Source organism: Vigna umbellata, chromosome 1 (assembly GCF_029865625.1).
Source record: "Vigna umbellata cultivar VRB3 chromosome 1, Vumbellata_1.0, whole genome shotgun sequence".
Lineage (NCBI taxonomy): Eukaryota > Viridiplantae > Streptophyta > Magnoliopsida > Fabales > Fabaceae > Vigna > Vigna umbellata.
The window spans coordinates 24,525,038-24,580,472 of record NC_142165.1 but is presented as its reverse complement, the minus strand read 5'-3'; the positions used below and the strand labels follow the sequence as shown (position 1 = coordinate 24,580,472).

General features: G+C 35.3%; 6 protein-coding genes, 1 long non-coding RNA gene and 1 pseudogene across 10 annotated transcripts in view; 3 read left to right on the top strand and 5 right to left on the bottom strand.

Annotated features, from left to right (window-relative positions):
- The first annotated feature begins 8,011 nt into the window (after positions 1–8,011).
- LOC124836523 (uncharacterized) lies at positions 8,012–9,174 on the top strand (annotated as a pseudogene).
- A 3,282-nt stretch (positions 9,175–12,456) lies between these two features.
- On the bottom strand, positions 12,457–14,409 carry LOC124836524 (uncharacterized). The gene is made up of 2 exons (XM_047311694.2): positions 14,250–14,409; positions 12,457–13,094 (listed from the first exon to the last, which is right to left on the bottom strand). Exons 1-2 carry the CDS (start codon positions 14,404–14,406, stop codon positions 12,499–12,501), a joined length of 753 nt encoding a protein of 250 aa, XP_047167650.2. The 5' UTR covers positions 14,407–14,409; the 3' UTR covers positions 12,457–12,498.
- A 2,692-nt stretch (positions 14,410–17,101) lies between these two features.
- On the bottom strand, positions 17,102–21,766 carry LOC148204977 (uncharacterized). Of its 4 annotated transcripts, none has more exons than XR_015782785.1 (3): positions 20,996–21,543; positions 19,051–19,212; positions 17,102–17,427 (listed from the first exon to the last, which is right to left on the bottom strand). It is a non-coding gene; the product is annotated as an uncharacterized LOC148204977 (long non-coding RNA). The 4 variants fall into 4 exon arrangements; XR_015782786.1 differs by having other exon boundaries at positions 21,006–21,543; XR_015782788.1 differs by lacking the exon at positions 19,051–19,212 and having other exon boundaries at positions 20,996–21,766.
- Positions 21,767–31,290: 9,524 nt separating this feature from the next.
- Positions 31,291–32,896, top strand: LOC148204976 (uncharacterized). Its single transcript, XM_088097305.1, has 4 exons — positions 31,291–31,480; positions 31,643–32,272; positions 32,356–32,478; positions 32,564–32,896. Exons 1-4 carry the CDS (start codon positions 31,445–31,447, stop codon positions 32,894–32,896), a joined length of 1,122 nt encoding a protein of 373 aa, XP_087953431.1. The 5' UTR covers positions 31,291–31,444.
- A 3,742-nt stretch (positions 32,897–36,638) lies between these two features.
- LOC148204975 (uncharacterized) lies at positions 36,639–37,242 on the bottom strand. The gene is made up of 2 exons (XM_088091366.1): positions 36,877–37,242; positions 36,639–36,791 (listed from the first exon to the last, which is right to left on the bottom strand). The coding sequence occupies exons 1-2, from the start codon at positions 37,240–37,242 to the stop codon at positions 36,639–36,641; spliced, it is 519 nt and encodes a 172-aa protein (XP_087947492.1).
- A 252-nt stretch (positions 37,243–37,494) lies between these two features.
- On the bottom strand, positions 37,495–38,205 carry LOC148204974 (protein FAR1-RELATED SEQUENCE 5-like). The gene is made up of 2 exons (XM_088097262.1): positions 38,137–38,205; positions 37,495–38,037 (listed from the first exon to the last, which is right to left on the bottom strand). Exons 1-2 carry the CDS (start codon positions 38,203–38,205, stop codon positions 37,495–37,497), a joined length of 612 nt encoding a protein of 203 aa, XP_087953388.1.
- A 15,478-nt stretch (positions 38,206–53,683) lies between these two features.
- Positions 53,684–54,229, top strand: LOC148204973 (uncharacterized). The gene is made up of 2 exons (XM_088116586.1): positions 53,684–53,880; positions 53,957–54,229. The coding sequence occupies exons 1-2, from the start codon at positions 53,689–53,691 to the stop codon at positions 54,227–54,229; spliced, it is 465 nt and encodes a 154-aa protein (XP_087972712.1). The 5' UTR covers positions 53,684–53,688.
- A 1,047-nt stretch (positions 54,230–55,276) lies between these two features.
- Positions 55,277–55,435, bottom strand: part of LOC148204972 (uncharacterized) — a 1,141-nt gene continuing 982 nt past the window's right edge. Inside the window, exon 3 of the mRNA XM_088097231.1 lies at positions 55,277–55,435. This exon is cut by the window's right edge and continues 412 nt beyond it. Coding sequence (XP_087953357.1) covers positions 55,277–55,435 — 159 coding nt within the window.

Genomic DNA, 55,435 nt, shown 5'->3' with positions numbered 1-55,435 from the left:
TTAACATTATAACTATTTATTTCATTTTATTATTTATTAGGAAATACATTTTTAACCTATTTATGAATATAATTATGATCATATTTAAATACATTTGCTAGATATTTTTAGTAAATATAATGTTTCCTTAATTTGTATAATAAAGTCTTATAATATATATTTATATTAATACCTTTATGAATAAAGAAATATGAATTTTCTTTTAAAACTTATCATTTCCTTTCCTTAAGAGTCACTACTATCACTCATCCACATAGTCAAAACTAATATAAACAATAAGCTAAATATATACACAAGATTTCAAACAAATTTAATTTTACTTCTTCATATGTTTAAAACATTTAGGCCTTGTTCTTTTGAGTGGATTTGAGGAGATTTGAGAGGATTTAAAGATAAATTTTTTTGTCGTTTATTTGAGTGAATTTGGAGGTAAATGAAAGTGAATTTGAAAATAATTTTTTTTAATATTAGTATAGAATTGTATTGACGTGACAAATTAAATTCTCGCCTAACGAGCCACTTTGGAGAAAAGGCTTGCTTAAAGACAACATGACTCAACCAACGAATTAAAGAGTACTCATTCTAGAATTATCATATGGAAAAAGTAAAATTCATGACACTTACAATTTAAAGCCAAATCATGATACGTGATCGGTGCTAGCTAGCTTATCCTAATCTCCATATACAACAACAAAGACATGGCCATAACAGGTTCTGATAGCATTTTCCTACAAAAACACCTTAGTAGCTCAATAATCATGAATAATGCATAAAAATAGCCAGAACACGTAATAAAATCAATGCAACCACATTATGAACCCAAATGAAGAACGTTGTTTTCAATTTTTAATATCCTTCTTTTCATCAGCCTTCAAATTATTTTTCTTTTAAATAAAAAATCTAGAACTTCTTCTAACTTTTCATTCCCTTAATTGTGTCTCCTTTGCCTTAGTTTCAATTTTGACAGCGAGTGTTGAGCCATATTGTTTAAAGATATTACTTGAGCAATACCTATATAAGGCCTTCGAAAATACTCGCTTTATGTGTTAATTAAATTGTAAAATTATATTTGAAATTAGTATAATTTGCAGGGCTTAGATTTCTTAATCCGTTGTAATTTATTTCTTAATCACACAGAGCACTTTCTTTCCAATAACTTTATTGGAGAACTACCAGTTACATTGGTTAAATTCTCTAAATTACAAAATGCATAAGTTTCATATCTTTTTATATTGTGAAATGATGACTAATTTAAAGAATATTGTTTCTTAATGGAAGTTTCATATCGACTAGTGATAAGACCAATTTATAATATATAAGTGAAGTATAAATCTCACTCTACAAGCCGATTTTGTGGGATTAAGTTAGATTTAAAATCATTTTCTAATATGGTATCAGAATCGTTGTTGAAGCATATCCTAAACATGGTAACATATATACTGCTTAGATACTAAATTCTAAGATTGATACAAACTTTTACAGAAAAAAACATATATGGATTGATATCCTCCCCAACCTAAAAATGAACTATTATTGATAAATGATCAATAATAATAATTTATTATTAATGGGTTTTGATTTAGTCATAATGGTTAAGAGATATTTCAGGAATCATAATCTTAACTTATTAAATTGTTAAAGAGATATTTCAGGAACCACTGATAGCATATATCTCTTCTTATTATGTAGTGCTCATCTTGTATAAATACTGCATTCATATACATAATAAGGGGAATAAATTCATCTATATGGTATCAGATATATTTTCTTGATCTTATCTCTCCCACCTTCTTCAAATTTATTTTACGGTCCAGGGCGTCGCTCTCTCTCTTCACGCATGGCTGCGGAATGCAATCTAACCTTCCCTAACCCCCATGAATCCACAAAGCCCTTCTCCTTTGTTACTTTGTCAGGCATCGTCAAGCTGACACAATCCAACTATCTCAACTGGCACTTACAAATAGAAGCAATTCTAGATGGCCTTGACCTCTACAAATTCCTCGATGGGTCTCATCCAGCACCGGCAGCCCTCATCGACAACATTAATTCCCCACCTATCAGTCAAGCCAACCCCGTGTATCTTTCCTGGAAACACCAAGATCGTCTCATCTATGGCGCTCTTCTTACCACTCTCTCGGATTTCGTTGTCTCGTTGGTTACCCAGACCAAAACCTTTGCTGCTCTCTGGTCAACTCTCAAGGGCACTTTCGCACGTGCCTCTCGTGGACACGTCAAGCAACTTAAGGATCGCTTATGTTCCATAGTGAAAGGCACACTTTCTATCACAAATTCATGAACAACATCAAAATAGATGTTGATTTATTTGCTTCCATCGGTCGCTCCGTTTCCGTCGAGGACGTTACTGATCACGTTCTTCGTGGTCTTAATGAAAGCTTTAAGTCTGTCATTGATGGCGTCAACACCCGGGACAACCCCATTGCTTTTGATGAACTCCATGAGAAGCTCATCCAACATGAACTTCACCTAAAAACCACTCACCAACTGGCCATAGGTCCCACAACGACACTCACTGCTCAAGCTAAACCCAACAAAACCAAACCGAGGCCATCTGCACAGTCATGGTCGTCTCCTTCACCAAATGCTTCTTGGTTTGTGCCACAACAACAGTACACCTCTCGTTCAGTAGGACCAGGACCACGACCCTACTTAGAAAAATGTCAATGATGCAAAAATGTTAGACATTCGTTGTCGCAGTGCCCAATTTTAATAGGCATAATACCCAATTTTGTCCCCACTTTGGTTCGAAAATCTCAAGTTAGTCCCTTTATAGAAAAGTGAGTTTAATGGATCCTTACTTGTAATTAATTGACTCTAATGAGTCCCTTCCGTTAAATAGAAGGAAACGGAGTTAGTGGACTGATGATGTGGCAGTTGTCTTTGGTGAGGTGTCAATACACAATTGTTTGCGTGCTTACGTGGTGTTAGGGTTCCCCATTTTCAAATTGGGTATTATGCCTATTAAAAATTGGGGATAAAGGATTTGGGGCTCATTTGTTCGAGACTAGGGCATGTCCGAGAAAGAAGACAGAGGCAGGCAGTGATCGTTGTCGCTTCCGGAGCAGTGGTGGTTCGCGGTTGGCGACTTCTTCTTCGTTGTCAGTGGTTGTCTCTGTTTGGGGTTCGTTCTTTCGGGTTCGCTCTTTTGGGTTCGCAATGTCTTCGAATCACGGTTGTTCGTCTTGCTCATGGGGGAGCTGTCGCGGTGGTTCATCCAGAGGATTGGTTGGAAGCCAAATATGCCACTGTGGGGAGGCTGCTGTGTTGAGAGTGGCAAAAACAATTAAGAACGAGGGGAAACAATTCTGGGGCTGCCCTAACTACAAGCGGACAAGAAATGAAGAACTTCAAGGATGCAATTTCTTTAAATGGCTTAGTGAAGATTGCGTAGATGATACTGTTGGTACTATTGCAAGGCAAAGGAGGAAGATTAATAGTCTGGAGAAATGTGTTAGGGAATGTCAAGAAAGGGAGAAGATGTTAATAACAATGATATGTTTTCTGGGATTGATTAATATCATTGTTGTATGTATTTTGTTTAAAAGTCCATGATGTGTTCTGTTAGATAGTTTATGTAAGAGCACTTTGGACAAATTGTAATATGATGTTATCAAATTAAGGTGAAATTTGAATTCAAGGTTCTGAAATTATGGTTTGAATTCAAGGTTCTGTTAGATAGTTTGAATTTACAATAAAATGAGGAAGTGGCTTCTGTAATCCAAAAAGATAAATCTGTATAAGAAGTTCGTTTTTAGACAAGAAGAAGTACACTTTCAGTGTTTGTAATAGTACTTCTGTAATCCAAAAAAAGAGTTATGTAACAGGTACAACACACTTTCAGTGTTTGTAATATAATTGAAGAAGAAATTGATATGCCAAAATCTGTGAACAAAATATAAATATAAATTGAATCCAAAAAGCTGTGATCGTTGTCGCTTCCATTTGTTGGGGACGGTCGTCCTCGCTCCGCTCGTTCGGTCCTGCTGCTCCCACTCGCTCAGGACGGTCGTCCTCGCCCCTTGTTGCCTCCACTTGCTCAGGACGCTCGTCCATGCTCCGCTCGCTAAGGACGGTCGTCCTTTCCCCTCGTTGCCCCGCTCGCTCGGGACGCTCGTCCTCGCTCCGCTCGCTGAGGACGCTCGTCGTCGCCCCTCGTTGCCCCGCTCGCTCGGCTCCCACTTGCTTAGGACGTTCGTCCTCGCTCCTCCTTATCTCTACTTGCTCAGAACGCTCGTCCGCTACCGTATGGTTCCCTTCTCGCTCAGGACGCTCGTCCTCCACCATACGGTTCCCTTCCCTATCCCTCCTATATCTTCTTCTCTCATACACTCGCCAGGTCGTAACAGCAAAGGTCCAAACAGCATGCATAATTACATCATAATGAAAACAAAAGTTGTCATAATTACATCATAATGAAACCAAGTATATGTTTGTCATTACAAAATACATGTCTGTGATTACAAAATACCCATCACTTAAGCTAAACATACTGTCAGTTTTAAACATACATGTCTGTGATTACAAAATTCCTAAATCAGTTTTAAACTTGTGTTGTAGATGCTTGAGTAAGTTGACTTGGTCCAGTAATTGGCTGACTTTGTTGAGCTTGGGTTGCAGGTTGCTCACTTGATTGATATTCAGTTTGGTTTGCTGGAGGAGCTTGTGGACAAGTATTTCTTTTATGACCAACCTGTCTACATATGGAACATCTCTTACGAGTTCCATTTTGCTTCAGTTGTGTGTCATCCTTCTTTAGCTCCCAAGCCTCTAGCCTTCTCTTCTTCTTTGGTCTACCAGGCAAGACTCTTTTAGTTGGAGGCAACACATCAGGCTGAGAAGTTGTTTCCCATAGCTGAGGACCATTGACAGGGTAGATGATTGGAATGTATGTTTCTTGGTAGGTTGACTTTGTAAACCAATGTGGCACGTAGTCTTCTCCATTGATGTTGATAAATGTCATGGCAGCTAGTGCATGACAACATGGGATAGCTGTTAAAGTCCACTTTCTGCAACTGCATTCCAGTTTATCAATGTCAACGACATACTTGTCACTCATCATTGAAATGTGTCTGACCTCAAAAATTTTCTCTCCAGACCAACTGCAAATTTTTAAAAGAGAAATCAGTGTTTAAAAGAGAAATCAGTGAAATGGTAATGTGCAGTGAAATCAATGAAATCAACATACCTAGGTATCCAGTATTTTGTCAGGTGCAGTTCCTTGTCAAATCTTTTCTTAATCTTTGGACATCATACTCATCAGTTTCTACTCCATTACCCTCTACCTCACCCTCTACTTCTGCCTGCCCCTCCACATCAGACTGGACGTCTACATTCACACCATTTCCCTCTACTTCAACCTCTGCCTCCACACCAACATCCTCTACCTCAACCTGTGCCTTCACACCAACATCCTCTACCTCAACTTGTGCCTCCACACCAACATCCTCCACTGCATCCTCCACACCAACATCCTCCACACCAACATCCTCCACACCAACATCCTCTACCTCAGGTGCTATTGTCTGAACCTCTGCTTCACCCACTGCCTCAGGTTCTCCTTCATCACTAGGTCTATCAATTTGGGGTTCAGATATGCATTCCAACTGCAGAAGATACTCAGGTTCACACACCCTATGTATAACATAGAGGTGAGCTTCACCATTCAACATAGCAATATTGATCAGATGACAAGCACCCTTGTCATCTAATAAAGGTTCCAAACAATCTTCTAATACAGGACCACGACCCAATGAATACCATAAGTCCTTTACATTCCTATAACCCATCTCCTTTACAATGCTTAATATTTCAAAATAACTCCATCGATCAGGGTCTATTTTTATAGTTGTGGTTTCACCATAGTGATATCCAAATGTCCCATTATTCTCAAATTTCCCCCCATGGTGAAACACGACTTCAATGTGTGAGTTGGCCATATTATCTAATATAAAATTGGTCACAGTTAGTTAATCTATGCTTAACCCTTAACCCAAATGATATCTAAGCAAAAAACAAAGCATAAACATACTACTGTACAGACCATAAACAACTCAAACAAAACAAAACCACATTTATGACATTAAATAAAGCAAATGCCACAACACAGTACCACACACTGTGAAGGGGGACCACAACGACAACGTCGCAACAGAAACAAAGCAAATGCACTGACAATGGGGCACACAACACAGACAAACCATAAAATAAATCAAAACTTCTGGGGGGACCACAACGAAAGCAACGAAACACAGAACAAAACCTACCATAAACGCACCTTCGAAAGTCGCTTTTCCTTATTTACCCCACCAATGGTCGTCCACTCACAAATGCTTTGTCTAAAAGTTCTTACGAGTTCCCGCGATCACTTGTAATCTCGAAACACTGCCTGCCTCTGTCTTCTTTCTCGGACATGCCCTAGTCTCGAACAAATGAGCCCCAAATCCTTTATCCCCAATTTTTAATACGCATAATACCCAATTTGAAAATGGGGAACCCTAACACCACGTAAGCACGCAAACAATTGCGTATTGACACCTCACCAAAGACAACTGCCACATCATCAGTCCACTAACTCCGTTTCCTTCTATTTAACGGAAGGGACTCATTAGAGTCAATTAATTACAAGTAAGGATCCATTAAACTCACTTTTCTATAAAGGGACTAACTTGAGATTTCCGAACCAAAGTGGGGACAAAATTGGGTATTATGCCATTTTAATAAAGGGAATGAATTCATCTATATGAACCACCCTTTTCAACATTTAAGAATTAGGACAAACTCATTTGTTTTGCATCCCCTGTTGCAGCAAAACAAATTATGTAATAGCCCGTCACAACAAAATATTACAACCTCTTTTTATCAATTTTACACGCCAAAGTTTGAATAATATAAGTGACATGATTTGAAAGGTTACGTGGATAACAATGATGATAAATATTTGGGAATATAAGAACATGACTGTATTTTATGAATGGTAAAAGGATAAAGCGGAAATTTTTGGGTTAGCATACATTCTTATATACTTTTAAGAGTGTATCTGTCCAAGATCTAGCATACTATCTAATTTTTTTTAGAAATTTAACATAACATTGAGTTGACGGGAAACATAGGAAAGGATATGACAATCTATGGACATATTATATATATATATATATATATATATATATATATATATATATATATATATATATGTGTGTGTGTGTGTTTAGACTGTATTTGTTTTATAAAATTGATATTGGTATTTTAATCTAAGAGAGCAACTTGCCTGTTAATTTTTTTTTCTTAATTAATCTTTAAACAAGTTCTCTTTATTCGGTGAAAGAAATATACAAATTTGAATACATATTGTCATATAAGTAGGAGAAAGTTGTAATAATTACTCCAAAACATAGATAACAAACAATGAATATTTTGTTTTGTCAATTAGAAAAAACTTTTTATGATGATTTAAAACCGACATAAATATAAAATTCTTTTCACTTTTTATTGATTATTTTAAAAATGACGTAGAAAGTTTAACTTTATTTTATTTCCAAATTTTCCATTCTTAAATTTTTTATTAAACCCTAATTTTATTATAAGTAGTATATTTTATCCCAATCTCATGCTCACCTGTGTTATCCCCCTACTTCTCTTCTTCTCCTCTTTATTCACATATGTGAGGTTTACATTTTCATAGTAAATATTTTACTTTCACTAGTAACAAAAAGGTTTTTTAACGTGTTATATACACTTCAGTTTTACTGAAACCGAAGCGTATAAAATCATAGTGGTATTATTATAGTTTTAGCGAAAGTATATGTCTCGGTTGTCTAGGAACCGATGTCTAAAAGGGGATAATGCCTCGATTCTGAGAACAATCGAGGCAAAAAACTCTGCTTCCATTTGAAAAAGGACTTTTCACTTGACAATTTTTCTGATATAGAGCTTCTACTTCGGTTATCTAACCAATCAAGGAATTAGAGGAGGTGAAAGAAGGTGAAAGGAAAAAAGGATGGATCAATCGTTGCTGTCAAATATGCTTCACCTCCACAATTCCCTCGACCTAACCACCTCCCTCCTCTCTAAGTCACTCTCATCAACCATTGCCAACCCCTCCTCCTCCTTTCCTCCTCCATCGCCCCCTTCTTTTTCTTCACCATCGCCTCCATCTTTTCCTACATCTCTTCCACACGCCCCTCCTCCTCCCTTCCCAACCCCAACGCCGTCACCACCACCAACAACAACAACCCCAACAACACCACGCGACACCCAATGGTGCTCCCTTTACGGCCTCTCCTACCTTGTCTTCACAACCGTCGTCAACAAGCTCAAGTCCCACATCACCCTCTCCAATCTCTCCATATCCTCCTACTGCACCAACACCATGGTCCTCCCCGCCTTACCCACGACCTCTCTGCCAAAACCCTCGTCGCCCGCTACTCCCTCGATCCCTACCTCGTCTCCAAAATCACCAACATGGTCACCCGCCTCCTCGATACCAAGTTCTACCCCGAGTTCATCAAAATACACGTTAGTCGTCGTCGCCTCCTCGAGACCACCCAGGCCTTCGAGAAACTCATATCCCTCCCCAACATGTGCGGCGCCATCGACACCACCCCCATCCACCTCCGCTCCACCCCAACAGCAACCCCTACCGCTACCGCTACGACTACCCCTTTCTTTTCCTCCAGGTCGTCTCCGATCACAAGAAGATCTTCTGGGACGTCTGTGTCAAGGCCCCCGGCAGCACCGATGACGCCACTGACTTTAGCGATAGACTCCTTTACCGCCCTCTGCTGCCCTTTCTCCTCATCTAGTTCTCCTCTAGCGGGATGGGCACCCTCGCGCAAAACTTGTTCGATGGAATGCTCAAGAAGGGAAGAAGTGTATGGGGTAGTGTTTGACTTTGCCAATCCACCGAGAGGTTCAATCTTGCTGAGGTTTCAGGTTGGCGTTAATTGGATTGCGCCAAACATCCCTATCCCTTCTAATTGGAAGCTTGGAGCTACTTATGACACCAAACTAAAAAGGTACTTTGATTTTGTGTTACAAAAGCCTTTGTAGTTGTACAATCCTATCAAAGTTAGTGCTGTTAAGGCTGGTGTAGTTGTTGTGCTGGTAGAATTGCTCATGGATGACAAGGCTGGCATTACAGATGATGCACTGGTGCTTTGAGGGATTGGAAGAGATAAGAAATAGTAAAGCATTGGTGTCACTTCTTATTGATCTTCTGAGATTTTGTTTAGTGAAAGGGAAGAAAAATTCAATAACCTTTGCTTGGATTATGCAAAGAAGAGGGAGAAGCGGTAGCAAGAAGACTCTTGGCAAATCCAAGAAGTATTCCTTCTCTTTAAAGCCTGACTTTCGATGGATCTTTGATAGCTAGAAGAAAAGCAAATGCACTGCTCAGACTCCTCAATAGGTGTTGCTCTTAGCCTCATCATTCTATTTGATGATGATATTCACATCACTTCACACTTGTATATTTTGTGAATGAAATTAGTATACTTCAAAAGTAACTCATCATTTCTTGTTTACAACTTTTGGTTTCAATGCTTTGGAGCTTTTCCCAAATGATTGTTGATTGAGGAATAAAAACTTAAACCCCCTCTATTGTAGCCTTTGTTGTAGAAAGGTTGAGGAAAAAAAATAAATAAACTCTTCTACTATCTCGGTTCAACTACAAACTGAGGCATAAGATCCCTCTACTACCTCGGTTGTATTTCAATCGAGGCAAAAGCATACACTTTTTTGCTTCGGTTCAGAACTGAGGGAAAAAAAAGGTAGACTTTTTACCTCGCCAGTATATACCTCGATTGCGGAACCGCTATATATGGATAAAAATAACCGTTGTTGTTTCCCTTGACTGCACTAGTGTTTATTATGAAATGGTCATCACATCCATTTTTTATGTTCATTCTAATGATAATTCATACTTACCATATTTACAATTTTGTTACTGTTTAGAGAGGATAGATTATAACCAACATAATAATTCATTGTATAGAAAACTATTGCACTAATAACATGAGAAATAATGCACAACATATACTATATACAAAAATATCCATATTTTAAAAAATACATACTTTTAGATAACAAAATATTTGAAATCTTATAAGGATAGTATATCATCTATGTATATAAGGATAGTATATCATCTATGTATATATATAATTGACTTTGTATAACAAGTATCCTTTTTACTAATTTATTTGTTAATGCTAATTAAAAAAAGAAGTGAAGTTGGTGGCTAAGGGTTTGTTGATAATGGTCTTTATCGGAAAAAAGGTTTTGGACCTATAACCCTTGATTTTAGGGTCGACTATAGTTTGGCAAACCATAGGTCTGGCATAACTTGATAAAACATGAGAAGAAAGAGATAGGAGTTTTATTAAATGTTTAAACTTACCATACGACATACATGACGATCATTTAGGGTTTGCTGGAATCAAAAAGATGTTGAGTGTGGAGGCTGCTTAGTTGCGTCGTCTGCTGCTTTAAGGCAACCATTTTCCGCACTCTATATTTGAAACTTATGATGAATTTGAAAATGTTTTATAAAGAAAAAATATGATAATAATGATAAACTTAACTAGGAAACTTTATAAAAAAACTAAAGTAAATTTTTCAAAAAAAGATAATAAAAAATTTAACGTTTTCCTATTTGAAAATGTTATAATTGATCGATTTTGATTCGAGAGTTTGACACAATTTAATCGTTTAACTCTGCATAGCTTTTAGGGAAGAAAAAGGAAGATAATGATTTCAATTTAAGCACAAAATATACATGAGCTAATGGCATATTGATTATGTAGAAGAGCTAAAACTGTAATTAACTGAAAACATATTAAAATGTTTTGTGATTTTTAAAAGCAATAAATAACTAATAATTAACACTTCTTTAAAAAATTTAATTGTTAATTGATAAGTAATAAAACTTATTCAATTTGGTTATGAAATTATATTTCTAAATTTTTTCAATTTGACGGAAATGACCTATTTGATTCAATTTTACAAAAATAAGCACTCAATTGAGATGTCGACAAAGAAAGAGACCTATTTAAAATTTTAGGTGAAAATAAGGATCTATTGAGACATTAAACCTAAGTTATCCTTATCGATGCATTATAAGAAAATTGCATTTATAACTTCTTAATATATTTCTTCAGAAAAGGAAAAGGATATAATTAAACATCAAACTATTTGTTAAGATACATCTATTAGTTGAAGTATGTAACTTAAGATAATTTAAGGTATGGTTGTCAATCTATTTCAACTAAAAAAATAAGTAAACATATGTTAACAAATCTCATAAAAGTATATTTGATAGCATATAAAGATAACAAATTTAATATGCTCTCACACGTTTTCTTACATTAACTTTTCATTTTCACTTTTCCTTCAATAATTTAATATCATAAATTCACCAAATAAACCAGAATAGTTCTCAAATATTTGTTAGCAATCTAACTACAGATTAAAGAAACGAAAAAGTTAAGTAACATAAAACAAACAAGACATAAATATTAAAATTTATAATTTTATATTAAAAGTGTTATCAAACATTCTGTATGAACAACTTATACAATACATATAATACATCTTCCTATTTTATTCCTCTAAAAATGTTTCAACAAAATTCACTTAAAGAAAAGCAATGTTGCAATTGCTTAACTAGTTAATATGCAATAGAAAATTTCTCTCCTAGTGGATAGACGTTAGAAATCCAAACGTGAGTCTAAGTTTTACATTAGATAAAAATAAGAAAGTAGAGCATTATATATAGAAAGTCTTCTTGGTAAAATTCAAGAACGGCGCTTGGAAAATGTTACTTGTGGTTGTAGTTGGTTGGAAATGCTTTCGCTGGAGTAAAAATGTACCTATGTAAAAGGGACTTACCCTTGAGAGAAAATTGTTGGGAATTCAAGTGTGAGTATAAGTCCCACATTGAATAAAAATGAGAAAGTAAAACACTATATAAAGATAAAATATCCATTACTTTAAGGTTTTTGGTAAAAAGTGGTTCAATCTTTTATATTGTTAAACTCACATATCACTGTGTTAACAATACATACCAAGAAGACGAAAATTAACCAGTAACATTATCACTTTTTCACTCATATATTATTGATAATCCTAATATATATATATATATATATATATATATATATATATATATATATATATATATATATATATATATATATATATGATTTTATAAATGGAAGCATCTGATACATCTTTTTATTAAAAATTCTGAAATTTCAATAAAAAGATGTATATTTCACTACCTTAAAACCCTACATATAGTGTATCACATCCAGGTTTGATCACAGTATATCATAATTTTAGAAGTCTCAATTTAATAATCATATTGTGATTACAATCTGCGTAACTGTAATCACTACTTAAAAGTTTAGTTAGAGCAATGTTTTGAAAAGGAGACAGAAAAAAGAGAGTCCAGTAACATAGTAAAGTTTAATATTAAAAACACTTTCACTCATCATCAGCACCGACACCAAGAAAATCATAGAAAGTACCATCCTTGAATCCAGCGTCATGTGGTTCATTTCTGTCCGAGGAAGAAGAACCCTTAAATTTAGTGAATGCCGATGATGAGCTATGAAACAAGCCCTTTTTCATCATTCCGCCAGAAGTAGCAGCAGGATTCAACAGCCCAAAAGGATCACTCTCTTCCTTCCCAGGAAAAGAGTCGGAGAAGGATGGCACAGATCCAAAGTTCATAGGGCTCAACGAATCACTGGGACACACCGGTGCAAGTGCCCTTTGTGTAGCGTTGAAGTTCATCATGTCAAACAATGCGTCATCGTGAGAAGAGGAAGAACTTGAACCGTTCATCAGCTCTTGCAAACTTCCATTGTTGCCTTCCTTTCGCTTTCGTGCGATCAAAACGTGCCAATGGTTTTTCAAGGCATTGTCGGTTCTCCCCTCGAACAGTTTGGCTATGGTTGCCCATTTTGCTCCATAAACCTCTCGAGCTGCAATTAGCCTCTCTTCTTCTTCTTTCGTGAAAGAGTTTCTGTTAACACCAGGATCAAGATGATTGCGCCACCTTAATCTGCAACTTTTCCCTGAACAATAATCAAAACCACTTTTCAAAATACATTACAAAATTTACTAAACTATAAATATATACTATAATAGAGTGATACCCGTATCTGCATCAGAAGAATTTTATACAATATTTAATTTCTGTTTATAATTTTCTCTCGAAGTTTATCTGCTGGTATGTGACAAAAGAAATATCAAATATGATTAAATTTGTTAAACCTGATATGAATTTTGTGCAATAAATAAATCAGAACTTGATTCCAATGAACATATGTACATAAGATGTTTATGGTTGATGTGAATAAAATCTATCCTTACCACTCTGTATATATATTTAGTTGTGATTTATTCTTATTTTACAAAAAACAAAAACAAAAATGTTCTGAATATTTATCTTCCGTACTTGTTATTTAGTATATCATAATAAAATAATTTCTCATGATTATATATTATATAGCATTTTAATATTAATTTCAGTTTAACACAGGTTATATTAGATTAGTTAAAATTTTTTAATAATTTTTTGATAATAAATTATGTATCATTATTTTGTTGGTCCATATATTTAAAAAGAACAATAAAAACTACCGCATAAGTATTTATAAAAAAATTATAAAAAAAGAATTGTTAAAAAAAACATTTTCTTGTATTAATGGAAGCTAATGTATTTTATCAACTCGTGAATATCGATTTTTTCTTTCTCTCCCTGCGCACGCACGTAAGAAAATATCAAATACAATTAATTAATTGATTAATTAATTGATTAATTAATTCATTAAAATATAATCATTTTATTCAACCAATTAAAATATTGAAAACCTTGTAAGAACACGAAAGATAAGAACATGATTCCAACCATATGATCCACAAACCAATCTTTATCACTCTTGTATAATTGTTTAGTTAAGATTTATAATTTTTTTTCAAAAAAATCTCATTTTTTTCTCCGTCGAAAGCTAAATTATATTCTAATTTTTATTCCACTAGATTTTCGTAACAAATAACGTGATGGGGTACTCAATTTTTAGTTCTAGACATGCAGCAATGCTAAAAAAAATAGGGACATATGAACTGCATATATATTCCAATAACCTAATCCAATTATATTTTTAAGGGGACATATATGTAATTAACGATCTTAATTACAACTCTAATTAATTAATTGATAGATTTACCAGTTCGTCCTTGTATATGTTGAGCAATTGCATTCCAGTCTTGGGGACCATGTTCTTGAACAAGTTGGGTTAGCTTTTGATCCTCATCTTGCCTCCAGTGATTAACACGATAATTGGGCATGTTTTCAGCAGCTGAAGGAGAATTGTCCATGGCCATGGATTCAATTCTTGAAAATCAGGAACTGCAGAGAGAAACCCTAAAGTTCAGAGTGATGAAAAAGGGCACAAAGATGGTCACGTTTTTTAGGGTTGTTGCTCACTATTTAATACTTAACTTCTTACCTCATAAAAACAAAATATTCAATTTTTCTGTGTTTTTCTTTTACTATTTCTGGGAAAAAAGAGACTTATCCTCTTGCTTTTATTCATTTATTGATAAATATGAACAAAAATAAAAGAGGAAAAATAGAAAGGATATTAATTATTATGTTAAAATAAGATTACTTGCAAAAATATTTGTAGAACATGTTTAGTTATTATTCAAATTCTTTACAATTGCCATAAGAACTGTAATAACTTTATTGTCTAATAGGAAATTTTTATATTGAGTTAAATATTTTTTCTTCTTCAAACTATTATAAAAAATATGTTTCTAAAATAAATAATAAATTATTTAGATTCTGAGTTTTATAAAAATTATATAAACACCTTTTTCATTAAACGGCATGTGAGTGTTTTTCATGTAAGAAACCGAGTTTACAAAAATTTTATAAAGTGTATAGATGAAACACATTATTTTATAATAATTTAGGAAAGAAAAACATATTTTACCTTTGACAGAACAATAATATATGGTTTAAGTTTTTGGGAAACTAAATCAAACAAAAAAAAAAGTTTTATTTTCTTGCTATGCTCTCTTGAGTTAAACTAGAAGGAAAAAAGTGTGTCTGGGAATCGACAATTAATTTGATTACTTAATTTAAAATAATATTCATTAAATTCAATTAATGATTAAATTGCATACCTATTCAAGATATTCACTAATTTAATACTAGTTGTGAATTTGGTAATGTAAATAGTTGTTACACCACTACATACTGATAAAAATAAATTGATGTATACTTAGACACTCTATATGTTCATACATTAAAGATAGAATATGTTGTGGATATTAATTAGTCTTACTTTCCACATTAGGAAAAAAATCATTACTAACAAAAATACACTACCCAATGGATAAACTAGGAATATATCATTTGAAAATTTTAAATATTTCTAACGTATAAAAGAGATACGTTTTTTTTAACATTAACTTATTGTTGAATTTTCGTTATAATTGTTGAGCAAACTATCAATTTAGCTCATGAAAATGGTAATAATTTATCAAATTAGTCCTTAAAAATTTTAAAATGATAAAACAATACTTCAATTGCATGTCCTTCAATTTAGTTACAATCATATTGAGAATCTAATTGATCCTTTAATAAATAAAATAATGGCATGGACCTTAAAAGTAGGAAAATTCTTTTATATTGGTTTATAAAAAAATTTATATGATTTTTAAATCGATATAAAAAGTTTCAATTTTTTATACCAATTGTAAAATTATATAGAAAATGTTATTTTTCATATCAGTTTAAGATCACAATTTATATAAAAAATATGATTTATAAATAATTCTTACAACGATAACAATTGAGAAAGAAATAAACAAAAACAATTATAATATAAGAAGAGAAATAAGAAAAATAAAAAAGAAACACAAAAAAAAGATTTATTAATCAACAACGTCAAATTGAATAAAATAAATAAATAAATAGCACACTTCGCTGTGAAAAACTAAGTGAAAATACAAATGACTAATTGATTCATAAATTTATCATTTGGGTCAAATTTATTTTATTATTACAATTTAAATGACTAGTTGATGCAAAAATTTATGATTTTAAGAATAATATTGTATTTTTATCTTTATTAAGGATGAATTTAATTTTTATTATAATATCAATGACTGATTGAATTAATGATGTAAGTAGTAAATTGGTAGTTTATTTCCAACCATTTAACCTTTTTTTATAATTAATACTTGCCTTTAATGATCTTTATATATTCAATGAATAAACGTACACGAGTCTTCATTTATTTTAATCAATAAATATATTTTATATTAATTATATGAACTTTATATAGGAAATATGTTATTTAACTATATACTTGTATAGGAAATTTAAAGTTCAGTTTAATTAATACTACATAAAGCATCAAATAAATAAATAAATCAAAATTTTCTTTTCTAGATCTGTAATCAAAGTAACAAATAATGTTGATGTGAAAGATGATGTGATAGCATAAATAACATGTTGCTGAATTTTATAGTAAGGCGAAGAATTTAATAAATAAGGGTAAATTTAAAATACAAATTTGAACGAATTACTTACCTCTTTATTATCGTTTTCCTAATTTAAATAGTTCTTCACAATATTATTAATATTAATATTATTACTATTATACTTATATATATACATTATAGGATTAGACTTCTCATCAATAAATAAAGGAAATAACACTACAAGAAAATTATTATTTATTGTCCATCAAATTCGATGCTAAAATGTAAAGATATCCGAAATAAATATTAGTGTCCATTTGGAATGTATGTGTATGTAACATTAAAATCATATATATTAATTCGTTAGCGTGGATTTATTATTAATTTTTAAATTAGATTTTAATTAAAGCAATTGTTTAATATGTGTTGGTTTCTCCGACGCTAGTAACAATAACTTTTAAAAAGTGTACAATACTTCACTATTTAAATAATATTATAAATAATAATGTAAAATAAATAATTATAATGAACTGGAGATTAATGTAAATTGTAACGTCCCAAAATTATACAGTCATTAACTATATAATAGAATATTAACATATATTAATATGACAAAACAGTTTTAAAATAAAAGGAATAAAATTCACAAGTGGCCGAACGGCCTACATATATACATATAAATTGTCGAGCATTCAGTAATAATAAGGACGAACAGTTTACAAAGCAATTACCGAACGTCCCAATATTCAACAAACAGTAAAAGAGCGCTCGTTCTAAAGCGGCCCGCTAACCTAACTAAGCTAACAGATCACCGAACGTCCGACTGTTCGGCCTTCACTTCAACCTCTACAAGATTCTCTTCAGCAATGAATCCTTCTTCAAGTGTTTCCTCCAGCGATGCATCTCCCTCTGCTCACATCCACACGGATGATCATTGCAAGGACAAGACGGACGTACAGATACAGACAACACAAAGGAAAATGCAAGGGTAAGCTTATCGGATTTAATTCAAGCAAAACATACATTTCATACATATCAAATACATCAAATAATTCACAACACATACATTCAATTCATCCATTAACTCAATCAATTTCCTGGTACTAGACTGACTGTCCGGACTGTATGAATCCTGTGTAGCTAAGGCGTCCGTGCACACAGGTGGAATAACTGGAATGCTCATCAGTCACCACCTGAGGTTAGTCCGTTCTGTCCAAGTTACAGTTATGGACTAAGACCTCCTGCCATTCCCACACATGACATACTCCTCTCTACTTGAGAACGAGCACTCACGGAATATCAGGATGAACCACCATCTAAGCTTACCACGTTCATACTTTACAAATCTCAATTTCCATTCAAGAGTCGTTCCTCCCTGGAACGCTCGTTCAAAATCCACAATCATAATTTCAGTTCTTAAACTGTTCGCATATCATAATATTTCCTCTTATTAACATTTTCATTCTTTGTTCCACTTCCATAAAAAGACGAGCGTTCAATCCTCTTCATAACGAGGACGAACGTCAAGAGCGAGACCGAAAGATCTTCTTTTCCGAAGGGGTAAAGCTGACACTTTTTACATGACGAACGCTATTACAATTTGAATCAGTTAAATGAACTGACTCTAGAACAATTCAACTTATACTTAGAATAATTCACTTGCCAAGGTTTCGGAGTCAATTCAACTGAATGAAGATACAGAAGACGAGTACTAAATGTACTAAGTACAATTTAGTTAGAATAACTGACTGCCAGTAAATGACCGAACGCGGTACTCGAATTTACTGAAATTTTAGAACGAACGCTATTTAATTTTTCGGACGAACGCTATGAAAATTAGGACGAACGCTATTTATGTTCGTTGGAAAATTACGGAAAGAACGAGCGTTCGGTATAGGACCGAGCGCTACTTATAACGTACGCTCTGGGACGAGCGTTCGGTATAAGACCGAGCGTCACTTAGGACGTATGCTTTTGGGTCGAGACCATTCGCTGATTCAAAATCATAAAAATTGGGATTTATATAAGATGAGATACTTAAAGTCTATGTTTTAACAATTTGACTAAGTGTCCGAAGGTAGATTTTCAAGCTTCTCAATTCCTCACACAACACTCCTGATGTCTACGTTTGGCCGAACGCTCAAACGTAAAGTTATGTATAAGAGGGCGTTCGACCTCACAAATTCTTTCCAGATGAAAGGATTCATTTTCAAGGGAATTACTAAGAATACCGAACGGTCAAAGACCATTCGATAACGAACGTTCATTATCATATAAATCGTATGTCCAAATTCTCACTTACAGTAACTCATTTTTCAGTATAAACTTTCATACATTTAATTACTCATATCATAGTACAATCCATACTTCTCATGTATTATCTCATCATCATATCATATACACAAGTCAAAAACCATAGATTATATTCATACACTAAAAATCCAATATCATCAATCATACTTCATACAACATCCATAACGCACATGCAGTACAGTAAAATCACAAGAATTAAATTTAATAAGCTTCCCTTACCCGGATTAGAAGTGTGCGTACGCTCTTCAGACAGAAAATCAGTTTTCAGTAAAACTCTCCTCTACCCTTAACGCTTAACCCAAAACTCTTCAAGCCGTTTCAGAATCCAAAACCGTTCGGTTCAAATCGTAGCTTATGACTCCGGGACTGCTTCCACGGTGCCTGAATGTTGGTCGGAGTAGGAAATGGTAAGTTGCAGAAGAGAGAAGGAGAATGGTTTTAGAGAGAAGGAGGAGAAAGTTGAAATCTGAGTTTGGAAGGGAAGAAGGTGCGTTGTAGAGAATGGGAAGGGGTGTTTCAGAAAAATTCAATTCCCTTCCCAAGTCAAACGGACGTTCTCTCTTGCGCTGACACCTGACTTCCACTATCAAATTCAGAACATTCTAACTGGACATCTGGCAGACGTGCGTCAGAGGAGATGAGTGCATATTAATGGCACTGCACATGTGACGTGGGTGCATTAATGGAAGCAACCTGGTGACTCATAATGAGACGTGACATAAATGAATAAAATGAAAAGAATAATTATGAACAAAGGAAATGAGGAAAATAATGCGGATGAAGAATAAAAGGTAAAAATTTGATGAAGAAGATATATGCGGATAAAAAAATCAATATGGATGAAGGAGATCTCTTAGTCAAGAGAGTAATCACAGAAGTTGGACCAATCACATTTAAGAAGGGATAGAGTCATGTATGAAAGGTGATGCTAAAGTTTTATTTTTTAGCTTATTTTTTTACGCATATTCCTGTTAATATGCCTTTTAGTCTCTAAGGTAGAACAAAGTTTGGTCCCCACTAATGTAACATAAGGATGACCAAAATATCAATCATAGGACTCAACAAAATTAAGTTTTAAAATGTAGAGTTAAGTGTTGTATTTATTTACTAATTATTTACTATTAAACAACTAAATGGGTGGGGACATTTAAAATGAATGAAACTAAAATAAAAGAAAAAATATAAAATCTATAAACTGTTTAAAAGGAAAAGGAAATTGAAAAAAAGAAACTCTAAACTACCTAAAACTGAAACAGAACTTAAGCAAATATGAGAATTAAATGCAACTAAAATGACCTAAAACTAGAATTGTAAACAAGCAACGCAAACTGGAAATTAAAAGCTAAACAAATCCTAAAAGTTAAATGAATGTGAATCTATATGAAATGCAAGGATAAAGTGGCTATTCTAATCTAGAAAGTAATCAATGATGAAGAAATTTAACAAGCACTAAAACAATTCTACAGAAATATTAAAAACAAGGAAGCAAACTAAAGATATTAGGCAAAAGCAAAGAATAGAGGCAATTTGCAATAGATTGAATGAAAGAGTCTCAATTCCTCTTCAGAAGCACATTTTGAAAAATTTAAGCCCTCCTTGGGGTCTTTTTAGTTCATATTTCAGAACTTAAAATGGAAATTCTCACTCAATTATTCAACCAATGCACACTTTCACAAAAGCAAGAAATTCAAGATTGAAATTGAATCTAGTCCGACAATTATGAAGCTTAACATCTCTCAAGAAGACCTCTTGAAAATCTAGGCCCACCTCGGGGTCCTATTACATCCAAAACAGATGTAGGAATTTGGATGTTTTCCTTCAAAATTCTCAAACACAGTCCAATTACAAAATTGAAATCACTCATACTGGAAAATAGAAAGAAAAGAATAGAAACATAAATCCGAACGAGTCTTTATGCATTGGACTCATCTTTGAATCGAGAAGACATCTCGAAAATGAATTCTCACTGTTGAGTAATTTAATTTCGAAGGGAATTGTAAAGATGCAGAGATTCAGAGTCCAATTCGTTTTCACATCAAAACAAAACAATTACAAAAATCATGAATTGAATAAGAACAAGATTGAAAATCACGAAAGTAGAAATTGAAACAATGAATCGAAAGCAACACTTTATTAAAATCCAAAAGCTATATTACAATCATACCAGAACTCACTTATGTCACTCTCGTGAATTCCTTCGCGAAATCCAGTAACAAAATCCTTACTCTACAAAAGCGAGTAAAACCTTAAGCTAAAAAAATGTAAAACTATAGAGTTGCAGAGTATCTGAAAGTGTGTAGTCTACATGGAAGAAACCCTTTATATAGGGTCGAAGAAGAAAAGTAAAAGAAAAAGAAAAGAAAAAAAGGAAACCTTGACGACTCATTAATCTTCTCTTCGACGCTTCCTCTTCTCAATCGGACGACCCTCTTCATCTTTCTTTCCAAGCCCTCCGATCAACCTCAATCTCTTTCTCACCGGTCAGTTCTAGTCATGTTCTCCGGTCAGTTATGGTTAGGGTCGCGAGCTTCTTATTTGGTCTAGGTCATTCTCTTCGGGCAAGATGCGCTCCTCTCTTCAGCTCTTCCCAAGCCCTAGCTTGTGGGTTGCCCTTCCTAACATGAAAAGTGATTGAGAGAGTATTTTCTTCAAATGAAATGTGCGAACCAAGACCCCCAAAAGCTGCAACTGCTGCCACTCTTCCAAAACGGTGTCGTCCTACTAAATGCAGCCCAAGTTCAATCAAGCTTGCACCAACTGCCCAAAGCTTCATATTTAATCATCCATTTGCAGTGGCCCTATTGCTTAGTGCACCAGCGGCCCAATTCAGCCAATCAGCGGCATATCCCAAGTGTGGGGTAGCAGCAGTGTAGCAGGCCAGCCCAATTAATTAGCCAACAGCCTTCAGCGGCCCACTTCAGCTCAATTTCTTTGGTGGCAGCAGCTTCCCACATGCTCAGTCTAATTCAGATGGGCTCAAAATCTCTCTTACAGCAGCCCAATTTATATCTACATCAAAGAAAAAAGAATCAATACCAAATTAAAGAAAAGGAAATCCAACAATTAAAAAGAAAGATTTTTATTAAAGATTTTCTAAAAAAAATATTATTTTCCTACTAATTAACAAAAACTAAAAATTTCACCTAAAAAACCTATTTTTAACTAAAATTCTATAAAACTAAAGAATTAATAGAAAACCTAAAACTATCCTAATTCTAGAAAATTAAAGACTAAAATACACTAACAAGGACTTCTAGACACATATAAAGATGCAAAATTGGAGAGTTATCAATCCATAAGCCATGGTCAACACTTTCAACAAGAGTTGAAGTCCTATATGCAAAATAGGCCTAAACTCTCTCTCTCTCTCTCTCTCTCTCGGGCTATCTTGGGCCATCATGGAGCTCCCTAGAGTATGATTTATTTAAGTCATGTATTTCAACCAAGTAGTATAGGTTTCTTAGGCTTGTATTAGAGCCTAATTAGTGTAAGGTTTTTTTAAGCTAGTCATCCAGACCATGTGAAAAGTATGTGTCATGTGCCATGCTTTCATTTGAGAGGATTTAACTTTAGTAGTGGTCACATGACACTCTAGGAATGGAGAGAATTTCTAAAAGTTAGTGACCACATGCCCTTCCCTCATTGAAGAGGATTTGTGGACCACTTCATTGAGGGCCACTTTAGTAAGCGCACAAAGTTTAGACTTTTAGGGTTTTTAGGAGACACCCTTAGCCTATAAATATAAGCGCCTCCTCTCATGTAATCATCTTTGTTTTTGAGTAATGTTATGTTCTCTATTTTTTTTTCATATTATTCATCTTAGATCAAGACTAGAGCAATCCATGAGGCCCCTCTAGTCACCTTCCTCTTATAGTTGTCCTAACCTCTCTTTGACCCATCAAACATCACACCACCATCATATCATTACATAAGGTCGTGAGCCTTCTTCAGTTTCCATCCCTAGCTTCCGTAACTTGATCGTTTTGCCCATCATATTTCGCACTAACTTCACCCAAGGGACCAAACGCTAACCTCTCTTCTAGCCTTGGTCCAACCTAGCTTGGAGGGTTACTATCATTTTTCTCTATCACAAATGCTTCCTATTCACTTATTTAACACAATTAAAATATTTATCAAAGGAAAAGCAAACATAAGCTAACTAAAATAGAATAAAATACAAAAACATATTAAACTTGAGGATAAAATAAGATAAAAATTATGAAACAATATATTTTATTAATAAAAACAAACACACAAAATAGGTAAAAAAAATAGTTGTTATTAGTGTAATGCACTTGTCATAAGAAGTTGATTGGTGACTATTTTGTAATAACTTCACCCAAGGGACCAAACACTAACCTCTCTTCTAGCCTTGGTCCAACCTAGCTTGGAGGGTTACTATCATTTTTCTCTATCACAAATGCTTCCTATTCACTTATTTAACACAATTAAAATATTTATCAGAGGAAAAGCAAACATAAACTAACTAAAATAGAATAAAATACAAAAACATATTAAACTTGAGGATAAAGCAAGATAAAAGTTATGAAACAATATATTTTATTAATAAAAACAAACACACAAAATAGGTAAAAAAAATAGTTGTTATTAATGTAATGCACTTGTCATAAGAAGTTGATTGGTGACTATTTTGTAATAAAAAGTTAAACTTATTATAACAGGTGTAGGTTTACTTGTCATAATAAGTTAATCGATAACATTTTTTTAATAAAGGTTAAACTTATTATGACTAGTTTAGGTGAGTTGTCATAATAAGTGAACACGGTGACACGATTATAATTAGAAAAAATAATTATTACATCAGTTATTGAGTGACTTGTCATAATATATATTTACAATGTCTATTAATTTGATACCCTTCACAGGATGTTTGAATTTTATTTGTGTTTTCTCTCAAGCATTTTACTTCTCCTCTTTGCATTATCTCTCAAACATAGTGAAGTTTCCTTTCTCAACTTGCATTCTTGCTAACTCCATTGTCATGTCTTGCATTCTCGCATCGCTCACTGTGGTTTCTTCATATGTTATTACATTCTCACAAATAGATTAGTTATTGAACCCTAAAATGTTAGATTCAAATTTGCTTAAATTTTGGGATTGAAAGAGTAGTTTGTTCTGATTGGTGTCACCATGAGTTGTTGTTGGAGTAAGCATCTTCAAGGAGTGAAGTTGTGGGTCAAATTATGGAGGAGACAGTACGGTGAGAAGGGGGGCTACCATGTGGGAATCCCTCATTTAACACTAATAGGAAGTCAAAACTGATAAAAAATGTCAAACAAGGGGTTTAAGTGAAAATACTAATATTTTATGGGTTTTTATGCAATTTTGGAAAGATAAGATGATGAAGGTTGCTTTGAGGATGCTTCTTCAACATAAGATGATCTTTCAATTGGTATTGAATGGTCTTGGTAGATGTCTCTCTAAGAGGTTAGGCCAACCATGAAGGAGGTCAAAAAGAAAACATGTCTTAAGGTGAGAACTCAAGAAGAGAAGTCTTACACTTTTAGCAAAGTAACTTTACATTCCATCAAGTTCTAAGGATTACAAAAGGGTGTCTCTCCTTTTATAGGTGAAGGAGAAGGCTAGAGTACATGGAATATTTAGGAGTCTTTCCATCATTTAATGAGGAGTCACATTATTAAATGAGGAACCTAAGCATTAAATGAGGAGCCAAAGCATTAAATGAGGAGCCTAAACATTAAATGTGAGGAACCTTATGCTTTGTAACTAACTTAGTCAAAACATTTAATGCAAAAGGCTTCTTGTAACTAACTCTTTTCAAACCCATTTTTGACCCATTTATAACCCATTTTAGGTGTTGATGTACTTGAAAAACACTATAAGGGTAGGGGGTGAGGGGGAGGGGCTTGAATAGTGTTAATGAAAAAAAAATCGCAACTCTTCTGATATAACACATAATCGAGCTTTGATTATATCTTATGAAAGCTTAGACACTCGACCTAATAAAAGTTGTAAACATTAGTTGCTTTTGGCGTACTATTCAGAATGCACACTGTAGAGTTTTATAAGAATTTCCTTAGTTGAAGAGTAATTGTTTAGCTTTGAAAGTTCTTGTAATTGGAAATAAAACATAGTTGTAGGTTTTATTAGAGAAGTATTTAAGTAAAAGTATAGATAAATGCACAGTTATTTTTATACTAGTTTGCTCCAACTAAGCTATGTCTAGTCTCCTCCATAGATGGTTCCATTATAATCTCCACAAGATTACAATTGAGTATTTTCACCACTACTGGTCTGAGTATTCGCACCACTCCTGGTCTTTGAGTATTTGCACTACTCCTGGTACTTAGCAACCCTTGTCAAGATTTCCTTTGAGTATTCGCACCATTTATGATACTAGACTACAACACCTAGAGTAAATTGTGCATGCAACAGATATGTCTTTTCTTATCACCTTTGTTGTTTTAGAACGGTGAGCATTTAATGTATTTTAATGCTTGCTCAAAACAACAAAGTGCTTTTTGATTTCTTACCGTTAAGGTAACATTTGACGATTAAGTTTTTCTCTTAAAAGATATCATGTGTTGAGTAGGACTTCATCATTGAACGAAGTATTGGTTTAGCTCATGGTACCGTTTAGGCAAGTAATTGTTCTTGTGATTTTTGTTTCTTATTTAGACAGATAACAATTAACTTGTTTAAGTTTTCTTTGATGTTTTAGGCTTGTAATATTTCGAAAGCTCTTATATTATAAATATCCCTATTGCACATAAAACTAAGAAAAATAAATATTATGCATATAACAAGAGTCAAACACATGACCACCAATCTATAATAAGAAGCTCTACCCAACTATGTTACCCTTCACTTCTATAATAATTATGTTTTCTTATTTTAAATGACGACTCTTATGACTACCACATTTTCTAGATATTTAATTTTTCCGAATCTTACACAACATAGACTTACCTTTGCCAAACCTTCATCGTCAGACCTCCACTGCTAATTTAAGGCTTCTAGACAACCACGAACCCTCAACCACCACCAATCACCGTGAAACAATCGCCACCATCACCCAATAGCATGCAGATCAACTTTTTTGTCGCGCCACCCTTGCGCCACCATCACTCCAACATCGTCGCGCCCACTACACCGCCACTAGCATCCATTGTCGCGCCATGACCTGGGGGGTTTCGAATTGGGGTTGGGGGAGCTTGTGGGAGGCCGGGGGAAGTTGGGGGGAGGCTTTTTTGTGGAAAATGAAAATTGGGAGAAGGAAACCAGATTCGGATTTCATATTCTCGAAGAACTTATCGACGATCATCGTTCATCAATAATGACTAATGATGTTTATCGACAGTATTATCGACGGATATATCTGTCGGTAAGTAACAAAATTTATTACCGACGACCATAGGTCCGTTAGTATGTACCCATTCTGCACACTGTTGGTAAAGAATTCGCCGGTAAATGTGTGTTACCTACGTATCATTAGTCGTCGGTAATAATCCATTGGTAATACAATATTTTCTTCTAGTGAAACAAAATTGAAATTGGTATGGACTCATTTTGAACCTGGTTCATTAAGAACTCGACTCACCCAAGTGGAACCCCGTGGTGAGTATGGTTGGCTCACCAACTCACCTAACTTTTTTAGTAAGTACTTTTTATTAGATTAATCATTTTATAAAATATTGAAATGAGGATCAGGTTACTTTTGTATGGAGTAATTTATTCATAAATAAATTTGAATTGCTACGAAGTCATTGAAAATTTTATTGAAGAGATTTTGTGATATTTTTATGCGAATGAAATCATATGTTTGATTAATCATTTATCTAATTTAAAATCCTTTTTTTATTTAGATTTGAATTAGAAAAATTTTGTTATTATTTTTAATTGAAAAAAATTATAATTAAGTGAGTTTGTTAACCAACTCGTTTAATCCACCTATTTATAGTAGACTGAATTGAATTTTATATCTTTTAACTCGATAATCAGTGAGATGGGTTGAATTAGTTCATTGAATAACTAATCCATAATGGACCAACTCGGATAGAACCAGATGTAAACCAAAACTTAGTTCACAAAAATATCCTCATATATTATGGATTATAAGTATTAAGATAAGGATTCATTTTTTTTTTTCCAAAAACTAACATTTATTTTCATAGTTTAATTCTTAATCTGGCATATTTTATTAAATACAGTAAATGTATTTAACAAAATTAAAATGATTCGTTTAAATATACCAACTTTGGTATATTTAAAAAGATTTGGCAACTTAAATATTTTATTACATTTAATAAATATTTTACTAATTTCATAAATATTTACGAAAATGTTTTATCAACTTTAATAGAAAAAAATATTTAATGTACCTAGAACATTTAGTTTATTATTGTAGTATAATAAATTCTGTATACTAAGTGTTTTATTAAATACTAATGGAATTTGTAAAAATACAATTTAAAAAAATAAAATATAAATTATATAGTGCTACTCTTTCTCGTTCCATCCACCTTAACATATGATATGAAGAGCCTAATTCTTTCTATATTTCTTCCCCAAATGTTTACCACTCACGTTACGCTAAAGCTAGCTAAGGACAACAACCTCATATGGCAAAAATATTTTAAGTTCCAAATTCGCTCATGATAACAATACATATTTTGAATTTTATCCTGATCATTATTATGTCAAAAGTCATGGAAACAAACAGATCTTACTCGAAAGAAAAACTGTTTGATAATTTCTATGTATTATTAGACGGTTGGCTTGAAATTTTTCTAATGCTAAGAATTTGGTTTTGATCGTTTTCTTGGTAACGGTGTTTTGGTGAAAGTAATAATGTCTTGGATGCATAGAAGATGATAGAATTATTTGTTATGAAAAGCTATTACTGTATATTGATTTTGTTTTGTTTCTTCAGCCCTATTGAAGGGTATTATGTATAATTGAGAATTATGATTGGTTTGAAAGAAGAACTTAGGGTTCCTTCCTTAATCATTTTTACAAAAAAGAAAAAGAAATTAATTGGAATCACTGAATTTTGCAGAGGGTGCATTGTAAATGGGATATTTAGTTTATTTGTTGAATTTCACAGGTTAATGAATGCATTAGGGAGTGCAAAATTGTTATAAAAACAATTGATATTGCAAAATATGTTGGTTTGGCTGTGCACACAATAAACGTTGAAACGTTGGAACGTTGCAACTTCAAGTGATCAAAATCACGTGTATGCAAGTCTTGTGCTTCACACGGTTGTCAATATCTTTTTTATTTTGTAAAGTTTGCAATGTTCTTATTTTATTAAAAATTCATTTTCTCTAGTAGATATTTTGGATATTTTGGATCATGGGCTTAGTTCACCAGCTCTATAAATAAAGTAGTTCATTTACTCCAAAATACATCATCAGATACAACTTTTTTCTCATTATCTCTTCTTTTAGTTTCATTCTTTATCTTTTCTTCTTTTCCTAAAAATATTCTAGGTTTATTTTATTATCTTTATAGAGATCTTTGTTAGTTCTGAGAAGTTCCTGTTATATCATGGGGGGTTTGCACAATACACCGTGTATAAGTCATGATCTTTATTCTTTTATTGTCAACTTCTACAACAATCTTAAGGACTTATGACTGATAACAACAACTCAATCCCGGAAAATCATAATATTGTTTTCGAAACTCATACGGTCTTCGTGAAACCTTTTCCGGATGTATAAAAAGTCTAAGTCTTCTCTAGTCAGAATTTTTGGCGATGGCAAGAACGTGTATCAACACTCTTAGACATGTGAGTCGTCTTTGCTTTTTCATCTTCAAAACTTGACTCCATTATTCCTCCAAATTTGAAACAAGTTGAAGATTGACTTCATGTTAACAAGGTATGTCGATATACTTTACTTAGTGCACTCTCTAATAATTTGTTCTCTAACAATTTGTTCGATGTGTACGCTTCCTATAAGGAAGCAAAAGACATTTGTGATTCATTAATTCTCAAATACACTACAAAAGATATCTTCAAACAAAGACTAATTATTGAGAATTACTATCGTTGGGAAATGGTTGAAGACTAGGACATAAAATCGCAAATCAATGAGTATCACAAACTACTCGAAGATATCAAAGTGGAGAACGTTCTTCTACCAGATGAATTTGTTTCAGAGCTTCTGATCGAGAAACTGTCGCCTTCTTGGACTGATTACAAACAACAATTGAAATACAGACACAAGCAAATGTCACTTTTAGAGCTGATCACTCACATGATTATTGAAGATACCAACAGAAAAGAGTGTGTTGCTGTGAAGGCCAAAGTTTTGTCTACAAAAGTAAATATGGTAGAAGACAGACTTGGTTCAAAAAGGTATGAACACAAACCTAATCACAATAGGAAAAATAATTTTTGAAAATATCACCCCAACGAATCTAACCTCACCTTTAAGAAGAAAGGAAATTGCTTCATATGTGGAAAGTTGGGCCAACATGACCCATAGTGCAGGCGCATAGCAAGAAACAACAATCCTCCTACGACCAATATAGTCGAAGGAGATGACATTATTGTTGCGGTCGTTTCCCAATATATATATATATATATATATATATATATATATATTGAAATATGTGGGAGATTCTTATAAAAACAGTGTCGTTATACTGATATTGTAAAATATCTAGTATTGGTTTAGTTGTGCACGTTCCGCAAGAAACGTTAGAACGTTGCAACTCCAAATGGTCAAAACCACTCGTAAGCAAGTCTCGTGCTTCACGTTGTTGCCAACATCTTTTTTAGTTTGCAAAGTTTGCAACGTTCTTATTTTATTAAAAAATTATTTTCTCTAGCAGATACTTTAGCAAATGTTTTGGATCTTTTGCATCATGGGCCTGGTTCACAAGCTCTATAAATAGAACACTTCATTCACTCTAAAATACATAATCAGAAATCACTCTTTTCTCATTCTCTCTTCTCTTAGTTTCATTCTTTATCTTTTCTTCTTTTCCTAAAAATATTCTAGGTTTATTTTATTCTTCTTTTAGAGATTCTTACTAGTTCTGAGATCATCAGAAATTCGGAGAAGTTATTGTTATGAATATCCTGAGGTACTTGTGCAATATACTGCAGATAAATCCTTAAGGATAGCGATTATACGCTTTAGAAAATTTTTTGTTTGTTGAGCTTCTAGACTAATATGGTAAGAACTTTAGAATTTTACTTTGTCCCAATGAAAATTTTTGATTTTTAAGTTACAGCTTGTGTAAGTTTATTACAGAAGTTTATGTTGTTTTACAGTTTTATTGTTTGGCTGAAATTGTTTTTTTTTTTTTGGAGACTAAAGTGGTTGAGGTTTTAAACATTTTACAATAGCATCTGTCTCAGCCCACACAAAGTCTGAATACTTTTGATAGCATATTTTTTTCTCGGGAAAAGTTGAAAAGGTTTTTCTTTACTATTTCATATTCTTGCTCCTTAGTCTCTCTACATAAAATAATAATAATATAATATAATATAATGTTTTTTAGCTTTTTAATCAGTTGTAAATTTATATTTATCAACCAACTTTTAGTTTACATGATTAAAAAAGCTATTAACAAAGATTAACATTTTTTGTTGGATCATTATAATAATGAATAAAAACTAAAATATTTTATAAGTAACCATATGTATTTCTTATATTTTTTTTACTTTTTATGGAAAATTACAAGTTCTTCTAGCATTTAATTGGAACATTATAAAAATTAATAAAATTATGTTTTAATGATGTTGGACACAAATTTTATAATTTTAATTTAGTAATTTTTTAAAATTAACTTATAATTATAACAACTAATAATGATATGGAATGTTATATTTATTATCTCTTTTTCTTTTTGTATTTTTATATTTATTAACCAGCTTTTTAGGTTTTATGACAAAGAAACAACTCAAAAAAAAATCATTTTTTATTATATAATTATAACAGATTATAAAAACTAAAATATATTTTTTCTTTTTATTTTGATAAAAAAATTATACATATAAAATTCATATTAAGTGTCCTTATGTATTAAAATATCTTAATTAAACTGATTTTGACATTGGTTGGTGCATGATTAACGAGATGCAAATACTTAGTAATGTGAAAAATGACATAAATCTGAGACAGACACTACTGTAAAAATACACCTTTAGACTAGAATTTTAACCATGATGACTATAGTGGAAAATAGGGTTGGTAGCATTTTTGAAAATTAGACTAAGACGATGTTGTTTTAGAATTGTTATCCAATAATATAATACGACAGAGTTTACAAATAATCATTGTTTTATGATACTTCTCAGAGAAAGAAATGTGAACACAGCTGTCCATTGTATAATTTTAATATAAGGACCGCGATATTCCAACAACGGATTTTTAACACTATTTTGACAACGCCACGTGTCGCCACCTCATTGGTTCGTTTAAAATTTTTTTTTTAAACCTATGACCGTAACCCTTATTTTGAGTGAAAATCCTAAAATACCCCTTTCCCTTTCTCTGTTCCATTGCAAACGAAGGTCCGTTCTCTTGATAGGTCGAAGGTCGCGTTTCGTCTCGCTTCGTTCCATTTGCATCGTGTTGTCTCCGGCCAGTTTGGTGTCCTGTTATCGTGCGGAATGGCAAGTTCCGGTGACGATTGTCCGACGACTAAGGTAAGTGGTTTTCCATTCCATGTCGTAGCTTGGTTATTCGGTTTGGGCATCTCGTAGCATGGTTATTTGATTTGGGTTAATGTTTGGGGTTCGTATCGTTGGGTTGTGGTGCTTGGGTTATTGGGTTTCGTTGTTTTGATGATTTGATTTTGGTTTATGCAGTTGAGTGTTCGTCACTCTTTTTCGACAAAGTATATATGTACTTTGAACGAACGCTTAACAAAGGAGCATCGATCATTGATTGCGACAACTCCATTTGCTTGGTTTTTAGATGTCAATGTCAATGTTAAAGTAGGTAGAAATATACTGAGTGAGTTATTGGGTAAGTGGGACGACTGTAGTAGTGGTTTTTTAGTTGGGAATAAAGTTTTGAATATAAATGAAAATGATATATATTTAGGGTTGGGACTGAGTACAGATGGTGCAAACATTAACTTAAAGGAAGAGCTGGGCAATAGTGAATGTGTGAAATACATAGGCAAAGGAACAAAGGAATTGAATTCAATATACAAAATTCTAATGCGAAAACAAAAGAAGAAGATTCCTTGTTCTCATTTTTGTAGCCTTTACCTCCTGGTAGGGATAAGTGAGATTTTATTTCCAAAACGTAGCGGGAAAGTGTTTCCCGTAATGTTTAATCTTGTTGACAACTTAAGTGCTTTGGGTAGTTATTGTTGGGGTAGTGTAGTTTATCGTTATCTGTTACATAGTTTGTGCAAAGCTTCAAAAGGCTTGAAGAAAGGCAAAGGTATTTCAAACGTTTACGTCGACGGTTGTGTGTACATACTGCAGGTAATTAATAGTATTTGATGTACTTACTTAAATTGTTATTTGAATTAAGTTTCTTACAAGTTAAGATGATTTATTTGTCTTAGGTATGGTTTTTTGAGCTCTTTGTTCCACCAAAAGGTCCTATTGATAAATTTCCACGAATATTGCATTGGATGAATATAAGTGTTGGATACAAGTTCGTTAAACGGTGTATGGAGACAGGTTTGGTAAGTTGTTTGTTATCGAAAGTTTTGTTATGTTTTCATATATTGACCAAAGTTGTGTAATCTGTAATGTGTTGTTAAATTTCAGGTTGTTGACGATGTTTATGGTGGTCCTTCAACGAAGGATAAGGAGGAATACAGACCAACACCTAAAAGAAAGGATGCTAAACCAAGAGGAAAGAAGAAACAAAAAAGAATTCGCAGAGAAACTTTTATGCGTGCCTTAGAGGAACAAGAATTTCTAATTGAAGAACTTAAAAGGAGGGTTGCAACTTTGGAGGCACAATTGGCTGAAGAGAAGGCAAGAAGGCAAAACAAAGATGACGTTGGACAAAGTGTGCCTCGTACAGAACCATCTGTGAACACTGGTTTTGTATCCCCTACTGACATTGACGGAAATGAACAACCTTTGAAGGCGTAAGTTAGGGTTGGATCACGAAGGCGTTACAAGGGAAGAGCACTTAGGACTCCATACACCGGGACCGTAGTGCTTAGAATAAAAAATGAGTGATCTGTGTATTTAGTTGATTGAAAATGTTATTTGGAAAGTAATGAAAATTGTAATCATTGTAAATAGATTAAGATAACAATGTTTAATGTATCCGATTTGGTTCAATGAAATAAAATTTGAGTTTTGGTTTGAATTGGTCTCATATTATATGTATTCAATACCATTGTCGATTTTAGAATGTCGTAATTTTTTTTGTCTCCTAAGTTGCAGGCTTGTTTGTAAGGTGTTGGTGTTTGAGTGGTCATTTTGAGTAACATGTGATGTGATGTGAGGCCAAGGAGTGTGGGGTGACCCCTCATGAGTTGGAGGAGCAAACTGTGCAAGGAATGAGTGAGAGTGCTGAAAAAAGGCTCTGGTAATCGTTTACAGCACCCCTGTAAACGATTACCCGAGAGAAAATGAGAATTTGTACAGAAAGTCCAACACAGGTACTCAGTAAAATGAACAGGGGTCACCATTGGAAAAAAAACTGAGTTTTAGGCACTTCTGCACCTGTCTGAGGCTGGTGCAGGTGTTCCAGTGGTGGGAGAGGGTGGCTGGTGATGTGATGTGAGTCCAAGGAGTGTGGGGAGACCCCTCATGAGTTGGAGGAGCAAGCTGTGCAAGGAATGAGTGAGAGTGCTGAAAAAAGGCTCTGGTAATCGTTTACAGCACCCCTGTAAACGATTACCCGAGAGAAAATGAGAATTTGTACAGAAAGTCCAACACAGGTACTCAGTCAGATGAACAGGGGTCACCGTTGAAAAAAAAACTGAGTTTTAGGCACTTCTGCACCTGTCTGAGGCTGGTGCAGGTGTTCCAGTGGTGGGAGAGGGTGGCTGGTGATGTGATGTAAGTCCAAGGAGTGTGGGGAGACCCCTCATGAGTTGGAGGAGCAAGCTGTGTAAGGAATGAGTGAGAGTGCTGAAAAAAGGGTCTGGTAATCGTTTACAGCACCCCTGTAAACGATTACCCGAGAGAAAATGCCAATTTGTACAGAAAGTCCAACACAGGTACTCAGTCAGATGAACAGGGGTCACCATTGGAAAAAAAAACTGAGTTTTAGGCACTTCTGCACCTGTCTGAGGCTGGTGCAGGTGTTCCAGTGGTGGGAGAGGGTGGCTGGTGATGTGATGTGAGTCCAAGGAGTGTGGGGAGACCCCTCATGAGTTGGAGGAGCAAGCTGTGCAAGGAATGAGTGAGAGTGCTGAAAAAAGGCTCTGGTAATCGTTTACAGCACCCCTGTAAACGATTACCCGAGAGAAAATGAGAATTTGTACAGAAAGTCCAACACAGGTACTCAGTAAAATGAACAGGGATCACCATTGGAAAAAAAACTGAGTTTTAGGCACTTCTGCACCTGTCTGAGGCATGTGCAGGTGTTCCAGTGGTGGGAGAGGGTGGCTGGTGATGTGATGTGAGTCCAAGGAGGGTGGGGAGACCCCTCATGAGTTGGAGGAGCAAGCTGTGCAAGGAATGAGTGAGAGTGCTGAAAAAAGGCTCTGGTAATCGTTTACAGCACCCCTGTAAACGATTACCCGAGAGAAAATGGCCATTTGTACAGAAAGTCCAACACAGGTACTCAGTCAGATGAACAGGGGTCACCATTGGAAAAAAAACTGAGTTTTAGGCACTTCTGCACCTGTCTGATGCTGGTGCAGGTGTTCCAGTGGTGGGAGAGGGTGGCTGGTGATGTGATGTGAGTCCAAGGAGTGTGGGGAGACCCCTCATGAGTTGGAGGAGCAAGCTGTGCAAGGAATGAGTGAGAGTGTTCAAAAAAGAGTCTGGTAATCGTTTACAGCACCCCTGTAAACGATTACCCGAGAGAAATTGGAAATTTGTACAAAAAGTCCAACACAAGTACTCAGTCAGATGAACAGGGGTCACCATTGCGAAAAAAACTGACTTTTAGTTTTACAGACAACTGCAGTGTTATTAAGTGGTATTGGTTATTCTTATTGGTGTTTTACTCACAACTGCCATGGTATTAAGTGTATCATAAATTGAACACTACATAATAAATGTCGAGAATTGAGGAACCATTTTGAAACTAAAAAACTTCATTTTATTAAATACTTGAAATGATCAAAGCAGGAACTGGAGTACATAGTTCTTTAAAATGCAGTAAAGAAAGCCTAAACAAGCAATTTTAAGTCTGAGGATTGTTTCCAGAAGCACTTGGCAAGTGTTGCAGTTGTTCTTCAATGTTCCCAACGCGCGATTGCAACTCATCAAACCTTGTAGTGATGACCATGTCCATGTTTCCAAATCTTGTTTCAAGGGCATCAAATCGAGTTTCAAAGGCATCAAATCTTGTACCAACAAAGGTTTGAAGTTGTTCTATGCGGTTGATTACATTATCTAGTGTTGTACATGAACTGCCTTGTTCATCATCTTGTCCTTGATTCTGTTGACCTTCTTGTAAGGGGGGATGGGGGGCGTTGCCTTTGGGAACCCATTCTCCTTCATCATTTTGCATATAACCAAATGATGCTACAACTTCACAACCAATTCTTTGCTTGAACTTCAGTTCTGAAATGGGATAACTTTCAGTAGGCACTTCAAAGTGTTCCATGAAGATGGTTATCAGATGTGGATACGGCAACTTTGCGTTCTCCCTTAATGCTCTTTTCATCTTATATCTAATAAGATGTCCCCAGTTAATTTGAATGGAATTGAAAAATGCCCATAGCAGCATAATATCCTCTTCGGATGCCTGACCAATATTGGTTGCACGAGGAATTAATACTCTAGTGAGAACGTAATGAAGTATCCTTGGTTGAACCTTCATTTGCCCCGCTAGTATTCTAGATTGTATGGCTGCATCATCTCTACACACTAGTTGCCTTGCAGTGACAGAATCGTATTGTTCTTTCCACTCATCTAGAACTTTGCCTTCGTAACAAACACCATCAGATGGGAGATTAGTCAGTTGTTGAAAAAGATTAGGGCTCACCCTAATTTTGACCCCTCTAACTTCGCTTCGAATAACCCCCGTATCCGATATTGACATGTTGCTATAGAACACTCTGACTAATTGTGGGTGGTAATGTCTTCTTAAACACACAAATTTAGTCAGCCCAGCTTCGTGTAATATGTCATAGAATTGAAAATTTTTTCCTTGAAAGTATTCGTCTCTACATACTTACTCTCCAAAATTTCCCGATTTACGAAATGTTGGGCATATTTCTCCTGTTGCTCATCCGACGAGAAGAGATCATTGGTAGGCGTTGGAGGGGATGACGATGGTGATGGGCTTGGACTCCGCCGATGGCGACGTCCACCAACGGAAGAAGATGCCTTTTGTTTCTTCGTTCCACGATCAGCCATTGTATTTCGTTTAGGGTTTTGCACTGACAGAAGAGAGGTTTTCGAAACGAATTTGAGGAAGGATGTGTTTTGGGCGGTTATGAACACGATTGCAAGTTATACACGTTATGCAGTGGGATAATTTGGTTTAATTAACTGAACACAGTAATCGATTACCAGAGCCTCGTAATCGATTACAATAGCCTCGTAATCGATTACCAGAGCCCCGTAATCGATTACAATAACAAATACTGGTGTGGTCATATGCATTACATACCTTCATTAAAGGAATTTCATGGAAGACCATTTTAACTTTCAAAACCACAAAAAAGATACAAAATAAGCAGCAAACAAGTTGTATATATCAGTTGATGTTGTTATCGAAATTGTTATGTACAGCTGACAACAACGACATAAATCCAAAATGACCCATTTCGGTATCTTGTGATAGTTGGATAGTGTCCGCTTCAAATTGTTCACGGTGATCACATTCAACAACATTACTTGGTCTTTCGCCCTGAAACAACAAAACTACTAAGTTAAACATAATTGATACACTAAAAACTATTTAATAAATATTTTGACCGTAAATAATGACTCACGCATTGTTCTTTGGGTGGTGTTGAAGTGTTTGTCAATGAAGTTGACTTTCTTCTTTTGGTTTTTTTCTCAACAGTGGACTTCAACCTATTTGTGCGTGGACGTCCTTTTCGCTTAACAGTTGCAGGACTGTGTACAAGGACATCAGATGTTCCAACTGGAGTAAGTGGTATTGACGTGCATGCACCAGTATCGTATCTTAGTTGGCCTGCATCACTGATGATGTTATTTGTCATGGAAGAACTGAATCCAAATTTTGTACCCAAACAATTAAGTTCTTTTTCCAATTCAGTACTAGCTTCCTCAGACTCACATGCAACTTCAACAATTTCATAAAAACGTTTGCACAACAGTTTGTATCTTTGCATCTGTGGTTCATTTGTCGAATTACTATACGATGCTGTTATTAGTGTGTGTCTTCTTCGAATGTTTTTGCTCCAGCGCCTCAAAATGTATTGTGAGGGAACCCTGTAAACATCTTCTTGGCCAAATACCAACAGGGAATGGCGACATATAATTCCTCTAAACTCAAAGAGCTGGCAAGAGCAAGTGGTTGTCTGTGTGATCGGATCAAATTGAACTTTGTAAAATTTATCCGGTACACGATTACCCTCCCACATTCATTCCTCTTTTACAGTGTAAGTGTTCAACAAGTCCTCCTTTAAGGTGTCTTTGATGAAACAATTCATCCTTGAACGGAATTCAGTTTGGACCTCCTCAAACTTTGCATGTGTGTATTCCACTTGAAATTGTCTCTCAATTGGTGACTGAGAACCACATGCAATAGTGGTGTTCATGGAGGAGAAGTCGGCTTCTATTTCCTTCTGCGCCTTTACCCTAAGTGCATTGTCGTATTGGACCACAAACTGTTGAAGTGTTGTTGTAGAATTGATAAATCCATCAAAAAAGGCATTCATTCCCTCACTTCTCTGAGTCGTAGACATGCCTGCCCAAAAATCTTTTTTCAAGTAACACGGGACCCATTTATGTCTCTCTTCGTACAAATTACATAGCCATTCATTTTCCTCCAATCCATGTTTGGTAAGTAGTTCCTTCCAACCATTTTCAAATTCTGATGGACAAATACAATCATATATAAGCGCATGTAGTTCGGTTTTGATAACGGGATTATTTCTATACCCGTGCAATTTTTCAGGCAACTTCTTAAGGAATACCAGTTAACAAATACAATAAATAGTTAAACAATACAGGGTTATGTCATAATCACATGGTAATCAACAATGAAAGATGTCGAATCTTACAACGGTTGTGTCTATCCTTTTGCGGTCTCTAATCCCCTTCCCCAATGAATCAATCACAAAAATCTCCATTGACCTCAATTTCACTGAATAACACCACCAATGATCATCGTGGACAAATGGCAGAAACAACTACAAAAAATTTAAACAATTTCAGTAACACATTTACAACCAAAAGTCGACAAAATTTGCAAATTCAAGGTTACTCACAAAGTCCGCTGTGGGTAATTCTTCAAGTCGAAAATGATCGGAACGCAAATAACTGTTATAGTTATGAAGCGTGAATACATGGCGATTCTTTGGACGTCTCCTATAATCTGTAAGAATATGGTGCTGTGGACAATTTCAAAATCATCAATAAAAAATCGATCAAAAATACTTTCTTCAATCATAAATATGATACAATATCAAATTCTATTTACCGAGTATAACGGACTAAAATGAATCCTCTTAACAACACCGCACAACCTTCTCTCAAAGTACATAAAGATCGTAGAAGCAAACAACACCACCTAGACAATAAAAAAATTTCACATTACTAACATAGACTAAAACATGAAACACAACCAAATGTGACAATACTAACCATGTTATCAACGTGTTTCATTGGGGCCAAAGTATAAATTGAAGTCGTGCTCAAGCTTTGGCCAATTATTTCACTTACAACCCTAAACATACAAATATTAGTCAATCACAAACAATACATATTCCTCAACCACAACTACAATTCATACCATATACCTATGTACGTAAATCTCTCTGATGCTGACTGCTGTATACAATTGGTTTACATCAACACTAGTGCTTGGATCACCAACAAAACTCCGCAATGGGGGTATAGCCAATGGCACGACCTCCCGTTCTTCTTCATCAGCATCATCATCTATTTCAATAAAATTAATGTTACCAACAGTTTCATCATCCCCTCTTACTTCAGCATGTGCACCTAGGGGGTCATCAACTTCATTTCCATCACCTTCTTCTTCTCCCCCAACTTCAGCATTCTCCTCACCTCCAACTCCATGTCCATCACCTTCTTCTTCTCCCCCAACTTCAGCATTGTCCTCACCTCTAACTCCATGTCCTTCATCAACTCCACCCCCAACCTCTTCATCAGTGCCACATGCATCTTCTTCATGAAAGATTGGAGTTTGATAAATTTCAAATAGCTCCCTAGTCAAAACTCCAATCTTGGCATTCAATGCTCTGATATGTTCGTTATTTTTCCTCAATCTCTCCTCCGCACCTGCTTCCCATGCCCCATCATCAGAGCTTTCGTCTTCATCATCGTCTTTGTCAACCTTGGATCCTTCACCAAAGGATCCTTCACTCATTCCTCCGTCATCCATGTTGAAAGCTGCACGGATTTCCGGCCTATGACGATCTTCATTTCGTATATACCACTCCATATTTAACTGCACCAATAGCACACAACAAATTCAGACAAAATAGACAATCCATTTTAACATACAAAATAACGAAAAACAAAACACTTACATCTCCGGTCATAAAAATATTTTCAATTTTTTCGGTCCTTGATTTAAACGGGAACCATCTCATTATGCGCGGGAAAAACCGGTGCGAAGGATGACCATGCAAAGAAAGTCTCTCAACCGCCCAAGCCTAAAATATCATAAAATTATTTCATCAAACATAATTCACAATGTTCTGCACTACATCAAAATAGTGAACTACATATCATATTACCTGCAACACTGCCACATTGCCACTGAGAGTGACTGACTAGGGGATACCTGCTCCCATAATTTTCTTCTTACATTTATTTAAATTCTCTACAATGTGTTTATGTACACCGGTGCACCAATCATATAGACACAAACGATCTAAGTCATCTAACACTCCAAAAGGCATGTTACAAACATGCCTTGATTTCCTAGGGAAATAGAAAACAACCAAACAAACTAATATATATAACCTACACACTACATCGACTTCAATGTTTTTATCATCAACAATGACATTAAACATGTCTGTCAAGTCCTTCAAACTGATGGTTTTTGATTTGAAACTTTCACCAACCAATCCACCAACTACTTCATCAAAGGGAATCTCTAAACCACCTATTTCTAAACCTAAGCTCATCAACACATCAACAACTCTAAAGGGCACCAACTTTTGACTAACTCTAAAACTGTTATCATTTCCAACCCACCTGCTAACCATAACCTTCAATAATTTTAAATTCACCTCCACAGGGTTATTAATATTCAAACACCACATAAATGGTGTCATCCTAATCCGATCCACATGACACTGTCGGAGTAAACGATTCATTTCAATAATTATCGATGAATCCATCGAGATAAGAAGTCGCCACTACAAAAAAAATCATAAAAATTTATTACTAACTACAATCCGTAAGATAATTAAATAATATATAAACAAAAAAATTAATTTTTTTCTTACACTTGCTTTTTTCCCTTCCATTGCAACGGCCCTAACAAGACAACATTCCACACTCAGTTATATCATTCAACTTAATGAAAACCAAAAACACAGAGTAAAACACAATGTCAGGGCTCGCCCATTTTTACTTACACCAAAATGTAAGGGTTTCTCTTTGGACGACAGACCCACACAAAGGATGGAAGGGTTGAACGCTGTGGGTAGGGTAAAGATGGAACACACAGCCACAGAGATCCTCCAAGGTTTCAACGCACGTTTTGAAGAAGGAGGAGAGAACGAAACCGAGGATGGAAGCTTCGAAGACGGAAAGAGAACGAAGGCTTGAACGAACGAGAAGAAGGACGACACAGCGAGAGAGAAGACAGACGAGAGAGAAGGCTTGAACGAAGGAGAAGAAGCAAGGCTTGAACGAACGTCTTTCGCACCCTAAACCGCCAAGTCCCAAATCTTAAAAATTTAATCTAGAAAACCCAAAATACCCCTCGCCCCGGTTCCCTTTCTCTGGTTTATTTTCAATTCACTGAGCCAATGCACAGCTGCCACGTGGCCGTTGTCAAAACTGTGTCAAACTTTTGTTGTCCAAATAACATTTTCCTAAGAAAAAATATGATCAGAGAATTATTGAGAAAAGGAAAAGTAAAAGAAAAAGCTGATTCTGACGAAAGATACCACCATTTGCTGCTTATTGGGTCCCGTTTCTCAATTCTTTCCCTTCTTTATTTCAACTTTTTTTAACTTTTTTTCTCTCCCACTTTGCTCACTTCTTGTTATTTATCAGAGGAAAAAGCTTATGAAACATAAATCAGTTTAAATACTTAACTAATTATATATCCCAAAGCCTTACTTATATAGAGTTAAGGCAAGTAAGGCATCCAAGGAGAGCTTTGGAACGTGTAAAGCAAAAGGGATTATGCAAAACTCGTTTTTTTAAGAGATATTTATCATTTATTGTCTCAAATTATCTTGTCATATGTCACCTTCAAATATAAAAGCAACTGTCTATTTATGCAAAAATAATGAAACTATAACACATTTTTATATTTATTTGACAGAGTACATAGATAAAATAGTCATAAAAATGTAAACTTTTATATTTTTTCAAGAAAGAAGAAGATAAAAAGTAAGGTTAGTGTCAAATTAATGTAAAATATTTAATTGTATAAAAGAATTATTTTCTTCTGCAAAGTAGAAAAAGAAATTGTATCATAATACACTTTTACATTCATTTGACACATAATATAAGGATAAAATGATCATAAAAATGTAAAATTTTGTATTTTTTTTAAGAAAAAAATAAAAAAAAAGTAAGTAAAAGATAATGTTAAATGAATGTAAAAAATTTAAGTGTGCTAAAAGAATATTTTTCAATTAGAAAGGTTCAAACATCAAATACATTTTTTTTAAAAATAAACTAGTGACTGATGGAAGGTGTTGAACTGAGGATTTTAGTTACTGATCTGGCATGGCATTATAAATGAGTGATTTTTGAAGGATATGAATCTTTCAGAATTGCTTCATGCACCCTAACATTTTTGGAATTTATTTTTTGGAACACAAAAACAATTTTGGAATATTTTTTTCAGGAGAGAAATCACCCCTCCCTGTCAGGGGAAAAGATTTCCTGTAGCTTTTTTGATAGGTGGATGAAGAAATATGAAAGGGTGCAGGAAGCAACCCATTTTAGTTGTCATTTCAGGCCCATTAGTGTCTCGAGATACAGCTGGCAAAGCCCATAAAATAAAGTGATTCAACCACACACTCATTGCCTTCCAGACTTATTTCCTAGTTCATAATTATGAATTGTTGATTTGTAACTATTAAAAGAAAGATAATTGTGTGTAACTGGTAAAAAAAATCTAAAATGTTTCCTTAGGAGTATATATGTTTTAAGAGAATTACCTTTATGTTTTCAATTCGTAGACTTTGTTCACTTGAATGAATTTGAGAGAGAGTGATTCAGTGAATTTGAGAGAATTTAAAAATAAATTTTTTTGTTGTTTATTTTAGTGAATTTGGAGGTAAGTGAGGGTGGATTTGAAAGTAAATTTTTTTAATCTTTCAAATCAATCAAATCCTATATTAATTCTCACAAACGTTGCTTCTAAATTCACTCTCACTTACTTCCATATTCACTCAAATAAACAACAAACAAATTTATCTTCAAATCCTCTCAAATCCACTCAATCACTCTCTCCCAAATCCATTCAAGTGAACAAAAGCTAAGGATTTTTTTGTCTTTCACTCCCAACATGTCACACGTTTGGTGAGAACCGTTATCCTCTTTCTCATAAACACACAAAAACGTGTGAATCATGACCTTCTTCAATCTTACAGGCTGTTGCTTTTCAGTATTATGTAATTGGGCCAGCACACTTTAGCCCAAAGTGAGTTGGGCCACGTTCACAATCCATTAAAACAAATTTATATATATAGACAGAAAGAAAGAATTTCTTCTTCTGACAACACCAACCAATTAATTAATTTTGGTAGAATCCATAATTATGCATAACTTTAACCTTTTTCGAATTTGCCAATGTAGAAGAAGCATGTGTGTTGGTGAGAACAAAATAAATGAATCTGAATCCTACACTAAACTTTCAATACCTACCATATATAATACCAACTCAATTATTGTCATGATTAAATATATTTTTGAAGTGATTAGAGGGTAAATGTAAGACCCTAGATAATTATCTCTGCAAAACACCTGTCCAATCAGATTTAATGCAATTAAACCACTCTGCCGTGCATTGAAAGACGCACCCACGTTATTACTCAGACCATTAAAATCCATTCACATTCTCTGCCACCCGTCCGCCAAGTGTCACGCTGGAACCTTCTGAGTCTGCAGTGGAAAACAGGTGTCCACATGAGAGTGCACGTCCGGTTGACCTTGGGAAGAAAACAAATTTTTCTTAAAATACTTCTCCCACTCTCTGCAAACACCTTCTTCTCCACCAAGACTCTGACCTTTCTTCTTCTCCAACTTCTCTCTAGAAACCCTTCTACTTCTCTCTATTATTACTCATTCCTTTCTACAACGATCAACTTTCAGAGACCGTAGGGACGTTCACGGACCAGTGAGCTTCATTTTGAACCAAACCCCTTCCGATTCTGTAACCGGTAAGTTTCCAAACCATACGCTCGTTCTGGAGTTCCTGCGAACCCTATTTCAGTTGCATGCAAGGATATAAACTGAGTTCTCTGAGTTTTCTTTGGTTAGACTTAGTTAAGGAGCGTAAGAAAGATCTTGGAGAGTAGAAAGCCATAGTTGGGCAAATTCAAGCTATCCAGGTAAGGGAAGCTTATATGTTTAATTTATACTTGTGTGTTGTATGAAAGAATGTTATGAAGATATGTATGTGGGCTGTTTGAGTATGCATGAACGAATACTGATTGTATGGATGAATATGAATTCTTATTTGGTTGATCCGCATGTTGGTTTGATATGTATGGAAGATGGATGATTAATGTAATGTATGAGTTATTAATGTGATAAATTCTATAAGATCTGTAGATTAATATTGGATGTGAAGTTATGAAGTATGAATCTTATGAAAAATGTAAAGTTAAGATAGTTGGAAAAATCTGAATATGATAATTCTCTCTATGATAAATTACGTTTGTCATCGTACGGTCTTATACCGTTCGGTTTCCCTGACAAAGACTTAGAGTAGAATTCTTTCATTTGGAAAGAGTTCGGTTTGAGAACGAGCGCCTTCATTGAATTACTATGTTTGAGCGTTCGGCTCAGCATAGAGTTGTAGTATGCTTTAAATTAAATAATATTGAATTAAGAAACGTTCGGTCTTATACCGAGCGTTCGTTCTAAAGAGCGCTCCGTCTTATACCAAGCGTTCGTCCTAAATAGCGCTCGGTCTTATACCAAGCGTTCGTCCTAAATAGCACTCGGTCTTATACCAAGCGTTCGTCCTAAATAGCGCTCGGTCTTATACCAAGCGTTCGTCCTAAATAACGCTCGGTCTTATACCAAGCGTTCGTCCTAAATAGCGCTCGGTCTTATACCAAGCGTTCGTTCTAAATAGCGCTCGGTCTTATACTAAGCGTTCGTCCTAAATAGCGCTCGGTCTTATACCAAGCGTTCGTCCTAAAGAGCGCTCGTCATATTGAACAACCACTTGGATAAAATAGAGTTCGTTCCAACATTTCAATATTTATCCTCTTACGTTCGTTCAAATACTGGCATCGGTCTTTCATATGTAAAATTCTTCACAGAAAAATGCTAAGTGTTATTGACCATCCTTGGTACATTAAATCTGGTCCAAGATCTATATTATGAAATTTTTCTAAGTATCATTATACCTTCAATAAGAGTCTGTTCATTTAACTGACCAAACAGAGAGTCACGTTCGTCCATCCAGTACTTTATTTGGACGTTCGTCCTAATTCTTCAAAGGACTGAACGTTCGTCCTTTTATGCTCTTAAAGTTAAAGATGAGAATGATGATAAATTATAATAAATTACAGTGCGAACACTATATTGAGTGATTTTGTGATGATGGATTTTGGACGAGCGTTCCAGGGAGGAACGTCTCATATATGTTAAATATTAAATTTGGTAAAGTATGACTGTGGATAAGTTAAGACTCGCTGTCCATCCTGATGTTCCGTGATACTCATCTTCATGTAGAGGAGGGTAGTCATGCGTGGGAACGGCAGGAGGTCCTTAGTCCATAAGTTAACATGGGCGACGTAAGAACGGATTAACCTCGAGTGGCAGCTGTGAGAGTATATCAGTTACTACACCACTCGGGTGCAAGGACGCTTGTAACTACACAGATCATACAGTCCGGACGGTCGTCTTACTTATATATATATATATATATATATATATATATATATATAAAGTTACATGATGTTACATGTTAGACTATGTGCTTGTGTGGAATGATATGTTCATTGTATGTGTTGTTTGTATGAATTAAATTATATAAGCTTACCCTTTCGTTTTTCCTTGTGTTGTCCACTGTTATGTACGTTCGTCCTGTCTTGCAATGATCATCCGTGTGGATGTGAGCAGAAGGTGAGGCCACTCTGGAGGACGTCATTCAAGAAGAAAACTTTGTTGAAGTGGAAGTGAAAGCGGAGCAGTAGGACGTTCGTCTTTCATTTTGATTAGACGTTCGTTTCGTTTTGTTCTTCTGTTTTGGACGTTCGGTTATTTCTTTTGTAAAACCGTTCGTTCTAGTTTATTTTCTGTTTTTGTGTTACGCTCGTTATTTTGTATCCAAGCCGTTCGACTTTTGAACCTTAATCTATTAATGTAAAGACTGCATGGTTTTACTGTTAATTGTAATTAATTTTGATTTATGGTAATTACTATATTTTGGGATGTTACATTAGTGGTATCAGAGCAGTTTTGTTCCTTAAAGGAACATTGTAGGTTATGAGCATACTATGCTTTTGCTGTGTGCTCAACGTCCGTTTGATGAATGATTCAAACTCCTTAAAATTTGCTAATAATTGTTTTCTCTGCTTCTCAGAGAACTAATGGAACCAATACCTCCTTCTCAACCTCAACCAACCGAACGTGATGCATCTGATCACAATAGGCTATTGAAATCAGTAATAGGAGTACTTCAACAACAGAACGCTGCATTAGTGCAGCAGATTACGATCGTTTTACAAAGTTTGGAAGCCGCACGTGCCAATTCTGAAGCGACCCAAGAACAGCTGGTGGAGATCCTAGAAATCACTAAGAATATTTCAGGAGCATCCACTTCCTCTGGGAATAAAAGGACCGAGTGGAGTTTGGAGAGTTTCCTTCAACATCATCCATCTAAGTTCAATGAGAAGTGTCTCCCTGGTGAGGTGGAGAAAGTTAATGTATTAGAGAAGAACGTGACAGAAGTGGAACAACATATGAAGCAACAACAGCAGGTAATGAGAGGACCCAAATCTTCAAGGAATATTACTAATTCAAGGAGGACAAGGAGGACGCCTTACGCTCGTACTGGATTACCATCTACTCCTAATGGGTCTCAAGCACAATCGTTAGTTGCTGCCAATCGGTCTGGACAGCAAAGGGCAGTGAAGTGTTTTCAGTGTGGAGGACCACACTATCGAGCATCATGTCCTAAGTTGTTAGGAGTAAAGTTATGCACTCGTTGTAGGAGAAACGGACATCTAGAACGCGAGTGTAATATGGGAGGACGAGCAGTGATGACGCCTCTAGATGCTGAAAGAAATCAACCAAGGGGCGTGGTCGAACAGACAATCGGTCAGGATTAGGCCATGACAGGCGCTGGAACAGCAAGTTTAGGTACATTCAACAACCACACTTACTTATTGTATGAACGACCTTGCCGTACATTGTTTTAAATTGTTGTGATAAGGGAGTCGTTTGATCTGGAGATGAAAGTATCAACAATTGAGTTAGTTGGATATCTAACCTGTGAAATAGTACTAATTATTATTTTAAGGAGTGTTGTTTACTGGAATTGACTGATCTAGGATATACTCCATAAAACTGGAGTGTCGACGTTCGTATCTATTAAATTAGATCGTTCGGTAGTGAGGGGGTAACTGAACGGTAATAGTAAACATTTGAATTATAGAGTTCTCCGGAAGAGACGCCCAGGCTAGCTAAAAGTTGAATCTCTTTTTGCGCTAATACCAGATGTCAGGTTAACATCAGTAACCTATTGCAAAGTAGCAATTGCGGAGTGGATGGAACTCAATAACTAGTTTAATTGAAGCAAACATTTCGTTATATAGTACTCTCGTTTTCTTGGTATACAAGATGGATGAGTCAGAGTGAAACATGTGAGAGCATTGCTAGGAATGTTAGGAACAATAAAGAACTAAGGGTAGAATCGTTCGAAGTATGAATTACTGGATAAGCAATATGCAAACACTAAGACGGGTGTAAGCAGTGATAAACCTAAATTTGGGTTTCGTTGAGAGTTTCAGTAATTGATATTATAAGTAAGGATACGAACGTTAGTAGAGAGTGAAACGATCGGTAGAACCGATCGGTAATACGTCTAAGATACTATTAGATTTACTGAGAGTAGATTGAACAAGAATTTTCGCTTTATAGTTATCAGTTTGAGAAGATAATGATAAGGATTGGTTTCACAGGACAGCAGGGAAGTGGTTGGATTGCTTAGAATACAATTTAGTAGCACTCCAGGTAGAGATTTTCATTTCATCTCTTGGATCTGTGCAATCATCTAAGAGTAAGTTGGGTAACCAGTTGAGGATTCGTTCAACTTATTACTTCAGACGAACGGCCAGACGGATAGGACAACCCAAAAACATGAAGACCTGGAAGTATGCTCGTTTTGAATCGAATTGGGGTCAGAGGTGAAGTCTAGTTTTCTCCAATGACCAAGAAAATCCACTCTCTGCCTAAACCTAAAATGTTTGATACTCCCTTTAAACCACTCGGGAATTCCTTATATTCCCTTCTTCAAACAGTAACTGTCATTTAGAATCAGCCTTATATTTTATTCATTGCGTTTCTTGTGATTAATCATTCGGTTTACGTCTGACAAACGTTCTCTTTCTTCTAAACGTTCGGTTATGAACGAACGTTCGGTTCTTTTGGCTGCTCGGTTTCATTCGTTCTTTAGCGTTCGTTATTTATGTCCTTTATTTGGATTAACTATACAAATATATATAGTTCACCTTGTCTTGTTTTTCATTAATAATTCTATTCCACGATATTCAGATTATTCTTTCGGTGTTTCTCTTCTCTGGTTCGCTGTTTCATATGTTTCATTGTTTCACACTCGACTCCAATAGAAACAAACTCCCATATTAATTCTTTTCCTCTTGAAAGACTTGTGACTTTTCTTAATAGTGATTTTTCTCGTTCGGTAATTATGTTACCAATCGATCAACCTTTCAAAGCCATTAATTCCTTATTTAAATGTTATCAACCGTTTACTTACTTCAGAGTTCTTCTGTAGTTCACTCTCTTTCCATAACCATTCAGCCTTGAATATTTACTAAGGACGCGCGCGGGTAGGTAGAGTTGTTCGCCTTAAAAGCTGTTTCTCAAATTCATTAGTATTACCAAATCTTAAATAGAATCTGGCGAGTTGCGTATGAAGATATCATTGCCTCCTCAATTAACGAATCATCATCTAGTTTTCACGCATCACCTCTCTGGAAGTATATTGGAGACTCGTCTAATGTGCTAGATCTAGAAAACGTTCGTATTTAGGAATACCGATTTGTATAGATCCAACCAGTATGTATTGGAGATACCCCAACCAAGTGTTTCAAGAGAAAATCCATCAGATGGGTGAGAGTGGTCTGGAACGAGAGAAGTTGAAGATTTGCAAGCAGAGACAAAGTGTTCCCGCCTACCCTTTAGTATCCCTTGATTTTCGAGGACGTGTGTCCTATATCACATGGGCGTTTGGGATGAAATTTTGCCGCTAGTGGAGTTCACGTACAACAATAGCTATCAGTCTAACATAGGAATGGCGTCGTTTGAAGCTCTCTATGGGAGGAAATGCCGAACGCCACTTTGCTGGTTCCAAGATGGAGAGAACGTGCTAACTGGACCTGAGCTCATCCAGCAAACGACCGAGAAAGTTAAGTTAATCCAAGATAGATTGAAGACGTCCCTGAGCAGACAGAAATCATATGCGGATAGAAGAAGGAGACCCTTGGAGTTCGCTACAGGTGACCATGTATTTTTGAGACTCAACCCGATCACTGGAGTAGGCAGAGTCGTTCGTCCAAAGAAGCTATCTCCCAAGTTCATAGGACCGTACCAGATTTTGAAGAAGATTGGACCAGTGGCGTATGAACTAGCCTTGCCTCCTCAATTATCAAATCTGCATCTAGTCTTCCACGTTTCTCAACTCCGGAAGTACATAACCAATCCCTCTCATATCTTGGAGTTGGAAGACGTTCCACTACGCCACGACCGAACGCTGGAGATGAAGCCAGTTCGTGTTGAAGACGTTCGCACCAAATACTACAAAGGAATAGACGTTCGGCTAGTGAAGATGGTGTGGGACGCGAAGACTGGTGACTCAACGTGGGAAGTAGAGGATGCTATGAGGGACTTGTATCCTCACCTATTTCAAGGTAAGTGCTAATTTTCGAGGACGAAAATTTTTGTAGTTAGGGAGAATGTAAGACCCTAGATAATTATCTCTACAAAACACATGTCCAATCAGATTTAATGCAATTAAACCACTCTGCCGTGCATTGAAAGACGCACCCACGTTATTACTCAGACCATTAAAATCCATTCACATTCTCTGCCACCCGTCCGCCAAGTGTCACGCTGGAACCTTCTGAGTCTACAGTGGAAAACAGGTGTCCACATGAGAGTGCACGTCCGGTTGACCTTGGGAAGAAAACAAATTTTTCTTAAAATACTTCTCCCACTCTCTGCAAACACCTTCTTCTCCACCAAGACTCTGACCTTTCTTCTTCTCCAACTTCTCTCTAGAAACCCTTCTACTTCTCTCTATTATTACTCATTCCTTTCTACTCCGATCAACTTTCAGAGACCGTAGGGACGTTCACGGACCAGTGAGCTTCATTTTGAACCAAACCCCTTCCGATTCTGTAACCGGTAAGTTTCCAAACCATACGCTCGTTCTGGAGTTCCTGCGAACCCTATTTCAGTTGCATGCAAGGATATAAACTGAGTTCTCTGAGTTTTCATTGGTTAGACTTAGTTAAGGAGCGTAAGAAAGATCTTGGAGAGTAGAAAGCCATAGTTGGGCAAATTCAAGTTATACTGTTAGACGTACACTGCTATCCAGGTAAGGGAAGCTTATATGTTTAATTTATACTTGTGTGTTGTATGAAAGAATGTTATGAAGATATGTATGTGGGCTGTTTGAGTATGCATGAACGAATACTGATTGTATGGATGAATATGAATTCTTATTTGGTTGATCCGCATGTTGGTTTGATACGTATGGAAGATGGATGATTAATGTAATGTATGAGTTATTAATGTGATAAATTCTATAAGATCTGTAGATTAATATTGGATGTGAAGTTATGAAGTATGAATCTTATGAAAAATGTAAAGTTAAGATAGTTGGAAAAATCTGAATATGATAATTCTCTCTATGATAAATTACGTTCGTCATCGTACGGTCTTATACCGTTCGGTTTCCCTGACAAAGACTTAGAGTAGAATTCTTTCATTTGGAAAGAGTTCGGTTTGAGAACGAGCGCCTTCATTGAATTACTATGTTTGAGCGTTCGGCTCAGCATAGAGTTGTAGTACGCTTTAAATTAAATAATATTGAATTAAGAAACGTTCGGTCTTATACCGAGCGTTCGTTCTAAAGAGCGCTCGGTCTTATACCAAGCGTTCGTCCTAAATAGCGCTCGGTCTTATACCAAGCGTTCGTCCTAAATAGCGCTCGGTCTTATACCAAGCGTTCGTCCTAAATAGCGCTCGGTCTTATACCAAGCGTTCGTCCTAAATAGCGCTCGGTCTTATACCAAGCGTTCGTCCTAAATAGCGCTCGGTCTTATACCAAGCGTTCGTCCTAAATAGCGCTCGGTCTTATACCAAGCGTTCGTCCTAAAGAGCGCTCGTCATATTGAACAACCACTTGGATAAAATAGAGTTCGTTCCAACATTTCAATATTTATCCTCTTACGTTCGTTCAAATACTGGCATCGGTCTTTCATATGTAAAATTCTTCACAGAAAAATGCTAAGTGTTATTGACCATCCTTGGTACATTAAATCTGGTCCAAGATCTATATTATGAAATTTTTCTAAGTATCATTATACCTTCAATAAGAGTCCGTTCATTTAACTGACCAAACAGAGAGTCACGTTCGTCCATCCAGTACTTTATTTGGACGTTCGTCCTAATTCTTCAAAGGACTGAACGTTCGTCCTTTTATGCTCTTAAAGTTAAAGATGAGAATGATGATAAATTATAATAAATTACAGTGCGAACACTATATTGAGTGATTTTGTGATGATGGATTTTGGACGAGCGTTCCAGGGAGGAACGTCTCATATATGTTAAATATTAAATTTGGTAAAGTATGACTGTGGATAAGTTGAGACTCGATGTCCATCCTGATGTTTCGTGATACTCATCTTCATGTAGAGGAGGGTAGTCATGCGTGGGAACGGCAGGAGGTCCTTAGTCCATAAGTTAACATGGGCGACGTAAGAACGGATTAACCTCGAGTGGCAGCTGTGAGAGTATATCAGTTACTACACCACTCGGGTGCAAGGACGCTTGTAACTACACAGATCATACAGTCCGGACGGTCGTCTTAGTTATATATATATATATATATAAAGTTACATGATGTTACATGTTAGACTATGTGCTTGTGTGGAATGATATGTTCATTGTATGTGTTGTTTGTATGAATTAAATTATATAAGCTTACCCTTTCGTTTTTCCTTGTGTTGTCCACTGTTATGTACGTTCGTCCTGTCTTGCAATGATCATCCGTGTGGATGTGAGCAGAAGGTGAGGCCACTCTGGAGGACGTCATTCAAGAAGAAAACTTAGTTGAAGTGGAAGTGAAAGCGGAGCAGTAGGACGTCCGTCTTTCATTTTGATTAGACGTTCGTTTCGTTTTGTTCTTCTGTTTTGGACGTTCGGTTATTTCTTTTGTAAAACCGTTCGTTCTAGTTTATTTCCTGTTTTTGTGTTACGCTCGTTATTTTGTATCCAAGCCGTTCGACTTTTGAACCTTAATCTATTAATGTAAAGACTGCATGGTTTTACTGTTAATTGTAATTAATTCTGATTTATGATAATTACTATATTTTGGGATGTAATTAATTCTGATTTATGATAATTACTATATTTTGGGATGTTACAGTAAATAAATTTAATTTTAGGTTTTACAGGTATAAAGTAAATATACACTGTAGTTGAAATTAGTCAAATTTTAAAAGCTAATATAATTTAATAAAGATAAAATCGTGATTGGAAAAAAACCGTTCAACATATTACTTAATCATTAAATATAAAAAAAATAGTAAACATGATTTGATATTTAAAATGATAAATAGTTAATTTTGATAATTTATTGAATATTTTGATTATTTATGTCTGAATGGTTTGTTCCATGTAACTGGGAATAAGAGAGGTGAAGTGGGGTGGCCCACTTGCAGAGATGATAATTCAGTTCCTTTCATTTCTATAATTAGGGAGTGATTCCCACGCGCTCTCTGCATTACCCTGCTATTCCCAATCACATCAAAATATGAAAATGTATTTCATTCTCTTGCAATACACGTATGGTTGTATTTCTGTATCTTTGAACAACTAAATGATAGAGTAAATCAGACACCATAATTAGTTTATTAAAAGAATTTTTTTTTCTACAAATGATAATATTTATCAAAATAATAAATAATGTAAGTGGTTGAAACAAAACATGTATTTTGTATTTTTAATTTTTAACAAATACTTGGTTTTTAATTAGTATTATCTGATTGGTAGAAATAATAACATATCCTATTAAGCATGAAAATAAAAACAATTTATATTGGAAAACATAAATGACAGGTATATCGTTATCCTTATATTAAAAAATTGAAAGAAAAAGACAAACTAAAAGGGTGATGCAGCAAATCTGAAATGGATCTCACCAAAATCCCCTTTGGATAAATTTGTAAGAAAAAATAGATACATTAAGCAACAACACAAGAAGATCATAGTAATAAATAAATAAATAAATAAATAAATAAATTGTTGAGATTGTTACATAAATAAATAAAGGTTTAATCATTCACTAAGTCCCTATTTTCGCATGAAATCTCAATTTCGTCCCTTTCTTTCTGAAAATATCAATTGGGTCCCAATTTTATGAAAATTGCAACAAATCGATCCTTTCCGTTAAATAGTGTCAAACGGCGTTACGGTGTGTTTGACGTGGCACGCTGTTGTGGACGTGTTATCTGACGTGGTTGAAGAGAGCAGGAGCAGTGGGGCACGTGGATATTGAATATTTTATAAGTAAAAAGAAAAGAATTGTTTTATAAGTAAAAAGCACGTGGATATCGAATTAGGGATTCTTCTCAGTACTTCTAGGGTTCGGTTCGTGCAGATCGAATTAGGGATTGAGGTTTCGTGCAGATCGAATTCTTCTGAGTACTTCTACTGTTTAATCGAAGTTGCGGTTGAAGATGCATCCCTGCTCGTCTTCGTCATGCAGCGGGTGGCGGAAGCAAGATAGTAACGTGGTCTGTGGTGGTGCTCGAGGAGTTAAGAACAGCAATGGTAGTCCGTTGTGCTATTGTGGGATGAAATGTGTTATCAGAACTGCAAGAACAGTCAAGAACAGAGGCAAGCAATTTTGGGGCTGCCCTAAGTTCAAGGTAAGGTTTTTTGTTGGGTTTTTCGTTGTTCTTATTTTCAGTTCGAGGGTGCCCTGATTGGTGTTTTGTTGTACAGAATGGTGGTGAAGATGGTGGTTGCAATTATTTCACATGGTGTGCAGATCATGGGGTTATTGAAACGGAAACCAGTGCAAAGTGTGAAGGCAAGTCTGAGTGTTTGCTGAACAGAGAAGCAATGGAAGGTGGATGGAAGATTATAAGTGATTTGGACTGCTCTGTGAAGAAATTGGGAAATAGGCTTAATGTACTGTTAGGGATTGTCTGTGTTCTTGTTGTGGTGAACATTATTGTACTTACAATAGTGTTTTTTCGTTCACCATCACCATGATTTCATTGTAGTTATGATGGAATGTACTTAGAATGCAATGAACCAAAGTTATTTTGACTATAAAAGTTTGTATTGTTTGTAATTTTTGGTCATATATGTGACACTCGTTCTTATGATGGAATGTACTTCATGTTGATTTTGCATGTTTTCTCAGTTAGCGAGCATCCGTATCTAGCGTTCGGTTTTAATTTGGGTTGAATCTTAAAGCGTTCGGTCTGTGTGGTAGTGTTTGTAAGCGTTCGATTTTGGCGTTTTGTTATACTAGTGATTGTAACGTTCGGCAGACTCGAGTAACTTTTAGGCGTTCGTTCCTTATATGTGATGTTGATTTTGCATGTTTTCTCAGGTAGCGAGCGTCCGTTCGGTTTTAATTTGGGTTGAATCTTAAAGCGTTCGGTCTGTGTGGTAGTGTTTGTGAGCGTTCGGTTTTGTCGTTTTGTTATACTAGTGATTGTAACGTTCGGCAGACTCGAGTAACTTTTAGGCGTTCGTTCCTTATATGTAATGTTGATTTTGCATGTTTTCTCAGTTAGCGAGCGTCCGTATCTAGCGTTCGGTTTTAATTTGGGTTGAATCTTAAAGCGTTCGGTCTGTGTGGTAGTGTTTGTGAGCGTTCGGTTTTGGCGTTTTGTTATACTAGTGATTGTAACGTTCGGTAGACTCGAGTAACTGACCATCATCCTTATTGCTGGATACTCCATATTCACACAGGGCCAATATCATCACCTTCATTAACTGAAGCACTGTATAATAGTAGAATGTGTTGTTATTTCTGAGTCATGCCCACAGCAAAACAATTCTTTAATTAAGCTGAAGTAGTACATCAATGCACAGCAAAACAGTTCTTTAATATCAACATAACATCAATGCACACAACAAATAAATGGAACCAAATGAAGCATATCTGCTGAAATTTAATTAAGCTGAAGTTCCTACATAAAAGTGCTGTCATACAGACCAGAATATTACATCAGTTATCAACATAAAAGTGCTATCATACAGTACCAGAAATATTACAAATTTGCATCAGTTAATTCCTACTGTCTACTACGGTTGATTCCCAGAGTGATGTGCTGATGTACTGGGCTGATGTGCTGATGTATAGAATATTTCAGATTGTTGAGTGGATGGAGTTGCTTGGGTTGCTGATGTACTGGGCACAGTTCCTGGTTGGGTTGCTGATGGGCAACGAGTTCTGTTATGGCC

Bases quoted from the DNA above. Each gene is read 5' to 3' on its own strand.
- LOC124836524 (XM_047311694.2), bottom strand. From the start codon at position 14,406: ATGGCCATGGACAATTCTCCTTCAGCTGCTGAAAACATGCCCAATTAT. The intron at 13,095-14,249 runs GTAAATCTATCA...ATTATTGTTCAG, and splicing joins ACATATACAAGGACGAACTG to GGAAAAGTTGCAGATTAAGG.
- LOC148204976 (XM_088097305.1), top strand. From the start codon at position 31,445: ATGGCAAGTTCCGGTGACGATTGTCCGACGACTAAG. The intron at 32,273-32,355 runs GTAATTAATAGT...TATTTGTCTTAG, and splicing joins GTTGTGTGTACATACTGCAG to GTATGGTTTTTTGAGCTCTT. The intron at 32,479-32,563 runs GTAAGTTGTTTG...GTTAAATTTCAG, and splicing joins GGTGTATGGAGACAGGTTTG to GTTGTTGACGATGTTTATGG.
- LOC148204975 (XM_088091366.1), bottom strand. From the start codon at position 37,242: ATGCAAAGATACAAACTGTTGTGCAAACGTTTTTATGAAATTGTTGAA. The intron at 36,792-36,876 runs GTGAGTCATTAT...TTGTTGTTTCAG, and splicing joins CACCACCCAAAGAACAATGC to GGCGAAAGACCAAGTAATGT.
- LOC148204974 (XM_088097262.1), bottom strand. From the start codon at position 38,205: ATGGAGATTTTTGTGATTGATTCATTGGGGAAGGGGATTAGAGACCGC. The intron at 38,038-38,136 runs GTAAGATTCGAC...GTATTCCTTAAG, and splicing joins AAAGGATAGACACAACCGTT to AAGTTGCCTGAAAAATTGCA.
- LOC148204973 (XM_088116586.1), top strand. From the start codon at position 53,689: ATGCATCCCTGCTCGTCTTCGTCATGCAGCGGGTGGCGGAAGCAAGAT. The intron at 53,881-53,956 runs GTAAGGTTTTTT...TTTGTTGTACAG, and splicing joins GGGGCTGCCCTAAGTTCAAG to AATGGTGGTGAAGATGGTGG.